The following is a 72,089-nucleotide window of genomic DNA, read 5'->3' as shown; positions in this document are numbered from 1 at the left end:
AAAAATATATCTGTTGAAAATAGTCTTGTGTAGGCCCGACATCCCAGTGTGGTTTCGCAGTTCCACGGGTCAAATCGCTGTACTATCCAGTTTTGGGCCTTTGGTATCTAAAAAAAAAGCAGTTTGAGTGTGTCGCTCACTGTTCAGCCGCAAATACCTCTATTTAAAAAAGTGTGGTATACCCCAGTAAACAATAACTGTGGTTTTGCCATCCCACGGTAAAAAATCTCTATTATTCAGGTTTTGGTAGTTTTTTCCGTAAAGAAAAACAGTAGTGTCTCCTGACTGTTGTGACACAAAAATATATCTGTTGAAAATAGTCTTGTGTAGGCCCGACATCCCAGTGTGGTTTCGCAGTTCCACGGGTCAAATCGCTGTACTATCCAGTTTTGGGCCTTTGGTATCTAAAAAAAAAGCAGTTTGAGTGTGTCGCTCACTGTTCAGCCGCAAATATCTCTATTTAAAAAAGTGTGGTATACCCCAGTAAACAATAACTGTGATTTTGCCATCCCACGGTAAAAAATCTCTATTATTCAGCTTTTGGTAGTTTTTTCCGTAAAGAAAAACAGTAGTGTCTCCTGACTGTTGTGACACAAAAATATATCTGTTGAAAATAGTCTTGTGTAGGCCCGACATCCCAGTGTGGTTTCGCAGTTCCACGGGTCAAATCGCTGTACTATCCAGTTTTGGGCCTTTGGTATCTAAAAAAAAAGCAGTTTGAGTGTGTCGCTCACTGTTCAGCCGCAAATATCTCTATTTAAAAAAGTGTGGTATACCCCAGTAAACAATAACTGTGGTTTTCCTCTTCCACTGTTCTAATCTACTCTTTATTAACCTTTTTCCATTGATAGTGCAAGTGTAAGCTATTTTACCTCATTTACAATGGGCAAGGCGCGTGGCAAGGGATGTGGAAGTGGACGTTCTGGTGATGGTTCGTGCAGAGGACGGGGCCGTGGCCAAGGTGAAAATGTGCCACAACCAACAGCCACATCTTCTCGCTCTCACTTCTTGACCGAATTACTAGGGAAGCACAGAACAACACCAGTATTGAGAACTGATCAGTGTGAACAGGTTATTAATTGGATAGCAGATAATACTTCCAGTTACCTGGGCACCACCACCTCCAGTCTGTCTTCCACACGGTCAACTCTTAGTAGCCGTGAGTCTCGACCGCATACTCCTCCTCACCCTGATGCTCCTTCCTCCCACCATGCCGAGTGTCGTCAGACAGCAAGTGATCCCACACTTGGACACTCTGAAGAGCTGTTCACTGGTCCATTTCCATATTTGGGCCCCTCGCCTGATAAGCTTGAAGTGGTGGAAGAGGAGATCGCATGTTGCGATGCCCAAATATTTGAACAGCAACGGCCACAGGAAGTCGACGTTGGCAATCTGTCACAAGAGGTGGGCAATTACGAGACACAATTGCCAGGAAGTGAGGAGGAGGATCGTGGTGCGCAAGTGGAAGAGGAGGAGGTGGTGGATGATCTAGTAACTGACCCAATGTGGAAGGAGGACATGCAGAGTGAGGCCAGTAGCACACAGGGGGTGGGAGGCAGAGTACCCCAACAGGCAGGAAGAAGCAGTGTGGTGGCCGCAGACAGAAGGCAGGCAACCGTTCCCCGTAACACCAACACGAGGGACGTTGCCAGTACAAGCGGTAGGTCTTCCAGAGTCTGGAATTTTTTTAAAGACTCTGCTGATAACCCCAAAAAGGCCATATGTTCCACCTGCCATGCCAGCATCAGCAGGGGTGACAAAACTACCAGCCTGACCACCACCAGCATGATCAGGCACATGGCAGCAAAGCACCCGACTTTGTGGGGCGAAACCCAGGGTCCACGACCAGTGTCAGCGGGTGTCACCACTGCTTCTTCCACTGTTGTGTGTGCAATAGAACCCCCTGTTGTGTGTGCAAGGCAATCCCCTGTCCATGCTGCATGTAAAGATGCCCCCTCCTCTCAGTATTTCACTTGCTATGGCAGTTTCTCAAGAAACAGCATCAACGTCCACGTCCACGTCCTACCGCAGCGTTCAATTGTCCATATCCCAGACCTTTGAACGAAAGCGGAAATTTGCAGCTAACGCCCCACAGGCCACAGTCCTAAATTCGCACATTTCACAACTGCTTGCATTGGAAATGCTGCCTTTTAGGCTGATGGAGACGGAATCCTGCCGCAATCTTATGGCGGTGGCCGTCCCTCGATAGTCGGTCCCCAGCCGACACTATTTTGCCCGGTGTGCCATCCCTGCACTACACAAGCACGTGTCCCAAAGCATCTGCTGTGCCCTCAACAACGCAGTTACTGGGAGAGTCCACCTGACAACGGACACGTAGACAAGTGCTTGTGGCCAGGGACGGTACATCTCTCTGATGGCACACTGGGTAAACATAGTGGAAGCCGGGACCCAGTCGGACCTTGGGACGGAACACATCCTCCCCACACCGAGGATTGCGGGCCCTATGTCAGTCAGAGTTGCCCCCACAGTGTACAGCTCCTGCGCATCCTCCTCCTCCTCCTCATGTTCAGCCTCCATCTCAGATATCACCACATAAGTTACAAGCTGGAAGCATTGCAGTACTGCCTCCGCCAAGCGGCAACAGGCTGTGCTGAAACTCATAAGCTTAAGTGATAAACCTCACACTGCTTGTGAGTTGTGGACAGCTATGAAAGAGCAGGCAGATCTGTGGCTGAGACCGCTGAACCTACATCCCGGCATGGTCGTGTGTGACAATGGCCGTAACCTGGTGGCGGCTCTGAGGCGAGGTGAGATCACACACGTACCAAGCCTGGCTCATGTGCTTAACCTCGTGGTTCAGCGGTTTCTTAAATCGTACCCCGAGTTGCCAGATCTGCTCGTGAAAGTACGCCGCCTGTCAGCTCATTTTCGCTGTGTTGCAGCAGCGTTTGCAGCTTCCGGCACACCGACTGGTGTGTGATGTCCCCACATGTTGGAACTCTACCCTCCACATGTTGCAAAGGATTTGTGAGCAGAAGAGAGCAGTTGTGGAGTACCAGCTGCAACAAGGCCGTCGATATTCAGGTCAGACGCCACACATAAGACCTCAGGAGTGGACCTGGATGTCTGACATATGTACCATCCTGACAAACTTTGAGGAGGCCACCAAGATGGTGAGTGGCGATGATGCCATCATTAGTGTCAGCATCCCACTTGTCTGTCTTTTGCAACGCTCTCTGCAGAGAATTAAAGAGGAGGCATTGCAGCCAGAGTATGATGAGATGGATCAAGAAGCCGTAGCGGGCGATTACACACAGCCCAGCCTCATCTCATCCCAACGTGCATTGGGGGACAATGAGTGAGAGGAGGAGGAGAAGGAGGAGGAGGAAGAACAGGAGCTGCTATCATGCGTTGTAGACGGTAGTACCTGTACAAGTGTCATACCGTCGGTTCAGCGTGGGTGGCCTGAGGACAGGGGGGAGGAGGAAGAGGAGGAGGAGGAGAGCATGGTCAGTCGTCATCTTGGTGAGGACACGGAAATCTTGCCTGTTACCAGTCTGGCACGCATGGCTGACTTTATGTTACGCTGCCTTAACCGTGACCCTCGCGTTGTCAAAATGTTGGATGACAGTCATTACTGGTTGGTCACACTTGTAGACCCCCGCTACAAGGAGAACTTTCACTCTCTTATTCCTGAGGTGGAGAGGTCTACAAAAATGGGGCAATACCAGAAGGCCCTTGCTGCAGAACTCTTAAAAAAATTCCCATCTGAACACGCTAGCGGCAGAGGTCACAGTTCGTTGCCCAACCAAGGCGTACAGGCGAGAGAGATACAACTCCAATCCAGCAGAGGCAGGGGAACACTGTCAACGTTCTGGGACAGTTTTCTGACACCCGCCCAGCTTACAGGCCCTGAGGCACGGGGTACTCTCTCAAGGAGTGGAAAGTTTCAAAAGATGGTGAGGGAGTATCTTTCCGATCGTACCAGTGTCCTCCATGATTCCTCTGTGCCTTTTATTTATTGGGTATCCAAGCTGGACACTTGGAATGAACTTGCTCTGTACGCCTTGGAGGTCCTGGCCTGCCCTGCCGCTAGCGTGCTATCGGAGCGTGTTTTTAGTGCCGCTGGGGGAATTATAACTGATAAGCGCATTCGCCTGTCAACTGACAATGCTGACAAGCTGACCCTTATCAAAATGAACAAGGGCTGGATTGGGCCAGACTTCTCATCACCACCAAATGACAGTAGAGTAACATAAAGTCAAATCCACTGTGTTATTTCGGGAGGTGTATTCACATGCACCGCTTCACACCCACACATGGGTATACGCTTCCTCGTTTCGACTGTTTAATCTTATTCTCCTTATCCTCAGCCTCCACCACCACTATACCACCAGGGTGCCAGCATTGCAAGTTCCTCCGTCCTTATTTTTGGCAGCTTTTGCTTGCAAGGCATAAGCAAATATTATGGGACACCCACTCCCCAATAATGGGATTTATGTTTGTAATATGCTGTACTGCATGGCTCTTGTAAGGGGCATTGCAAGTTGCTCCGTCCTAATTTTTGGCAGCTTTTGCTTGGAAAGCATAAGCAAATACTATGGGACACCCACTCCCCAATAATGCGACTTATGTTTGTAATATGCTGTACTGCATGGCTCTTGTAAGGGGCATTGTAAGTTGCTCCGTCCTAATTTTTGGCAGCTTTTGCTGGGAAAGCATAAGCAAATACTATGGGACACCCACTCACCAATAATGGGACTTATGATTGTAATATGCTGTACTGCATGGCTCTTGTAAGGGGCATTGCAAGTTGCTCCGTCCTAATTTTTGGCAGCTTTTGCTGGGAAAGCATAAGCAAATACTATGGGACACCCACTCCCCAATAATGGGACTTATGTTTGTAATATGCTGTACTGCATGGCTCTTGTAAGGGGCATTGCAAGTTGCTCCGTCCTAATTTTTGGCAGCTTTTGCTGGGAAAGCATAAGCAAATACTATGGGACACCCACTCCCCAATAATGGGACTTATGTTTGTAATATGCTGTACTGCATGGCTCTTGTAAGGGGCATTGCAAGTTACTCCGTCCTAATTTTTGGCAGCTTTTGCTGGGAAAGCATAAACAAATACCATGGGACACCCACTCCCCAATAATGGGACTTATGTTTGTAATATGCTGTACTGCTTGGCTCTTGTAAGGGGCATTGCAAGTTGCTCTATCCTAATTTTTGGCAGCTTTTGCTGGGAAAGCATAAGAAAATACTATGGGACACCCATTCCCCAATAATGGGACTTATGTTTGTAATATGCTGTACTGCATGGCTCTTGTAAGGGGCATTGCAAGTTGCTCCGTCCTAATTTTTGGCAGCTTTTGCTTGGAAAGCATAAGCAAATACCATGGGACACCCACTCCCCAATAATGGGACTTATGTTTGTAATATGCTGTACTGCATGTGACGCGCCCCCTGTGCCGTGTGTACACGTGTGTGGGATACCCGGTGCCGGGTCTCTGGGGTCTGTAGTCTCCGTGGCGGTGACCCGGTCCCGTGGCTCAGGCTGGTCAAACCAGTTGCAGTCTTTCTTAGGTTTTGAGGTTAATTGTCCGACTGCGCCACCCGTGGATTGCGGTCAGGGAGTACCACCGCTGCGAGGCAGACCGCTGAGGCTGGTGTTGTGTGCGCAGCATAGAATGGGATAACTCCCCTCGGGAGGAGTATAGCCTCAGGGCAGTGAGTGTGGATGATGGGGGTGATGGTGCACGAGCGCAGCAGGAATGACTCAGAGTCTTTGCAGTGCAGTTCAGGGTCTTTACTGATGATTATAAGGTAGACCCTCCCGGGAGTACTGGCTAGCATAAGAGGCCTGGTCAGTCTGTGAGCAAGCAGGAGTTCCCCTGGCCAGGTGGAGTTTTAGTCCTCCCCGTCTGTCTGCACTCTTCCTGGCTACCTTGCTGTAAGCGGGTAGAAGTAGCCCACGTCCCTGAGTGTACCGTGTAGTGCTCACCCGTATGGCTGGTGACTTGGGGCCTTCTGTTAGCCTCCGCTCCACAACGGCGGTGCTGGTCCCTTGCTTGTGACTGAGCCTCCGGGCTTCTATGGCGAGAGGACCTGAAATCTCCTGCCGGCTGGTTTCTGCTGCTGGATATATAAGTCCTCACAGCTTCGGACTCCTGTGTCCGGTTCCTATTGTCTTCTGCCAGGGCGAGCTCTGCTCAGCTTCCAGTCCCTGGTCTTTAGCTCCTAGCTCCTACAGAGCTCCTTGCTGTTACTTTCCCTTGCTCTCACTCTGACTCTGACTGTTCTCTGACTCATACAACCCCGCCCCAGATCCAGTTTATAACGGCAGAATTCTCCCCTCCCAGGATTGGGGCAGGAGGATGTTGCATGTTTAAGGGATCCTGACCAGGAAACCTCCCACTTGCTCTCCGACGTAATATCTCTATTACTGTAGTGACCAGACCCCTGGGGTGCCACACATGGCTCTTGTAAGGAGCATTGCAGTTACTCATAATTTTTGGAAAGCCTTCCATTCACTGCTTAGGCCAACAGTGCACGGGAGACCCAGTTGCTGTAAATGCAAAAAAAGGTTTAGTTAACGCCCTCTGACCTCCATGTCATTTCCAAGGGGCATTGGAGTGTTTCGAAATTTTTGGTAGGCATTGCACTCACTGTATGCCCTATAACTGTGTAGCCAAACCGCTCCTTTTGTTACAGAAACATATCCTACAAGACATATCTGGTTGACTTGCCTGATATTGATGTGAATGGTCCCTGTTCCTCCTGCTCTTTCTCCTTTGCCACTACCTCATCCATCATTTATCACCTGAAGCTTTGTTTTAACGGGAGTCATAGAACTTGGATAGTAGCAGGAAAACATCCAGCAATCCTCGGAGGAGGTAGGATATGCGCCAAAACGCTGACCACCTCAGGCCTAGCCGCTACTACATACATGCGCTTGCATTACAACAAAACAAAGCAGATGCTAACTTCTATCATCCTCATCATGCTCCTCACCTTGGCACTCTCAACTCCCCTGATGGAGAAGCCAGGGCCCACCGGAGGAGTCTGATAGTCCGGTGGGCTCGGCCAATGCTGCCCTAAAGCAGGCCAGGCTAAGAAAAGTGAGGGAAAGGTTACCGGGACAAATAGGGGTGGCTGGGGACCGAGTATGGACACCCGGCCACCCCCTGGAGGCTGGGGAGCAAGCGGGGACACCCGGCCACCAGGCGGCTGGGGACTGAGTATGGATACCAGGCCGCCGACACAGCCATGGCGTGGTGGCCAGATTCCACCTCCACATGCCTAAAAGGCCCAATTTAAAGTGCAAGCAAGCATTATGGTATTGCAGCCTGGGGGTGGGTGGGTGGCAGGCTGCATACTTGCGCTTGCATTGCAAGGAATGGGAGAGGTACAATTGAACACTGCCCTGGGACAAGGGCTTGAATGGGGATAGTTGCAAGTCTGCAACGACAGGTGCAAGGTGGGAGACATCTTCGCATGTACCATGAACAGGGGTTTGTCATGCACACACTACAGCGGAATAGGCTCTCCTTCCCACTAAATGCACTGGGGAGGGCACAGGTAATGTTTTGGCATACGCGCTTAATCTTATGTATAAGGCACACCAGGACAAATATGGGCGGCTGGGGACTGAGTATGGATACCTCGCTGCCGAAGCAGCCATGAGGTAGTGGCCAGCTTCGGCCTCCTCCAAACTAAAAGGCCCCATTTCAAGTGCAAGCTAGCAGTATGGAATTGCAGTCTGGGGGTGGGTAGGTGGCAGGCTGCACACTTACACTTGCATTAAAAGAAAACATAGCAGATACTAACTTCTGTCATCATCATCATGCTCCTCACCTTGGCACTCTCAACTCCACCGATGGAGAAGTCAGGGCCCACCGGAGGAGTCTGGTTCTCTGGTGGGCTCGTCCAATGCTGCCTAAAGCAGGCCGGGCTAAGAAAAGTGTGTGGGGGGATGTTCCAAGGAGAAATAGGGGCGGCTGGGGACCGTTTATGGACACACGGCTGCCCCCAGGCGGCTGGGGACCGTGTGTGGACACCCGGCCGCGGGGCGGCTGGGGACCGAGTATGGACACCCGGCCGCTGGGCGGCTGGGGACTGAGTATGGATTCCAGGCCGCCAACACAGCCATGACGTGGTGGCCAGATTCCGCCTCCACGTGCCTAAAAGGACCAATTTCAAGTTCAAGCAAGCAAGCTGTATGGTATTGCAGCCTGGGGTTGGGTGGGTGGCAGGCTGCATACTTGAGCTTGTATTGCAAGGAATGGGGGAGGTACAATTGAACACTGCCCTGGGACTAGAACTTGCATGGGGATAGTTGCAAGTCTGCATCTTCTGATGCGGTAAGGATCACTTATGATGGGCACACTTTTAGACAGTGACCTGGGAGTCAGAGATGCTTCCAGGGGTCTTCCCCATGTTGTTCCCTTGTCTTTTCAGCACTTTATGCATGTGTCACACAGCACATGGCCAGATAAAGTTGTAAAATGTTAAAATGACATTTCACGGTGAATGCACTTGTCATAGTTGAAAGCAATACAAAAGTGCAAAAACGCATAAAAAATGCTACTTGTGAACATAGCCGAAGGTGTGGAGGAGTATTTTTGTTTTTGGTCATTTATTTTAACTTATACACAAGTCTTTACCCTGGAAAGGATGTTCCTTAACATATTTCACAGGAAAAAAGTTTTACTTTCGTTTTTGAACGTTTTATTGTGAGCCTGTAAAAGTGGCTTAATACCTCTGACCACGTTGTTGACAGCAGTGACCTGGGGGTCAGAAATGCTTCCTGGGGCGATCCCCATGCTGTCCCCATGTCATTTGAGCACTGTCACTATCGTTTTGGGCACTTGTTAGGCTTTTAAAAGACTGCCGGGGGTGCCACCGCAAAAATGCTTGAGTCTCCCATAGACTAACATTGGGCTCGATGCTCGGGTCGAGCACCCGAGTATCACGGCGAGCTCGGCCCGAGCTTCGAGCACCCGAGCATTTTAGCGCTCGCTCAACACTAGTAGTAACGTAGGTTGAATAAAGACCTAGAACCATCAAGTTCAACCTTTCTCTCCCAATTGTACTTCCTACACTAACACTACATTAACTTACTAACTATCTGGGACTAGGCCTCTCAAATGTATTATTATTACCATTTTTGTTATTGCTGCACTATTACAATTAAAAGTGTACCCATCTATTTATTTTTTAAATTTGTTTCATTTTTTGTATTACTGTTGTAATTAGAGATGAGCGTTGTTCGACTCGAACTGTTCGCCAATCTCAAATTTGAGCTGTTTTGGGCGGTGGCCGTTCGGCGAACACGAACGATTTGAAAAAAATTCGGCTGTTCGAGGTTATGTTCGATAACTGTTCGTGCACCAAAATCATAACTGGATTTTTTCTCAGTAATGATGAAAATTAATGTCAATACGCAGTTTGAGTGTACAGCGGGGCGGGGGGAGGGGCAGGGGATGGATCTCTGCAGGAATAATGAAGATCTCCATTTTTTTTTCTCTTTCCCGCATTTACAGTGGGGAGGTGCAATCTCTCAGCCTATCAGCAGAGCACACACGGAGCGAACTGCTTTATTTCACACAAGCAAGGGCATGTGTCATTGGCAGTGTATGTCACATGTCCTTGCCCTATAAGACCCAGCCATTTTCCCCGTCGCCACCATTTTCTCACTGCTGCAGCTGCATGTTAGACGGCACCGCTGTTGCTGTGTGCGCTATACCTTGCTAATTCCAAGCCAATTTTCGCACAAATCTACAGATAGCTTGGGAGTAGGGAATAGTTGTGATTGCAGTCCTTTTAAGGACTAGGTTACAGCATTTCCTACGACTTTTATCAGGCAGGTCTGTGCTCTTAAATAGATAGGTTGTGGGAGTAATGACTAATTGTAATTGCAGTCCTTTTCAGGACTAAGTTACATCAGTTCCTATCCGTTTTTGCCAGGCAGGTCTGTGCCAGTGCTGTGCAAGTTTTTTTCACAGCATTTGGCTAAATCTAGCAAAGCTAATCCTTTTTTGCCTATTGCAGAGTGTGTTAGTGAGTGGAGTAGCCTATCTGTGTTGCAAGCTACACCACCTGTGTATAGAATACCAATATTTTTACTGCACCTAGTGAAGTAAAACCTTTTGGGCATAGCATCATTCTATTAGTCCATCTATACTGACTTCCATAAGGTTGCAAATTGAATATAATTTTTTTCTGCATCTAGCTCTGAAAAAATATTTGGCCTACTAGCTGTGTGTGGGACTTGTTCTATTAGTCCATCTATACTGACCTCCATCAGGTTGCAAACTGAATATAATTTTTTTCTGCATCTACCTCTGAAAAAATATTTGGGCTTCTAGCTGTGTGTGGGACTTGTTCTAATAGTACATCTATACTGACCTCCATCAGGTTGCAAATTGAATATAATTTTTTTCTGCATCTAGCTCTGAAAAAATATTTGGCTTTCTAGCAGTGTGTGGGACTTGTTCTATTAGTCCATCTATACTGACCTCCATCAGGTTGCAAATTCAAAATAATTTTTTGTCTGCATCTAGCTCTGAAAAAATATTTGGCCTTCCAGCAGTGTGTGGGACTTGTTCTATTAGTCCATCTATACTGACCTCCATCAGGTTGCAAATTAAAAATAATTTTTATCTGCATCTATCTCTGAAAAAATATTTGGCCTTCTAGCAGTGTGTGGGACTTGTTCTATTAGTCCATCTATGCTGACCTCCATCAGGTTGCAAACTGAATATAATTTTTTTCTGCATCTACCTCTGAAAAAATATTTGGGCTTCTAGCTGTGTGTGGGACTTGTTCTATTAGTCCATCTATACTGACCTCCACCAGGTTGCAAATTAAAAATAATTTTTATCTGCATCTAGCTCTGAAAAAATATTTGGCCTTCTAGCAGTGTGTGGGACTTGTTCTATTAGTCCATCTATACTGACCTCCATCAGGTTGCAAACTGAATATAATTTTTTTCTGCATCTACCTCTGAAAAAATATTTGGGCTTCTAGCTGTGTGTGGGACTTGTTCTATTAGTCCATCTATACTGACCTCCATCAGGTTGCAAATTGAATATAATATTTTTCTGCATGTAGCTCTGAAAAAATATTTGGCCTTCTCGCAGTGTGTGGGACTTGTTCTATTAGTCCATCTATACTGACCTCCATCAGGTTGCAAATTCAAAATAATTTTTTGTCTGAATCTAGCTCTGAAAAAATATTTGGCCTTCTAGCAGTGTGTGGGACTTGTTCTATTAGTCCATCTATACTGACCTCCATCAGGTTGCAAATTAAAAATAATTTTTATCTGCATCTAGCTCTGAAAAAATATTTGGCCTTCTAGCAGTGTGTGGGGCTTGTTCTATTAGTCCATCTATACTGACCTCCATCAGGTTGCAAATTAAAAATAATTTTTATCTGCATCTAGCTCTGAAAAAATATTTGGCCTTCTAGCAGTGTGTGGGACTTGTTCTATTAGTCCATCTATACTGACCTCCATCAGGTTGCAAATTAAAAATAATTTTTATCTGCATCTAGCTCTGAAAAAATATTTGGCCTTCTAGCAGTGTGTGGGACTTGTTCTATTAGTCCATCTATACTGACCTCCATCAGGTTGCAAATTAAAAATAATTTTTATCTGCATCTAGCTCTGAAAAAATATTTGGCCTTCTAGCAGTGTGTGGGACTTGTTCTATTAGTCCATCTATACTGACCTCCCTCAGGTTGCAAATTGAATATAATTTTTTTCTGCATTTACCTCTGAAAAAATATTTGGCCTTCTAGCAGTGTGTGGGACTCATTGTATTAGGCCATCTATACCAAGCTCCACCAGCTTTTAAATTAATAATAATTTTTAGCTGCATCTAGCCCTGAAAATAATTTTTCTTCCCAATAGTGGTAGCATTAGAAATATGTGGCGCGCTCCTGGCTTACAAAAATATCCGCTTCATAACAAAAAACACCAGCCTAGCGCACTGCATTAATAAGATGGCATCATCGTCTCTCCCAGTGCTAGGCCTACTACACAGGCTAGCATTCCTGTGCCTAAAACACAATGTATGGGTCCGCGCTAGCCACTATGCTGAGGGATCTAAAGCTGCTGCTAACACTTTATAACAATTCAATTGGCAGATTTTCACAGAGCTCTTCCACAACGCCCACCCATCGGGCAACAGTTGCCCACCTTCCCTATGGGATCTAGTGGCGAATAGTTGATGCCATTAATCAGAGCGTCAGTTGCCCAGTCGACGTGGCAAGCATACGGTAAGGCATGGGAAGAGTGGACACGACAAGTAGCAGGCAGACGGGTTGACCAATGTGAACTAGCCAGATCACAAGTCACCATAGAATTTCTCCACCAGCTAATGATGAGGGTCATATCAGGGGAGTCAGCGCAGCGGTGTCTGACCGGAGTAGCATTTCACTTCCAACTACTGAATTGGGGAGATGTGACAAAGATTCATCATCAGACAATCCATAAAAGGTTGGAAAAGGGGTCAGCCAAGTCAGGAGTGTAGACGTCCCGTCCCGTGTCACTAAAACTGATTTCTCACATCATATCCCTAACACCATTAACATGACACTCACAATTTGAAGCAACACTACTGTCTACTGCATTTGTGATCGCCTTCTTCGGGGCGCTATGCATAAGCGAATTAGTCCCTCAATCCAAAATTACCACCAGTGGAGGCTTATTACACCAGGACGTAGTCAAAGCCAATAATGCAATACGTCTACGCATACACAAATCGAAAACGGTTCCAGCGGGCAGGGGCACTTGGGTACTTCTACAACTCACAAACGGTATACTGAGTCGGGTAACAATAGTAAAAACATATCTAACCATCAGATCACAAAGTAATTTCTTCCTATCACACATTGATGGAACGCCATTATCAAGATACCAGTTCCAAGCTATATTTAATAAATGCATAACATCGGCAGGGAACCACCCCAAAGATTACGGGACACACTCATTCCGCATAGGCGCGGCCACGGAAGCAGCAAGAGCAGGACTGTCAGAAACGGAAGCTCAGAGGATAGGAAGATGGCGATCCACGTGTTCGGCAAGATACATAATACCGGACTTGTTATCCTAGCGTGGTTTGTTTCTTTTACAGGTGATGCTAAGCCAACAGTGTGGGTGATAGGCCACTCGTATATATATTGGGCAGAAAAAAGGGCGAAAGTCCGCCCAGGCGGGAGGAAATTAGAGTTTCATAACACATATTTCAACTGAAGAGTAGTGTTGAGCATTCCGATACTGTAATATCGGGTATCGGCCGATATTCGAGGTATCGGAATTCCGATACTTAATTCCGATACTTTTACAATATCGGATACCGGAATCGGAAGTTCCCATAATGCCTGCGCTCTGCAGTGTCTGTGAAGCATGACAAGTTGGATGGCAGCGCGATCCAGCCTGTCATCAGAATGCCATCCCAGCGGGGGAGAATTCTCCTGATTGTTTAAAAGCCGGCGGGCGGTATAAAGCCGCCGGCTTTTAAACAATCACACAGCCCCATACTGCTTCCCCGCAGCCTCCCACCCCGATCCTCCGCTCCCCTCGCCACCTCCCATCCCGATCGTAAGATAAGACCGGGCGGGGAGCGCAGCTCCAAGGAGCGGGGAGTGAAGGACCCGGGCGGGGAAGCCGGCAGTGAAAAGACTTCACCGCCGGCTTTCCCGTTCTGTGCTGCGCTTTCCCGCCGGTTATTTCAAATGAACAGCTGAGGTATCAGCTGATGCCGATCAGCTGTTCATTTGAATTAGCCGCGGTGCCCTCAGAGGGTTCATGTGAGTTCATGCTTGACTGCATGAACTCACATGAACTTTCCCACGGCCGCACAGGTCAGCCTCACCTCCCAGACGATCAGACCGTCATGATTAGTGTGTGTGCGGGGTGTGTGTGCGGGGTGTGTGCACGATGTTTGTGCGGGTGTGCGCGGTGTCTGTGCGATGTCTGCGAGTGTGTGCGGTGTCTGTGCGGGTGTGTGTGCGCGGTGTCTGTGCGATGTCTACGAGTGTGTGCGTGCAGGCAGACATAGGCCGATGTGACACTACTACTCCCATCGGCCTATGTCTGTCCCCCGTCCACTCCTGCCAGCAGGATCAGCTCGATGGGAGCAGTAGTTCCCATCAGACTGATCCTGCTATTTAAATTGCCCTACTGTGTCCCCAATAAATGTTAAATACATGTCATTGGTGGCCAGTGGTTACCTAAAAGAAATTAGTTCATACATTACCTGTCCCCGCCGATCGCCACCTAAAATAAAGTAAAAAATAAAAAACTACACCTATACTCACCAAGACACCTAATTCCCCGAAGCCATCAATCTCCTGTAATAAAATATAAAATAATAAACCACAACCTTATCCTTACCCCTCCGTAGCAGTCCACGAGTGTCCCACGAAGATCTCCAGTTCAGAGCAGCCACATAGAATGTGACCGCTCTGAACCGCTGCCGCCACTAGAATGACGGGGCCGTAAGGGTTCACCGGAGTTCAGGCAGCGCTGCTCCGGTTAGCTCCTTTACGGCCCTGCTGTATCGTGAGAAATTCCCACGGTACAGCAGTGCCGTAAAGGAGGTCTCCGGAGCTGCGCTGCCTGAATGCACTCCGGTGACCTCAGTCAGTGGCTCCCACTGCCGGGAGCGGACGTGTTCCCGGCAGCGTGAGCTTACAGCAGCCATGCACAGCTGTCACCATCTCCAGATGTGACAGCTGTGCATGGGAGATCAGCGCAGGAACGTGGACAGGTAACTATTATTTTTAGTAAACTAAGAATTAAATAAAATGATGTGTTTTATTTCAAATAAATTATTTTTTTCTTGGTGTAGTGTGTGTTTTTTCTTTTTAACACTTTGTAGGTTAGTAATGGGGGTGTCTTATAGACGCCCATCATTACTAACCTGGGCTTCATGGCAGCTGGCGCTGACATGAACCCCACCACTATTACCCCCTGCCACCGCACCAGAGCAGCGTGGAAGAGCGAGGCTAAGTGCCAGAGTTGGCGCATCCTATGGATGCGCCATTTCTGGGGCGGCTGACGACTGGTGTTTCTAGCCTGGGAGGGGGCCAATATTCATGGCACCCTTCCTGGGCTATTAATATCAGCCCCCAGCTGTCTGCCTAGCCTTTGCTAGCTATTAAAATAGGGGGGACCCCACGTCATTTTTTTTGGGGGGGTCCCCCATTTTAATAGCTAGTAAAGGCTAGGTATTCAGCTGGGGACTGATATTAGTAGCCTGGGAAGCTCCGTGGGTTTTACCCCCTTCCCAGGCTTCAAACATCTGCCCCAGCCGTCTGCTTAACCTCCGCTAGAGACTAAAATTATGGGGGATCCCACGCCATTTTTTTTTTAAATAAATCCATTATTTTAACACTAAATGACATTTGAGGAGTTAATAAAGATGCAGTCCCTAAATTATTATTTATTTTTTAATTAATTTTTCCCAAAACTTTTGACGTGGGCTTCGCCATATTTTTGTATGCCAGCCAGGTACAGCATCCAGCTTCTATGAACGCGCCATTTTCCGGGACGGCTGCGGACTGCAATTTTCAGCGGGGGGCAGAAAGCTTGGGCCTCCCTGCGCTGCAGATTCCATCCCCCAGCTGCCTAGTTGTACCTGGCTGGACACAAAAATAGGGAGAAGCTCCACGTTTTTTTTTTTTTAATTATTTCATGAAATTCATGGAATAATTAAGAAAAAAAGGGCTTCCCTATATTGTTGTGTCCAACCAGGTACAAATAGGCAGCTGGTGGTTGGGGGCAGCCCGTTCCTGCCTGCTGTACCTGGCTGGACCCAAATATAGTGCAAAGCCCCACGTCAATTTTTTTTTAATTATTTCAGGAAATTCATGAAATAATTAAAAAAAAATTATGTGGGGCTTCGCCCTATATTTGTGTCCAGTCAGGTACAGCAGGCAGGAACGGGCTGCCCCCAACCACCAGCTGCCTATTTGTACCTAGCCGGACACAACAATATAGGGAAGCCCTTTTTTTCTTAATTATTCCATGAATTTCATGAAATAATTAAAAAAAAAAATACGTGGGGCTTCGCCCTATTTTTGTGTCCAGCCAGGTACAACAAGGCAGCTGGGGGCTGGAATCCGCAGCGCAGGGAGGCCCAAGCTTTCTGGGCCCCACCCGCTGCAAATTGCAGTCCGCAGCCGCCCCGGAAAATGGCGCGTTCATAGAAGCGCCATCTTCTGGCGCTGTACCCAACTCATCCAGGGCCCTGGTGCGGTGGCTCACTGGGTAATAAAGGGGTTAAGGCCAGCTTGGCATTATCAGCTGGCCCTAAGCCCGAAATTCATGGGGTCACGCCAATATTAGACATGACCACCATGAATTTCTAGTAAAGTATTTAAAAAAAACACAAACACCCAGAAAAAAGTCCTTTAATTGAAATAAAGACACAATTCTTTATTGTTCTAAATTAAACCATACTTACAGTCACGCCCATTCCAGCTGAAGCCAACGATCTCCTGCAATAAAAGTAAAATAATAAAGCAACCTCATCCTTACCTTTCCATGGTTCCCAGGACAGCTTCAGCTCTGCTACATCGAGATGACAGGCTGGACCGCAGCAGAACGCTGCCATCCAGCCTGTCATCCCGCAGACACTGAGAAGCGCAGGCATGCTTGCGCTCCTCAGTGTCTCGCTGTGACGGCATCCAGATGAGCCGAGGTCATGTCCAATGAACTCAGCTCACCTCATGCACGTCACTGACAGCGTGGGAAAATTCTCCTGCACTCAGCGCTTCAGCGTGAGAATTTTCCCACGCTGTCAGTGACGTGCATGAGGTGCGCCGAGTTCATTGGACATGACCTCACCTCATGCATGTCACTGACAGCGTGGGAAAATTCTCACGCTGAAGCGCTGAGTGCAGGAGAATTCTCCCACGCTGTCAGTGACATACTTGAGGTGAGCCGAGTTCATTGTCGGCTCATCTGGATGCCGTCACAGCCAGACACTGAGGAGTGGAAGTATGCCTGCGCTTCTCAGTGTCTGCGGGATGACAGGCTGGATGGCAGCGTTCTGCTGCGGTCCAGCCTGTCATCTCGATGTAGCAGAGCTGGAGCCGTCGTGGTAGCCATGGAAAGGTAAGGATGAGGTTGCTTTATTATTTTACTTTTATTGCAGGAGATCGTTGGCTTCAGCTGGAATGGGCGTGATGGTAAGTATGGTTTAATTTAGAACAATAAAGAATTGTGTCTTTATTTCAATTAAAGGACTTTATTCTGGGTGTTTGTGTTTTCTTTTAACTTTGACTATGGGGTTAGTAATGGGGGTGTCTTATAGACGCCTCTCCATTACTAACCTGGGCTTGATGTCAGCTGGCATTATAAGCTGACATCAACCCCAACCCTATTACCCCCTGCCACCGCACCAGGGCAGCGTGGAAGAGCGAGGCTAAGTGCCAGAATTGGCGCATCCTATGGATGCGCCATTTCTGGGGCGGCTGACGGCTGGTGTTTCTAGCCTGGGAGGGGGCCAATATTCATGGCACCCTTCCTGGGCTATTAATATCAGCCCCCAGCTGTCTGCCTAGCCTGTGCTAGCTATTAAATTAGGGGGGACCCCACGTTATTTTTTTTGGGGGGGTTCCCCCATTTTAATAGCTAGTAAAGGCTAGGTATTCAGCTGGGGGCTGATATTAGTAGCCTGGGAAGCTCCGTGGGTATTACCCCCTTCCCAGGCTTCAAACATTTGCCCCAGCTGTCTGCTTAACCTCCGCTAGAGCCTAAAATTAAGGGGAACCCCACGCCAATTTTTTTTTAAATAAATCCTTTATTTTAACACTAAATGACAAGTACAGTAATCAACACTGTCACTGTACTTCATATATATGTGACTGACATGTTTCTATCTATCTAATCTATGTGTGATTCTCTATTCTTTCTATTCTAAATTGTCGGGTACAGATGCTGAATTGCCGGCCGGCTTTCTTAAAGAGACGGTGCATGAAAACACTATTATTTTTTTAAATAAATCCTTTACACTAAATGACAAGTACAGTAAGCAACACTGTCACTGTACTTCATATATATGTGACTGACATGTTTCTATCTATCTAATCTATGTGTGAAGCTCTATTCTGTCTGTTATAAATTGTCGGGTACCGCTGCTGAATTGCCGGCCGGCTTTTTTAAAGAGAAGGTGCACGAAAACACTAATATTTTTTTTAATAAATCCTTTACACTAAATGACAAGTACAGTAAGCAACACTGTCACTGTACTTCATATATATGTGACTGACATGTTTCTATCTATCTAATCTATGTGTGATTCTCTATTCTTTCTATTCTAAATTGTCGGGTACAGATGCTGAATTGCCGGCCGGCTTTCTTAAAGAGACGGTGCATGAAAACACTATTATTTTTTTAAATAAATCCTTTACACTAAATGACAAGTACAGTAAGCAACACTGTCACTGTACTTCTTATATATGTGGCTGACATGTTTCTATCTATCTAATCTATGTGTGAAGCTCTATTCTGTCTGTTATAAATTGTCGGGTACCGCTGCTGAATTGCCGGCTGGCTTTTTTAAAAAGACGGTGCATGAAAACACTAATATTTTTTTTAATAAATCCTTTACACTAAATGACAAGTACAGTAAGCAACACTGTCACTGTACTTCATATATATGTGACTGACATGTTTCTATCTATCTAATCTATGTGTGAAGCTCTATTCTTTCTGTTGTAAATTGTCGGGTACCGGTGTATGCCGCTGATGAATTGCCGGCTTTTCATGTCATTCTACATTATTCTTAGTTGTTTTCCTTCATGTAGAATTAACCTACAAGGAAAGAAAGGGTTTATTTTCATTCCGATATTTGTGTCCCATTGACTTGCATTGGTTTCCGGTATCGGAATTGGCGATATCCGATACTTTTTGGGTATCGGCCCGATCCAAACCGATACGATATTTCCTAATATCGGAAGGTATCGCTCAACACTACTGAAGAGGTATTAGAGGCCTACTATGGCCACAGGTACTAATGGAGGTAATCAAGGTCGGGAGAGAGGCAAGATGTCCGGTCATCTTAGTTATACAGGCCGGGGGAAACAACCTAGGTTATCACAAGAGCGCATAACTAATGGCAATAATGAAACTAGACACTGAGCGCTTCAGAGAATTTTTCACAAAACTAGCTATAGTATGGTCAGAGATTGTACCGATAGCGGTATGGCAAGGTGCACGAGACATCACGGCCATCGAACGGACAAGGCGGGTAATAAATATTCGGATGGCAAAATTTAGTAGAGACAGAGGCGGTGTAGTGGTACGACACCGACAACTGGAAGGAGATAAAGCAGGCCTCATACGGCCCGACGGTGTTCACTTAATGAATATTGGACTGGACATATTCCTGTCAGGACTCCAGGACGGAGTGGAACAAGCGTTAAGAGTGATGGGTGGGGGTCAGAGTCCTGTATACGAGTACGCAGTATCCTCCGTGGCCTGGAAATAGAAAGGACATGTTGGAGAGTTACACTTGTTGACTAAGTTGCCGGAGTGGAGACCCAGGGCATGCTGCAACAAGCTGAATTATTTTAGAAATAAAGTGACTTTCTAATGGAATGAGTATAAAGAGTTAATAAAGCTGTGACCGATCCTCACCCATCCAGTTGTAAGAGTTACATTATTGTATTGTCAAGGAAAGGGGGGCGGTAGGGGGGCTGATCGTCTGGGTTTGGTTGGGGGTCCCCACAGTCTGCCTAGGCTAGATGCATTTAAAAATTCTTATTAGATACACAGGCGGTGCAGCTTGCTTCGCAGCTGGGCTACTACGCCCAAAGTATTGCCTAGGCTAGATGCAGTTAAAAATTCTACGCTGACTAGCAGACACTGAAGATTTGGAGCAGACCTCTGAGTAAACAGCTCTTCAGACTCAACCATCTGTGTTACCCCAAGCCATAGTGTATGTAGTTTCTTACAGTTAAAAGGGGGGGGGGGCGACCCAACCCACCTGGAATTGACGATGCCAATGTCACGTAAGACACAGCAAGGGGACTCCAAAAAGAGTCTCCATTTTTTCCCAAAATTGTGGCACAGACACCACTTAACCCTAGAACGCATACCTGGGGCCTCGCAGTCCCGCCCTGTTAATTGTTTTCTATTTTCTGCAAGATTACTTTAGTTAGAATTTTGAAACTCTAGGTATTCTTCATGTATATAGTTGTATGTCATTTGAGTTTGTATTATTCCATGTTATTTGCACACGGGCCTAAAAGGCCCCAGGTATATGAAAGTGTAGATTTTTATGGTCATGCATTCTAGGGTTAAGTGGCATCAATTGCCCCACAGTTGCTTAAAACGGTTGGTGAGGTGATATTACCAAATCCTCAAGCTTTTAGTCTCCCAAGGATAACACAGGGCTAGAAAAGTCCTTGCGAATCCATGATTTGTTCATCTTTATGAACGTGAGTCTGTCTACATTCTCAGTGGACAGCCGTGTGCGCTTATCTGTCAGCACACCATCAGCAGCGCTGAACACACGTTCAGAGAGAACACTGGCTGCAGGGCATGACAAGATCTCCAAGGCGTGAGTGGCGAGCTCCGGCCATTTTTCCAGATTGGAATACCAAAATGAGCAAGGGTCCAATGACACAGTCATGGCTTCGATGTTCACTTGGAGATACTCCTGCACCATCCTCTCTAGGCATTGACTATGTGTCAGACTTCTTATCTCCTGTGGCCTTGCAAAGGATGGTCTAAAAAAGTGGTGAAAAAATTCCACAAAATTGCTGTTACCAGCAGATACTGTGTTACTGTTACGGTTTGAGTGATGAAGACTCGACAGTCCCACAGTTGGCAAGTTAGAACTGTGAGATTCACTTCGTGCACCCCTGGTGTTTTGTGGAAAAGCACATGTAAGATTCTGCAACAGCGTCTGCAGATACTCCTGCATGCGTCAATCCCTTTTTATGGCAGGAATTATTTCGGCAAATTTACTTTTGTACCGGGGATCTAAGAGTGTGGCAACCCAGTAGTCGGGATTACTTCGAATTCTGCAATCTGAGGGTCATGTTGCAGGTAGTGCAGCAAGAAGGCACTCATGTGTCTTGCGCATCCAGGAGGACCAAGTCTTTGTTGTGTTGGTAGCAAGGTAAGAATCATGCTTCCTTCCTCTGCCCTCTCCCTCCAACCTCGCACAACAGAAATGTGATCAAGGTCTCCCTCATCTGATGAGTCTTCCATGCCCATCGCCAGTTCATCCTCCACTTCTTCCTCGGCTCCTGCACCTTCCTCAACAGTTTGGCTGCTACCATGCGCCCTAGTTAATCCCTCTCCCCCACCCTCCCATGCCTGCCGCCTTGGTGCTGTCAACCGTCTGGACCTTGGAGATGTTATCCCTTCCGCATACGACTCCTCCTCTACTTCCTCCACCTCCTCTTGTCCCACCACCTGACTCTGAATTCTGTTTAATGTGTGCTCCAGCATGTAAATCACCGGAATAGTCATGCTGATAATGGCATCGTCGTCAGCACTAAACATCTTCGTCGCCATTTCAAAACTGTGCAGAAGGGTGTGTGGCGCCCCTGAGGGTTCAGTCACCACAGAGTTACTGCATCTCACCCAGAGGTGTGGTATCTCACCCTCAGGTAAGGAAGGCGTATGGCTCGGGACCCTAACACCTGCATCCAACACATACCCGCAGTGGGGGGTAGGGCGAGATTGCTCCTAAGGGAGAGCACAGTCCCAGGTCCCTAGCTGGTGGGAGGGACCTATGTAGTGGGTGCTTAGGGGAGCAGCTTAGGGGAGCACATGACAGGGAGAGTATAAATAGGAAGCCATCTTAGAAAGAGCAAGCCAGTCAGAGGAGGAAAAGTGACAGGAGCAGAGGCTCGGCATGAGCTCTGCTCTAGAGGCGGGCCTAGCCTGGGAGGCCCAGGACTGAAGGAGAGAAGAGAGGAGTGGGAGCAGGAAGGCTCCAGGAACCGAAGGGACCCTAGGGCTACGGGCCGTGCAGAAGGCCACCCGTACTCCTGCTGCTACCAGGAGGTAGAGGGGTCAGGCCAGATAAGGGGAAGTGGTCCCTCAACTAGAGGAGAAACAGCAAGGCTCAACTAGAAACCGGAGGCTGCAGCATTTCATGTACTGCAGGCAAAAGTCCACACCAGTCTCACTAAGAAGGTAGCCACATAGGACCCAGGGGACGGAACACAAGTCGCCCGCCAAGGCCCGAGGATACCGGATAGAAGTGTCACTGGGTGTGAGGTGCAGGGAGAAGACCAGAGAGAGGACACACAGAAGGGGGTCCTGCTAAGTACTCCGGAGCTATCTGGGGGTGGACTGAGCCCCTCACTGAGTACGCACAGCACGACGGGTGAGATTGCTCTGGTACCTGTAATCTGGACTGCAACAACTGTGAGTAAACATCTTGGGACTTCATCACACGGACTCTGTGTTCATTACTGACTCCCTGCACTACAACCACCATCATCCACCCACACTGCCCTGAAGCTACACTCTTCCTGTGGTGAGTAATAATACCATTGCTGCAAAACCACCAGCTTCAGAGGACTGTTCAGCAGCGGCGGCCCCTTTGGCCGCACTCCACAGGTGGCGTAGTCGGACATTATAAAATCCATATATACAAATTACCGTTGGATTGACTGCCCTGGGTCACGGACCGGGTCACCGCCACAGTGACTACAACCCCCAGCGTCTACCGGCCCGGCTCATGGTACCCCACGGCCCAGGGGGCGCGTCAACTTCATAGGTCCCTGATCTGAGACTACTCCTGCAGCGTGATTTGCCCCACCTCTGGATCTCGTTGGCCCAGGCTATACGTCAGAACGTATTGCACCAGGGCTTGTCGGTGCTGCCACAGTCGCTGCAACATGTGCAGAGTTGAATTCCACCATGTCGGCACATCGCATTTCAGCCGGTGAACTGGCAGGCCCAACGACTTCTGTAGAGATGTAAGTCGTTGAGCTGCGGGATGCGAACGGCGGAAGTGAGCACACAGCGACCATGCCCTCTGCAGAAGGCCATCTAGTCCGGGATAGTGGGCTAAAAATTTATGGACAACCAGGTTCAACACGTGAGCCATACAAGGCACGTGTGTGACATTGCCCCGGTGAAGGGCCGCACCCAGGTTTGCAGCATTGTCGCACACGACCTTCCCTGGTTGCAGGTCCAGTGGAGACAACCATTCATGAAACTGGGTCTCCAGAGCTGACCACAAGTCCTCAGCTGTGTGACTCACATTTCCCAGACATTTCAAAGTAAACACTGATGCCGTTGAGCCCTGCTGCCAGCATAGTAAGGAGGTGTGCAGGATTCCTTCTGCGCAGTTAGAAAGCAGGTGGCATTACCAGACAGGCTTTGGGTGCAGGTGGAGGACCGAGAGGAGGTTGAGGAGGCAGAAGCAGTGGAGAACTTCGAGATAAAGAGGATTGACGCAAAACTCGTGGGGACAGTAAGACTTGGACAGCAGCCCCTTGTCCTGCTGTCACCATAGTTACCCAGTGCCCAGTCAGCGACATGTAACGCCCCTGTCCATGCCTACTCGTCCAAGTGTCTGTGGTGAAATGCACCCTGTCACACACAGAGTTTCTCAAAGAAGCGGTGATGTTGTGTGCGACATGCTGGTGGAGCGCAGGCACACCTTTTTTGAGAAGTAGTGCCGACTGGGCATCTGGTACTGGGGCACTGCGACGGACATAAGGTCTCGAAAATCCACTGTGTCCTCCAGGCGGAATGGCAGCATTTCTGTAGCCAAGAGCTTGCAGATGGTGAAATTCAACCTCTTAGCTTTCTCATGGCTAGGAGGAAATGGTCTTTTACTTTTCCACATCTGAGGGACCGAGGGCTGGCTGTTGTGCTTTGACGGGTTTGAGTAGGGTGTCCCCGGCAAACTGCCGGTCTGTGAGGAAGATGCAGGCCGACATGTTAGGTTGCCTTGATCCAAAGGTGGTGCTCTCGATGTCAGAGAGCGCTCAACACCAGCAGGTGTTTCCACTTCCCAATGAACTGACGACCTGCCAATCACACTGGCTGTTGCAGGTAAAGAGGTGGCAGGTCTGCGTCCAAAAATATGTGTGACTGCTGTCCCCCCAGTCACAGAGGATGAAGAGGCCGCGGATGCACAAGATGGGGCAGATGGTGGTTGGCCCAGCCTGCTAGGCCGCATTGTAGCACAGTGAGCTTCCCACTGCAACTTATGCTTCATATCCATGTGACGGTACATGTATGAAGTACTCAAACTATGGATTTTTTTGCCTCTACTTAGCTTTTGGTGACAAATATTACAGATAACACGAGTTGGGTCATCCTTATCGATCTGAATAAATGCCCAGGCTATGCAAGGCTTAGAGCCCATGCGACCTGAAGAGCCACTACGACTTGTGGTCAGAGGCAGAGTTGTGGTTGAGGATGCAGTTGTTGACGTGCTTCCAGTGCTCCGTCTCTGTCCAGGAAGGCGCAACCTAACCTCGTCGTCAATAGCATCTGTGACGCCCCGCTGCGCTTGGTATCACAGATCCTAGAAGAGTGTATTGATGGAATCCTCCACAAGAGGCCCCCATAAACATTCACACATCTCCACCTTCCACCTCAGACCAGCAGAGGGAGCCCGTTAGGGATATAAATAGGGAATGTGGAGCTAGGCAGTTCAGTTCCCCTGAAGAGTTCCTGCAGTAGAGAAGCCTAAGAGAGGTCAGTCTGCAGTGGAGCTCAGTCTAGTCTAGAGAACTCAGTTAATAGTTCAGCAGTGGAGCACAAGGCTCCTGCTAGCTAGATTCAGGGAGCCCAGATAGAGCTTAAGGTGTGCCGGCGCCATAAGATCGGTGAAGCGCGGCAAGCTGCCGTTAGTCTGTATAGCCTAGTGAGGGCCCGAGTAGGCCAAAGGCAAGTGGCGAGTTAGTACATAAGGGGCAGAGGAGCTTAACCATCTCAACCCGAAGCATTTACCGGACACCGGATCCGAGCTTACCGGGATCTCTATGACCCAGTAAGGCATAACCGGAATCCCTGGAGAACTATAAGTCCCAGGATCGCTAAGGTGCTGATACGTAACAGAGCCAGGAGACGCTTAGGCCCCGCATACTGGGAGCGTGAACTCCAAGTGAAGGCCCTACCACAAGGTCAGCCAGCGCAGGACAAAGACAAAGTTAGGCCTAGCTCCAGGCAGGTCAGAAACTTACTACGCAGAGGCAAGAAACAGGAGGCCCTACACCCGCTCATTGGGGAGGATCCTGATATGCACCCTTCACCCTACAGTGCTCCGAGATGTGCCTGAATTTCCTCCAGTAAAAGGTACTGAAGTGACTACCGTGTCCGTTCCCATTCTTGCTCTGACCCAGCTGGGTCTCGCCTGTCCTGCATTCCCCCTGCATACGCTGCTCTGAGTCCTAGCTCCACCTGTGGGGAGCTATACCATCGAGCTGCCTTATCACGGGCCTCAGTGGACTGCTGCAGCGCTGGTGCTTCTCACCAGATACCACAGGTGGCGTCACGAACTCTTATAAAATTAACAATTATCCACCCTTTTAAAGAGTGACCCCAGGGTACGGGCCAGGGAGCCGACCACCGCCACATCCCCAAGGCCAGGCAAAGGCCTGGGTGACCTCATCGACTGGCTGACTGTGGGTTGACAGTAAGTGGGATCTCCAACCTTGTCATCATCACCCTGTGTGTTATCACACCCGTCGTCCTCAAAGCCAACCTCTTCCTGCCCTGACCGAAAAGTCAAGTTGTTGCTCCAATCAGGTATTTGAGTCTCATCATCGTCTTCATCATTGTCTCCACCAACAGGAGTTACAGTTTGGGAACGAGGGTCTACATTATGCGCTGAACCTTCTTCATCTGGTCCTGGATCCGACTTATAAAGATTCCGGGCATCAGTGCAGATCATTTCCTCATCTGGATTAACAGAAGCTCTGGAGCAGACCTCCGTTTCCCAGGCTATAGTATGAGTAAACAGCTCTGCAGACACAACCATCTGTGTTACCCCATACTCAGACGGGCAGCTGGAGACTTGGGAGCTGTGAGGAAGCAAGTGCGATTGGGGTGACACCTCTGAGGACAGGAGTATTTGTGATGTTGAAATTGAGGTGGAGGAGAGCCCTCTTGAAGGAGCACTTGATATCCGCTGAAGCACCTGCTGTTTTTGTGCCTCATCTGGAATTTGTAGCGATGGGCGTGTCCGTAACAAAGGGATCGTATCACATTGTCCACGAAAAGAAGTCGACATGTTAGTTTGGCTGGAAGATGGTCTTTCTTCTGCAGATGTTACTCCCCCCCACCGCGGGGGGGCTCGACCCACCAGCGGACAGGCACCAGTATTGGGAGAGGGGGGCTGGCCGTCAGGGTCCACCGCTGCTCTGGCACAAACCTGGCGACACGGAGGTGGCACGGGCAGGAACGGACTGGCCGTGTCGGCTTCTCACTTTTTGGATTTTAGAAGGGCATGACATGCCTATATCTGTATCTCCCCCTCCTTTTACTCCTCCACCTCTTTTCTTTTCGCATGACTATATGTACTTGTCACTTTTCCATGTGTTAGTTATGTCTTCTGAGCAGTTTGTCAGCTTTTGGACACCTTTGAAGGTGTTTTCTATGTGTTTCTATGTGTTTTTGTTTGCCTGCCATTGGTTTTAACGGTGTTCGAAGGTGTTCGACGAACAGTTCGGCGAACACAAGGGTATTCGATGAACCGAACCAAACTCGAACACTACGGGGGTGGCTCAACACTAGTTGTAATTCTAATAATGGTATCACTAAAATCCTTATGCCTAAATCTGTTGATGCAGAAGAAGCCAAACCCCAGGACATATTCAGCCAATTTGCTTCACGGGGAAAAATTCCTTCTTGACCATGAGAAAAGGTGATCAGTCATAGAACCCTGGATCAAACCTAATTATGATACTAGTTATGTAATTACTATAACCATACTAAATGTACTACTATAAGTGTAACGTTTTGTCTAATTTAGTCGGCCATTACTACTTCTTGTGGAAGGGCATTCCACAGTCCTACTGCTCTGACTGTAAAGAATCCTTTCCTGTTTAGGTGCTGGAATCGCCTTTCTTCCACCTGTAATGAGTGCCCCCTGGTCCTTAGTATGGTCTTGGGAAGGAATAAGTCATATGTAGTGTTGAGCATTCCGATACTGTAATATCGGGTATCGGCCGATATTCGCGGTATCGGAATTCCGATACTTAATTCCGATACTTTTACAATATCGAATACGGAATCGGAAGTTCCCATAATGCCTGCGCTCTGCAGTGTCTGTGAAGGATGACAAGTTGGATGGCAGCGCGATCCAGCCTGTCATCAGAATGCCATCCCAGCGGGGGAGAATTCTCCTGATTGTTTAAAAGCCGGCGCGCGGTAAAAAGCCGCCGGCTTTTAAACAATCACACAGCCCCATACTGCTTCCCCGCAGCCTCCCACCCCGATCCTCCGCTCCCCTCGCCACCTCCAATCCCAATTGTAAATTAGGACCGGGCGGGGAGCGCAGCACCAAGGAGCGAAGGACCCGGGCGGGGAAGCCGGCAGTGAAAAGACTTCACCGCCGGCTTTCCCGTTCTATGCTGTGCTTTCCCGCCGGTTATTTCAAATGAACAGCTGAGGTATCAGGTGATGCCGATCAGTTGTTCATTTGAAGTAGCCGCGGTGCCCTCAGAGGGTTCATGTGAGTTCATGCTTGACTGCATGAACTCACATGAACTTTCCCACGGTCTCACAGGTCAGCCTCACCTCCCAGACCATCAGACCGGTCATCATTAGTGTGTGTGCGGGGTGTGTGTGCGGGGTGTGTGTGCGGTGGTGTGTGTGCGGGGTGTGTGCGCGGTGTCTGTGCGGGTGTGCGCGGTGTCTGTGCGTGCAGGCAGACATAGGCCGATGTGACACTACTACTCCCGTCGGCCTATGTCTGTCCCCCGTCCACTCGTGCCAGCAGGATCAGCTCGATGGGAGCAGTAGTTCCCATCAGCCTGATCCTGCTATTTAAATTGCCCTACTGTGCCCCAATAAATTTTAAATACATGTAATTGGTGGCCAGTGGTTACCTACAATAAATTAGTTCATACATTACCTGTCCCCGCCGATCGCCACCTAAAATAAAGTAAAAAATAAAAAACTACACCTATACTCACCTAGACACCTAATTCCCCGAAGCCATCGATCTCCTGTAATAAAATATAAAATAATAAACCACAACCTTATCCTTACCCCTCCGTAGTAGTCCACGAGTGTCCCACGATGATCTCCAGTTCAGAGTAGCCACATAGAATGTGACCGCTCTGAACCGCTGCCGCCGCTAGAATGATGGGGCCGTAAGGGTTCACCGGAGTTCAGGCAGCGCTGCTCCGGTTAGCTCCTTTACGGCCCTGCTGTATCGTGAGAAATTCCCACGGTACAGCAGTGCCGTAAAGGAGGTCTCCGGAGCTGCGCTGCCTGAATGCACTCCGGTGACCTCAGTCAGTGGCTCCCGCTGCCGGGAGCGGACGTGTTCCCGGCAGTGTGAGCTTACAGCAGCCATGCACAGCTGTCACCATCTCCAGATGTGACAGCTGTGCATGGGAGATCAGCGCAGGAACGTGGACAGGTAACTATTATTTTTAGTAAACTAAGAATTAAATAAAATGGTGTGTTTTATTTCAAATAAATTATTTTTTTCTTGGTGTAGTGTGTGTTTTTTCTTTTTAACACTTTGTAGGTTAGTAATGGGGGTGTCTTATAGACGCCCATCATTACTAACCTGGGCTTCATGGCAGCTGGCGCTGACATGAACCCCACCACTATTACCCCCTGCCACCGCACCAGGGCAGCGTGGAAGAGCGAGGCTAAGTGCCAGAATTGGCGCATCCTATGGATGCGCCATTTCTGGGGCGGCTGACGGCTGGTGTTTCTAGCCTGGGAGGGGGCCATTATTCATGGCACCCTTCCTGGGCTATTAATATCAGCCCCCAGCTGTCTGCCTAGCCTTTGCTAGCTATTAAAATAAGGGGGACCCCTCATCATTTTTTTTGGGGGGGTCCCCCATTTTAATAGCTAGTAAAGGCTAGGTATTCAGCTGGGGGCTGATATTAGTAGCCTGGGAAGCTCCGTGGGTTTTACCCCTTCCCAGGCTTCAAACATCTGCCCCAGCCGTATGCTTAACCTCCTCTAGAGAATAAAATTATGGGGGATCCCACGCCATTTTTTTTTTAAATAAATCCTTTATTTTAACACTAAATGACATTTGAGGAGTTAATAAAGATGCAGTCCCTAAATTATTATTTATTTTTTAATTAATTTTTCCCAAAACTTTTGACGTGGGCTTCGCCATATTTTTGTATGCCAGCCAGGTACAGCATCCAGCTTCTATGAACGCGCCATTTTCCGGGGCGGCTGCGGACTGCAATTTTCAGCGGGGGGGGGGCAGAAAGCTTGGGCCTCCCTGCGCTGCAGATTCCATCCCCCAGCTGCCTAGTTGCACCTGGCTGGACACAAAAATAGGGAGAAGCTCCACGTTTTTTTTTTTTTATTTATTTCATGAAATTCATGGAATAATTAAGAAAAAAGGGCTTCCCTATATTGTTGTGTCCAACCAGGTACAAATAGGCAGCTGGTGGTTGGGGGCAGCCCGTTCCTGCCTGCTGTACCTGGCTGGACACAAATATAGTGCAAAGCCCCACGTCAATTTTTTTTAAATTATTTCAGGAAATTCATGAAATAATTAAAAAAAAATTATGTGGGGCTTCGCCCTATATTTGTGTCCAGTCAGGTACAGCAGGCAGGAACGGGCTGCCCCCAACCACCAGCTGCCTATTTGTACCTAGCCGGACACAACAATATAGGGAAGCCCTTTTTTTCTTAATAATTCCATGAATTTCATGAAATAATTTAAAAAAAAAATACGTGGGGCTTCGCCCTATTTTTGTGTCCAGCCAGGTACAACAAGGCAGCTGGGGACTGGAATCCGCAGCGCAGGGAGGCCCAAGCTTTCTGGGCCCCACCCGCTGCAAATTGCAGTCCGCAGCCGCCCCGGAAAATGGCGCGTTCATAGAAGCGCCATCTTCTGGCGCTGTACCCAACTCATCCAGGGCCCTGGTGCGGTGGCTCACTGGGTAATAAAGGGGTTAAGGCCAGCTTGGCATTATCAGCTGGCCCTAAGCCCGAAATTCATGGGGTCACGCCAATATTAGACATGACCGCCATGAATTTCTAGTAAAGTATTTAAAAAAAACACAAACACCCAGAAAAAAGTCCTTTAATTGAAATAAAGACACAATTATTTATTGTTCTAAATTAAACCATACTTACAGTCACGCCTATTCCAGCTGAAGCCAACGATCTCCTTCAATAAAAGAAAAATAATAAAGCAACCTCATCCTTACCTTTCCATGGCTCCCACGACAGCTTCAGCTCTGCTACATCGAGATGACAGGCTGGACCGCAGCAGAACGCTGCCATCCAGCCTGTCATCCCGCAGACACTGAGAAGCGCAGGCATGCTTGCGCTCCTCAGTGTCTGGCTGTGACGGCATAAAGATGAGACGAGTTCATGTCCAATGAACTCAGCTCACCTCATGCACGTCACTGACAGCGTGGGAAAATTCTCCTGCACACAGCGCTTCAGCGTGAGACTTCTCCCACGCTGTCAGTGACATACATGAGGTGAGGTCATGTCCAATGAACTCAGCTCACCTCATGCACGTCACTGACAGCGTGGGAAAATTCTCCTGCACTCAGCGCTTCAGCGTGAGATTTTTCCCACGCTGTCAGTGACGTGCATGAGGTGCGCCGAGTTCATTGGACATGACCTCGGCTCATCTGGATGCCGTCACAGCCAGACACTGAGGAGCGCAAGCATGCCTGCGCTTCTCAGTGTCTGCGGGATGATAGGCTGGATGGCAGCGTTCTGCTGCGGTCCAGCCTGTCATCTCGATGTAGCAGAGCTGAAGCTGTCGTGGGAGCCATCGAAAGGTAAGGATGATGTTGCTTTATTATTTTACTTTTATTGCAGGAGATCGTTGGCTTCAGCTGGAATGGGCGTGACTGTAAGTATGGTTTAATTTAGAACAATAAAGAATTGTGTGTTTATTTCAATTAAAGGACTTTTTTCTGGGTGTTTGCGTTTTTTTTAAATACTTTACTAGAAATTCATGGTGGTCATGTCTAATATTGGCGTGACCCCATGAATTTCGGGCTTAGGGCCAGCTGATAATGCCAAGCTGGCCTTAACCCCTTTATTACCCAGTGAGCCACCGCACCAGGGCCCTGGATGAGTTGGGTACAGCGCCAGAAGATGGCGCTTCTATGAACGCGCCATTTTCCGGGGCGGCTGCGGAATGCAATTTGCAGCGGGTGGGGCCCAGAAAGCTTGGGCCTCCCTGCGCTGCAGATTCCAGTCCCCAGCTGCCTAGTTGTACCTGGCTGGACACAAAAATAGGGCGAAGCTCCACGTATTTTTTTTTTAAATTCATGAAATTCATGGAATAATTAAGAAAAAAAGGGCTTCCCTATATTGTTGTGTCCGGCTAGGTACAAATAGGCAGCTGGTGGTTGGGGGCAGCCCGTTCCTGCCTGCTGTACCTGACTGGACACAAATATAGGGCGAAGCCCCACATCAAATTTTTTTAATTATTTCATGAATTTCCTGAAATGATTTAAAAAAAATTGACGTGGGGCTTCGCACTATATTTGTGTCCAGCCAGGTACAGCAGGAACGGGCTGCCCCCAACCACCAGCTGCCTATTTGTACCTGGTTGGACACAATAATATAGGGAAGCCCTTTTTTTCTTAATCATTTCATGAATTTCATGAAATAATTTTAAAAAAAAAATACGTGAAGCTTCTCTCTATTTTTGTGTCCAGCCAGGTACAACTAGGCAGCTGGGGGATGGAATCTGCAGCGCAGGGAGGCCCAAGCTTTCTGCCCCCCCCCCCCCCCTGCTGAAAATTGCAGTCCGCAGCCACCCCGGAAAATGACGCGTTTATAGAAGCTGGATGCTGTACCTGGCTGGCATACAAAAATATGGCGAAGCCCACGTCAAAAGTTTTGGGAAAAATTAATTAAAAAATAAATAAAAATTTAGGGACTGCATCTTTATTAACTCCTCAAATGTCATTTAGTGTTAAAATAAAGGATTTATTTTAAAAAAAACTGATGTGGGGCTTCGCCCTATATTTGTGTCCAGCCAGGTACAGCAGGCAGGAACAGGCTGCCCCCAACCACCAGCTGCCTATTTGTACCTGGCCGGACACAACAATATAGGGAAGCTCTTTTTTAAAAAAATTATTTAATGAAATAATTAAAAAAAAATTGACGTGGGGCTTCGCACTATATTTGTGTCCAGCCAGGTACAGCAGGCAGGAATGGGCTGCCCCCAACCACCAGCTGCCTATTTGTACCTGGTTGGACACAACAATATAGGGAAGCCCTTTTTTACTTAATTATTCCATGAATTTCATGAAATAATTAAAAAAAAAAATGCGTGGGGCTTCGCCCTATTTTTGTGCCCAGCCAGGTACAACTAGGCAGCTGGGGGCTGGAATCCGCAGCGCAGGGAGGCCCAAGCTTTCTGGGCCACCCCCGCTGCAAATTCAAGTCCGCAGCCGCCCCAGAAAATGGCGCGTTCATAGAAGCGCCATCTTCTGGCGCTGTACCCAACTCATCCAGGGCCCTGGTGCGGTGGCTCACTGGGTAATAAAGGGGTTAAGGCCAGCTTGGCATTATCAGGTGGCCCTAAGCCCGAAATTCATGGGGTCACGCCAATATTAGACATGACCACCATGAATTTCTAGTAAAGTATTTAAAAAAACACAGCACCCAGAATAAAGTCCTTTAATTGAAATAAACACACAATTCTTTATTGTTCTAAATTAAACCATACTTACCGTCACGCCCATTCCAGCTGAAGCCAACGATCTCCTGCAATAAAAGTAAAATAATAAAGCAACCTCATCCTTACCTTTCCATGGTTCCCACGACAGCTTCAGCTCTGCTACATCGAGATGACAGGCTGGACCGCAGCAGAACGCTGCCATCCAGCCTGTCATCCCGCAGACACTGAGAAGCGCAGGCATGTTTCCACTCCTCAGTGTCTGGCTGTGACGGCATAAAGATGAGCCGAGGTCATGTCCAATGAACCCAGCTCACCTCATGCACGTCACTGACAGCGTGGGAAAATTCTCCTGCACTCAGCACTTCAGAGTGAGAATTTTCCCACGCTGTCAGTGACGTGCATGAGGTGAGCTGAGTTCATTGGACATGACCTCACCTCATGTATGTCACTGACAGCGTGGGAGAATTCTCACGCTGAAGCGCTGAGTGCAGGAGAATTTTCCCACGCTGTCAGTGACGTGCATGAGGTGAGCTGAGTTCATTGGACATGAGCTCACCTCATGCACGTCACTGACAGCGTGGGAAAATTCTCCTGCACTCAGCGCTTCAGCGTGAGAATTTTCCCACGCTGTCAGTGACGTGCATGAGGTGAGCTGAGTTCATTGGACATGAACTCGGCTCATCTGGATGACGTCACAGAGAGACACTGAGGAGCGCAAGCATGCCTGCGCTTCTCAGTGTCTGCGGGATGACAGGCTGGATGGCAGCGTTCTGCTGCGGTCCAGCATGTCATCTCGATGTAGCAGAGCTAAAGCTGTCGTGGGAACCATGGAAAGGTAAGGATGAGGTTGCTTTATTATTTTTCTTTTATTGCAGGAGATCGTTGGCTTCAGCTGGAATGGGCGTGATGGTAAGTATGGTTTAATTTAGAACAATAAAGAATTGTGTGGTTATTTCAATTAAAGGACTTTATTCTGGGTGTTTGTGTTTTTTTTAACTTTGACTATGGGGTTAGTAATGGGGGTGTCTTATAGACGCCGCTCCATTACTAACCTGGGCTTGATGTCAGCTGGCATTATAAGCTGACATCAACCCCAGCCCTATTACCCCACTGCCACCACTACAGGGCAGTGGGAAGAGCGAGGCTAAGTGCCAGAATTGGCGCATCCTATGGATGCGCCATTTCTGGGGCGGCTGACGGCTGGTGTTTCTAGCCTGGGAGGGGGCCAATATTCATGGCACCCTTCCTGGGCTATTAAAATCACCCCCCAGCTGTCTGCCTAGCCTTTGCTAGCTATTAAATTAGGGGGGACCCCACGTTATTTTTTTGGGGGGGTTCCCCCATTTTAATAGCTAGTAAAGGCTAGGTATTCAGCTGGGGGCTGATATTAGTTGCCTGGGAAGCTCCGTGGGTATTACCCCCTTCCCAGGCTTGAAACATTTGCCCCAGCTGTCTGCTTAACCTCCGCTAGAGCCTAAAATTAAGGGGAACCCCACGCCAATTTTTTTTTAAATAAATCCTTTATTTTAACACTAAATGACAAGTACAGTAATCAACACTGTCACTGTACTTCATATATATGTGACTGACATGTTTCTATCTATCTAATCTATGTGTGATTCTCTATTCTTTCTATTCTAAATTGTCGGGTACAGATGCTGAATTGCCGGCCGGCTTTCTTAAAGAGACGGTGCACGAAAACACTAATATTTTTTTAAATAAATCCTTTACACTAAATGACAAGTACAGTAAGCAACACTGTCACTGTACTTCATAGATATGTGACTGACATGTTTCTATCTATCTAATCTATGTGTGAAGCTCTATTCTGTCTGTTATAAATTGTCGGGTACAGATGCTGAATTGCCGGCCGGCTTTTTTAAAGAGACGGTGCATGAAAACACTATTATTTTTTAAAATAAATCCTTTACACTAAATGACAAGTACAGTAAGCAACACTGTCACTGTTCTTCATATATATGTGACTGACATGGTTCTATCTACCTAATCTATGTGTGATGCTCTATTCTTTCTGTTGTAAATTGTCGGGTACCGGTGAATGCCGCTGATGAATTGCCGGCTTTTCATGTCATTCAACATTATTCTTAGTTGTTTTACTTCATGTAGAATTAACCTACAAGGAAAGAAAGGGTTTATTTTCATTCCGATATTTGTGTCCCATTGACTTGCATTGGTTTCCGGTATCGGAATCGGCGATATCCGATACTTTTTGGGTATCGGCCCGATCCAATCCGATACGATATTTCCTGATATCGGAAGGTATCGCTCAACACTAGTCATATGCTAGTCCTTTGTACTGACCACACATAAATTTACAGTGGGTACGGAAAGTATTCAGACCGCTTTACATTTTTCACTCTTTGTTTCATTGCAGCCATTTGGTAAATTCTAAAAAGTTATTTTTTTTCTCATTAAAGTACTCTCTGCACCCCATCTTGACTGAAAAAACAGAAATGTAGAAATTTTTGCAAATTTATTTAAAAAGAAAAACTGAAATATCACATGGTCATAAGTATTCAGACCCTTTGCTCAGACACTCATATTTAAGTCACATGCTGTCTATTTCCTTGTGATCCTCTTTGAGATGGTTCTACTCCTTCATTGGAGTCCAGCTGTGTTTAATTAAACTGATAGGACTTGATTTGGAAAGGCACACACCTGTCTAAATAAGACCTCACAGCTCACAGTGCATATCAGACCAAATGAGAATCATGAGCTCAAAGGAACTGCTCAAGGAGCTCAGAGACAGAATTGTGGCAAGGCACAGATCTTGCCAAGGTTACAAAAGAATTTCTGCATTACTCAAGGTTCCTAAGAGCACAGTGGCCTCCATAATCCTTAAATGGAAGAAGTTTGGACCACCAGAAGTCTTCCTAGACCTGGCCGTCCAGCCAAATTGAGCAATCGTGAGAGAAGAGCCTTGGTGAGAGAGGTAAAGAAGAACCCCAAGATCACTGTGGCTGAGCTCCAGAGATGCAGTAGGGAGATGGGAGAAAGTTCCACAAAGTCAACTGCAGCCCTCCACCAGTTGGTCCTTTATGGCAGAGTGGCCCAACAGAAGCCTCTCCTCAGTGCAAGACATATGAAAGCCCGCATAGAGTTTGCTCAAAAACACATGAAGGACTCCCAGACTATGAGAAATAAGATTCTCTGGTCTGATGATACGAAGATAGAACTTTTTTTTACGTATCACATATAACAGCGTTCCAAAATCAGCCATTTCTACCTTCCATTTTGTTGCAGTGTGTCGGTCAAGCTATTCACACTTGGTCCCTGTGAAGAATAGTATTAGTAAACTACAGGCCTGCTATTTAAAAACGTGGTTCTCTGTCAGATGTATCACATAAAACAGCGTTCCGAAATCAGCCATTTCTGCTTTCCATTTCGTTGCAGTGTGTTGGTGAAGCTATTCACACTAGGTTTCTGTAAAGAATAGTATTAGTTAACTACAGGCCTGTTATTTAAAACTGTGGTTCTCTGTCAGACGTATCACATATAACAGCGTTCCAAAATCAGCTATTTTTGCTTTCCATTTCGTTGCAGTGTGTCGATCTAGATCTCTGTGAAGAATAGTATTAGTAAACTGCAGGCCTCCTATTTATAACTGTGGTTCTCTGTAAAATATTGTCCTCCATTTAAAATGGGTAAGGTGCATGGCAAGAGACGGGGAAGTGGACGTGATGGTGCATAAAGAGGCCGAGGCCAAAGACGTGGCCGTGGACAAGCTGAAATTGTGCCACAAAATACACCCACATCCTATCGCTTGACCTTCCTGTCAAAATTACTAGGCGACCGCAGCACACCACTATTGAACCCAGAGCAGTATCAAAAGGTTGTTAGTTGGATAGGAGATAATGCTTCCAGTCACTTTGCCACCACCACCACCCTGTCTTCCACACAGTCAAGTCTCAGTAGCCGTGAGTCTGGACCGCATATTCCTAACCCTGAACCTCCTTCCTCCCACCATGCCGAGTGCCCGGAGACAACTGATCAGACACTTGGACACTCAGAAGAGCTGTTCAATTTTCCATTTGTAGATATAAGTCTCTTGCCCGGCCAGCTTCAAGCAAGTCATGAAGAGAGCACATGTAGCGATGCCCAAATATTTTAGCAGTCATGGTCACTTGAAGGCAACGGTGGGAAAATGCAATTACTGTTGCAAGAGGTAGATGATGATGATGAGACACAATTGCCAGAAAGTCAGGAGGAGGACCAGGGTGCGGAAGTGGAAGATGAGGCGGTGGATGATATAGTAACAAACCGAACCTTGCAGGGGGACATGCAGAGCGAGGATAGCAGCACACAGGGGGAGGGAGGCGCAGCACCACAAAAGGCAGGAAGAAGCAGTGTGGTGGTCGCAGACCAAAGGCGGGAAAGTGTTCCCCGTAACGCCAACACGACAGAAGTTGTCAGTACAACTGTTAGGTCTTCCCGAGTCTGGTTGTTTTTCAAAAACTCTGCAGATAACACCAAAAAAGGCCATTTGCACCACCTGCCAGGCCAGCATCAGCAGGGGTAGGAAAACTAGCAGCCTGACCACAACCAGCATGATCAGGCACATGGCAGCAAAGCACCCGACTAAGTGGGCCGAACCTCAGGGTCCAGCAACAGTGTCTGCGGGTGACACCACTGCTTGCTCTGCTGTTGTGCGTGCACGCCAATCCCCTGTCCATGGCGCATGCGGAGATGCCTCACACCCTGCACGTGTCGTTGCACACACTCAACTAGCACCAGCAGCAAGCATGTCCACGTCCTCGTCCCACCGCAGCGTTCAGTTGTCCATACCCCAGTCCTTGGAATGCAAGCGCAAATACGCAGCCAACACCCCACAGGCCACATTACTAAATTCACACATTTTGCGAATGCTTGCGCTCAAAATGTTGCCTTTTAGGCTCATGGAGACTGAAGCTTTCCGCAACCTGATGGCAGCGGCAGTCCCTCGGTACTCGGTCCCCAGCCACCACTATTTCTCCCACTGTGCCATCCCTGAATGACACAAGCACGTGTCCCACAATATTAGCCATGCCCTCAACAATGCAGTTACTGGGAAAGTCCACTTAACCACGGACACGTGGACAAGTGCTTGTGGGCAGGGATGGTACATCTCGCTGATGGCACACTGGGTTAACAAAGTGGAAGCCGGGACCCAGTCGGACCTTGGGATGGAACACGTCCTCCCAATGCCATGGATTGCGAGCCCTGGGTCAATCAGGGTTGCCCCCACATTCAAAAGCTCCTACACCATCCCCTTCCCCTCTTCTCCTCTTCAGCCTTCATCTCCGAAATGATCTCATCAGTCTGAAGCTGGAAGCACTGCAGCACTGCCTCGGCCAAGCGGCAACAGGCTGTGCTGAAGCTAATATGCTTAGGTTACAAGCCGCACAATGCTGAAGAGTTGTGGACAGCTCTGAAAGAGCAGGCAGATCTGTGGCTGACACTGCTGACCCTACAGCCAGGCATGGTCATGTGTGACAATGGCCGGAACTTTGTGGCAGCTCTGAAGCGAGGTGAGCTCACACACATACCTTGCCTGATCCATGTGTTTTGCCTCGTGGTTCAGCGGTTTCTCAAAAACTACCCGGATATGCTTATTAGTGATGAGCGAGCACTAAAATGCTCGGGTACTCGTTGCTCGGGTCAAGCAAATTGGAATACTCGGGGGCTCCACCCGAGCAATGAGCCCAATGTAAGTTTAAGGGAAACTCAAGCATTTTTCAGGCGGCTCCCCCCGGCGGTCTACAGAGGGCCTAAAAATTGCCCAAATCGATGGGAACAGTGCTCAAATGACATGGGAACAGCATGGGGAAGACCCCTGGAAGCATTTCTGACTCCCAGGTCACTACTGTTAACAACGTTGTCAGAGTATTACGCCACTTTTACGGACTCACAATAAAACATACAAGAACGAAACCAAAATGGATTTTCCTGGGAAATATGTTAAGGAACATCCTTTCCAGGGTAATGACTTGTATAGAAGGCAAAATAAATAACCAAAACCAAAAATACTCCTCCACACCGTGGGCTGTGTTCACATGTTGCGTTTTTTATGCTTTTTTGCACTTTTGCATTGTTTTCAACCAAGACAAATGCATTCACCAGGAAATGTAATTTTAACATTTTACAACCTTATCTGGCCATGTGGTGTGTGACACATCATCAGACACATGCATACAATGCTGAAAAGACATGGGAACAGCATGGGGGGAAGACCTCAGGAAGCATCTCTGACTTCCAGGTCACTGCCTAAAAGTGTGCCCATTATAAGTGATCCTTGGCGCATGCGAAGATGCCTCCCGCCATGCACCTGTCATTGCAGACTTGCAACAATCACCGTCCACGTTCTTGTCCCACTGCAGCGTTCAGTTGTCCCTACCCCATTCCTTGGAATGCAAGCGCAAGTATGCAGGCAGCCAGCCAGCCACCCACCCACAGGCTGCAATACTATAGTGCCAAATTTTTGACAGCTGCTTGCACTTGAAATGTGGTCTATTAAGCTCGTGGAGGCGGAAGCTTTTCACAACCTCATGCTGGCAGCAGCCGGGTGTCCATACTCGGTCCCCAGCCGCCACTATATTTCCCATTATCGCCTCCACCTTCCACAAGCACGGGTCCCACAACATTACCCGTGTCCTCCCCAGTGCACTTACTGGGAAGAACCGCCTAACCACAAACACGTGGACAGGTGAATGTGGCCAGGGACGGTACGGAGCCAGTCCACAGCTTTTTTTTGCTGACAGTTGTATTTAGCTCGGTGAAAGGACTGGCATAAAGGGAAACCCTATCTACCCTGCATGTCATTTCTCACAGGAAGTTCTGTAATGCAGCTTGTTGCAGAAGCAACGGCAGCCCGTCCAACATCAACTCACCCTTGTCGGTGGTGCTTTGACACACACACACATCTTTCTTTGCGCATTTAATTTCTTGAATACAGAGTTGGACAATGGCCTGATCTGTGATGCGGTTTGAGAAATAACATGCATAAGCATGGCCGATCCACATTAAAAAAGCAGCCATAGAGTGTCCTGGAACCTTCCCCCACACTTTTCTTAGCCAGGGCTCCTTTTCGGCAGGGTTGGACGGGCCCACGAGAGAACCGGAGACTCCTCCGGTGGGCCCTGGCATCTCCTTCAGGAGAGTTCATAGTGCCGAGGTGAGGCCATGATGATGATAGAGGCCACCATCTGCTTAGTTTTCTGTTACTTGGAATGTAAGTGCAAGTATGCAGCCAGCCACACACCCACCCACAGGTCGCAACACTAAACTGCCAGATTTCTGGGCATCTTTTTGCACTTGAAATATGGCCTTTTAAGCTCGTGGAGGCGGAAGCTTTTCACAACCTCATGCCGGCAGCGGCCGGGTGTCCATACTCGGTCCCCAGCCGCCACTATATTTCCCGGTATCGCCTCCACCTTCCACAAGCACGGGTCCCACAACATCACCTGTGCCCTCCCCAGTGCACTTACTGGGAAGGACCGCCAAACCACAAACACGTGGACAGGTGAATGTGGCCAGGGATGGTACGGAGCCTGTCCACAACTTTTTTTTGCTGAAAGTTGTATTTAGCTTGGTGAAAGGACTGGCATAGAGGGAAACCCTATCTACCCTGCATGTCATTTCTCACAGGAAGTCCTGTAATGCAGCTTGTTGCAGAAGCAATGGCAGCCCGTCCAACATCAACTCGCCCTTGTCGGTGGTGCTTTAACACACATACATCTTTCTTTCCGCATTTATTTTCTTGAATACAAAGTTGGACAATGGCTTGATCTGTAATGCGGTTTGAGAAATATCATGAAAAAGCATGGCTGATCCACATTAAAAAAGCAGCCATAGAGTGTCCGGGAACCTTTCCACACACTTTTCTTAGCCAGGACTGCTTCTCGGCAGGGTTGGACGGTCCCACCAGAGAATCCTCTGGTGTGCCTTGACTTTTACCTCAGGAAAGTTCATGATAGCGCTAACTTTGCAGCTGCTATGGGGAGCGGGGGAGAAAGGTTAGCCCTCAGAATCAAATCCTCTGGTGGGCACAATGTTTTTCAATCTGAAACAGCTTCTCAGTGGGAGTTGTATTTCACGACAGCCATATTCTTTAGCTCGGTGAAAGGACTGGCATAGAGGGAAACCGTATCTACCCTGGCTGTCATTTCTCAATCACCAGGTTCCGCCCATTGTCACACATGACCATGCCTGGCTGTATGTTCAGCGGTGAGAGCCACAGATCAGGCTGCTGTGTTACAGCTTTCAACAACGCTGCAGCGCTGGGCGGTTTGTCAGTTAAACATTAAGCATGTTATCTTCAGCACAGCCTGTTGCCGCTTGGCCAAGGCAGTGCTGCACTGCTGTCAGCTTGTGACTCATGTGGTCATTTCGGAGATGGAGGAGGAGGTGCATGAGCTGAACAATGTGATTACATTGTTGTTAAATTGGTGACGCTGTTTTTTATACTAAAGAAAGATCCTATTGTTTTGATTTTTTAAGTTTTTTTTAAGACAAATGAATTCACCGGGAAATGTCATTTTAACATTTTACAACCTTAGCTGGCAATGTGGTGTGTGACACATCATCAGACACTTCCTGTTTTATTTATGATGGAGGGACTCTGAAAGCCATAAAGTCTATTTTTATAGGGACATCAGACGGCCTTTACTATTCTTAAAAGGCCAGCAGTCGGCCCTAGCTATTGTTAGAGAGCCATCAGCCGGCTATGCTTTGTTGTTCCCATTATTAACAAGTGTGTCTCCTATACTGTTATTGCGTATCCAGTGACTGCAAGGGCTGCCAAAAATTTGGACACAACCCAATACCCCTTTGAAGAGACATAGAGGAGGGTTTCAATAAAAAAAATGTTCCCATTATAAAGGAGCGGGTCTCCTATAAGTGGTAATGCCCATGCTGTGACTGCAAGGGCTGCCAAAATTTGGGAAAAATCCCACTAAGAATTTAAAGACACATAGAGCAGGGCCACAGTAACAAGGTACGACATGTTCCCATTAGAAAGGAGAGGGTCTGCTTTACAGTTATATGGTATGCAGTGAGTCCAATGGCTGACAATTTTAGGAAAAACCCCACTAAGAATTTAAAGACACATGCAGCAGGGCCACAGTAACAAGTACGACATGTTCCCATTAGAAAGGAGAGAGTCTGCTATACAGTTATAGGGTATGCAATCAGTCCAATGGCTGACAATTTTAGGAAAAATCCCACTAAGAATTTAAAGACACACAGAGCAGGGCCACAGTAGCAAGGTACGACATGTTCCCATTAGAAAGGAGAGAGTCTGCTATACAGTTATAGGGTATGCAGTGAGTCCAACGGCTGACAATTTTAGGAAAAACACCACTAAGAATTTAAAGACACATAGAGCAGGGCCACAGTAACAACAAATTCCCATTAGAAAGAAGAGAGTCTCCCATAGTGTTGGCCTATGCAGTGAATGCAAGGGCTGCCAAAAATTTGGAGGCACTTCAATGCCCCTTGGAAGAGACGTGGAAGAGGGCCTCATAAAAAAATGTTCCCATTAGAAAGGAGCGCGCCTCCTATATTTGTAATGCCCATGCACTAAGTGTATGGGCTGACAAACATTTACCCCTGGGGGGTATACATGAACATACTGTATCCAAAAATTTTTTTACGGGCATCATAAACGCCCTTTAAAAAAATTAGGTGGGTGTTGCATCATGGACCACGGTCACCCTGGTGATATGGTGGTGGAGGATGAGGAGAAGGAGGAGGACAAGAGCAAATAGACAAAATCAGGAAGCGTATACCCATGTGTGGGTGTGAAAAGGTCCATGGGAATACACCTCTCAAGAAAAGACACAGGGCTGGAGTTTATGTTACGCTGCTATCATGCGGTGGTGTTGGGAAGTCTGGCCCAATCCAGCCCTTGTTCATTTTTATAAGAGTCAGCCTGTCAGCATTTTCAGTTGACAGGCGTATGCACTTATCAGTTATAATTCCACCAGCGGCACTAAAAACCCACTCTGATAAAATGCTGGCGGCAGGGCAGGCCAGGATCTCCAAGGCATAGAGAGCCAGTTCATTCCACGTATCCAGCTTGGATACCCAATAATTATAAGGCACAGTGGAATCACGGAGGACGCTGGTACGGTTGGCAAGGTACTCGCGCAGTATCTTCCCAAACTTTGCACTCCTTGTGGGAGTACCCCGCGCCTCAGGGCCTGTACGATGGGAGGGTCTGAGAAAACTCTCCCAGAACTTTGACAGTGTTCCCCTGCCTCTGCTGGATTGAAGTTGTGTCTCTCTCGCCTGTAGTCCTTGGTTGTCCAACAAAGTGTGCCCTGTGCTGCCAGCGTTTTCAGATGGGAATTTTTTAATAGTTCCGCAACAAGGGCCTTCTGGTACAGCCCGATTTTTGTAGAGCTGTCCGCCTCAGGAATAAGATATATAAAGTTCTCCTTGTAGCGTGGGTCTAGAAGTGTCACCAACCAGTAATGGCTGTCACCCAAATTTTTGAGAACACGAGGGTCATGGGAAAGGCAGCGTAGCATAAACTCAGCCATGCGTGCCAGACTACTAACAGGCAAGACTTCTGTGTCCTCACCAAGAGGATGACTGACCATGCTTTCCTCTTCTTCCTCCTTTCTGTCCTCTGGCAATCCACGCTGAACAGATGGTATGACAGCTGTGCAGGTAGTACCATCTATAGTGCATGAAACTAGCTCCTGTCCTTCCTCCTCCTCCTCTTCCTCATTGTCACCCAATCCACGTTGGGATGAGATGAGGATTGGCTGTGTGTAATCACCCTGTATGGTTCCTTGCTCTATCTCATCATGCTCTTTGATTGTGAGCAGAAGACAGAGAAGCGGGATGGTGACGCTAATTATGGCGTCATCGCCGCTCGCCATCTTGGTGGAGTCCTCAAAGTTTTGGAGGATGGTACATATGTCTGACATCCATGTTCACTCCTGAGGTCTTATGTGTGGAGTCTGAACTGAATACCGACAGCCTTGTTGATGCTGGTACTCAACAACTGCCCTCTTCTGCTCACAAATCCTTCCCAACATCTGCAGTGTAGAGGTCCAATGCGTGGGGAGATCACACACCAGTCTGTGAGCTGGAAGCTGCAAAAGCTGCTGAAACACTGCAAGGGCGGCGGAAGCTGTAGCTGACTTTCTAAAATGGGCACACAGGCGGCGCACTTTAACAAGCAGATCCGGCAGCTCCGGGTAGGATTTGAGAAACTGCTGAGCCACGAGTTTAAGCACATGGGCCAGGCATGGTACGTGTGTGAGCTCGCCTCACCTCAGAGTCGCCACCAGGTTCCAGCCATTGTCACACACGACCATGCCTGGCTGTAGGTTAAGTGTTGTGAGCCACAGATCTGCCTGCTCTTTCAGAGCTGTCCACAACTCTTCAGCATTATGCGGTTTTTCACCTAAGCATATTAGCTTCAGCACAGCCTGTAGCCGCTTGGCCGAGGCAGTGCTGCAGTGCTTCCAGCTTGTGACTGATGTGGTCATTTCGGAGATGGAGGCTGAAGAGGAGGAGGAGGCTGAGTAGGATGAGGTGCAGGAGCTGTAGACCATGGGGGCAACCCTGATTGACCTAGGGCCCGCAATCCTTGGCATCGGGAGGACGTGTACTGTCCCAAGGTCCGACTGGGTCCCGGCTTCCACTATATTAACTCAGTGTGCCATCAGCGAGATGTACCCTCCCTGCCCAGAAGCACTTGTCCACGTGTCTGTGGTTAGGTGGACTTTACCGGTAACTGCGTTGTTGAGAGCACGGCTAATGTTTTCTGACACGTGCTTGTGTAATGCGGGGACGGCACACTGGGAGAAATAGTGGTGGCTGGGGACCGAGTTCCAAGGGACGGCCGCCGCCATCAGGTTGCGGAATGCTCTCCACAAGCCTAAAAAGCAACATTTCGAGCGCAAGCAGTCGTGAAATGTGAGAATTTAGTAGTGTGGCCTGTGGGGCGTTGGCTGCATATTTGTGCTTGCGTTCCAAGGACTGGGGTATGGACAACTGAACGCTGTGCTGGGACAAGGACATGGACGTGCTTCCTGATGCTGCTACTTGAGAGTGTGCAACGACAGGTGCAGGGCAGGAGGCATCTTCGCATGCACCATGGACAGGGGATTGGCTTGCATCCACAACAGCAGAAGAAGCAATGGTGCCACCCGCAGACACTGTTCCTGGACCCTGGGGTTCGGCCCACAAAGTCGGGTGCTTTGCTGCCTTGTACCTGATCATGCTGGTGGTGTTCATTTTGGTCATTTTGCCACCCCTGCTGATGATGGCCTGGCAGGTGGTGCAAATGGCCTTTTTGGGGATATCGGCAGAGTCTTTAAAAAACAACCAAACTCGGGAAGACCTAACAGTTGTACTGGCCACTTCCTTCGTGTTGGTGTTACGGGGAACGGTTGCCTGCCTTCTGTCTGCGACCACCACACTGTTTCTTTCTGCCTGTTGGGGTGCTCTGCCTTCCTCCCCCTGTGTGCTGCTGTCCTCGCTCTGCATGTCCTCCTGCCAGGTTGGGTCAGTTACTATATCGTCCACCACCTCGTCTTCCACTTCCGCACCCTGGTCCTCCTCCTCACTTTCTGGCAATAGTGTCTCATCATCGTCCACCTCTTGTAACACTTTCCCACCGTCACCTTTGTGTGACCGTGGCTGCTCAAATATTTGGGCATCTCTACACGCGATCTCCTCTTGCCCCGCTTCAAGTGGACCAGGCGAGAGGCCCGAATCTATAAATGGAAAAGTGAACAGCTCTTCAGAGTGTCCAAGTGTGGGATCAGTTGTCTCTGGGTACTCGGCATTTTGGGAGGAAGGAGGATCACGGTGAGGAATATGCGGTTCAGACTCACGGCTACTGAGACTTGACCGTGTGGAAGACAGGGTGGTGGTGGTGGTGGCTAAGTGACTGGAAGCATTATCCGCTACCCAAACAACAACCTATTGAAACTGCTCTGGGTTCAATAGTGGTGTGCTGCGGTCCCCTAGAAATTGGGACAGGAAGGTCAGGCGAGAAGATGAGGGTGTTTGTTGTGGCACAATTTCGGTTTGCCCACGGCCTTGTCCTTGGCCTCTGCATGCACCATTACCATCACGTCCAGTACCCCGTCCCTTGCCACATGCCTTGCCCATTTTAAAAGGAGGACAGTATCTTCCACGCTCACTACAAATGGCTGAGTTTGGATCGAACTTATATGTGAGCCGTTTGACGGAGAAAACACAGTTTTAAATACCTAGCCTATAGGTATTTAAAACAGCAATCTGGTGTCAATTGCTTCACTGACACACTGAAATTTTTTTTTAATGGAGGCCAGAAATGGCAGTATTTTCTGACAACGTATATGTGAGTCGTGTGACGGAGAAAACACAGTTTTAAATACCTGGCCTGTAGGTAACTATTGTGAACAGCAAACTGGTGTCAATAGCTTCACTGACACACTGAAAAATTTTTTAATGGAGGCCAGAAATGGCAGTATTTTCTGACAACGTATATGTGATCCTTGTGTCGGAGAAAATACAGTTTTAAATACCTGGCCTGTAGGTAACTATTTTGAACAGCAATCTGGTGTCAATTGCTTCACTGACACACTGAAAAAAATTTTTAATGGAGGCCAGAAATGGCAGTGTTTTCTGAAAACATATATGTAATCCGTGTGACGGAGAAAACACAGTTTTAAATACCTGGCCTGTAGGTAACTGTTTTGAACAGCAAACCAGTGTCAAAAACTTTGCTGACACACTGAAAAAAAGTTTAATGTAGGCCAGAAATGGCAGTATTTTCTGAAAACGTATATGTGATCCGTGTGACGGAGAAAACACAGTTTTAAATAGCTGGATTTTTAGCGCTGTAATATGGAAAGGACCTGGCTGTATTCTGCAGTGCCAACAAGCAAATGGTGCAGAAAAACCGTGTTCTCTCAATTGCTTTTTAAGCAAATTATGAGGATTAAGATGCAAAAAAAATTATTCCTGGCCCCTGAGACCTGGGCCTATTTCTAGAAATATAACAGCAGCAGAAGGCAGAACTGGAATGGAGCCTCTTGTCCTATGTGCACTGCAGTCTGTTATATACCCTGCCTGCCTGCCTATATACACTGCCTGCCTGATATCTCTGCAGATGGATTAGTTAGTCCTCAAACGGACTGTTTGTTAAGATGGATATGTGTAATGTACGTTTTTTCTCCCTACACTACCTAATACATGATTAAATCTCTCCCAGACACAGCAGCAGCTCTCCCTACACTGTCTGATCCGCAGTGACTGTGACGAGCATGGCGGCGCCAGGTCTTATATAGACCTGATGACGCTGTGCGGCCAGCCAATCACTGTAATGCCCACAACCAACATGGCTACGGCATTACAGTGCATGGCAGGCAATCCCTGCATGTTCATTGGCTCTCTAAAGAGCGCCAAACATGCAGGGAGGGGACCCGGAAATACTCACCGAGTGCCGAGCTTGTCGAGCACCATGATGCTCGGGCGAGTAACGAGTAGTGGCGAGCGCTTTCGCTCATCACTACTGCTTATCAAAGTACGCCGCATGTGTGCCCATTTTAGAAAGTCAGCTACAGCTTCCGCCGCCCTTGCCGTGGTTCAGCAGCATTTGCAGCTTCCAGCTCACCGATTGGTGTGTGATGTCCCCACGTGTTGGAACTCTACATTGCAGATTTTGGGAAGGATTTGTGAGCAGAAGAGGGCAGTTGTTGACTACCAGCATCAACAAGGCCATCGGTATTCAAGTCAGACTCATCACATAAGACCTCAGGAGTGGACATGGATGTCAGACATGTACCATCCTCCAAAACCTTTAGGACTCCACCAAGATGGTGAACGGTGATGACGCCATAATTAGTGTCATCATCACGCTTCTCTGTCTTCTGAAATGCTCTCTGCTCACAATTAAAGAGTATGCATTGCAGGAGGAGCACGATGAGATGGAGCAAGGAACCATACAGGGTGATTTCACACAGTCCATCTCATCCCAATGTGGATTGGTTGGCAATGAGGAAGAGGAGGAGGAGGAAGAACAGGAGCTAGTTTCCTGCGCTATAGACGGTACTACCTGCACAACTGTCATACCGTCTGTTCAGCGTGGATGGGCTGAGGACACGGAGGATGAGGAGGAGAGCATGGTCAGTCGTCCTCTTGGTGAGGACATGGAAGTCTTGCCTGTTAGCAGTCTGGCACACATGGCTGAGTTTATGTTGCGCTGCCTTTCCCATGACCCTTGCGTTGTCCAAATTTTGGGTGACAGTCATAACTGGTTGGTGACACTTCTAGACCCACGCTACAAGGAGAACTTTCTGTCTCTTATTCCTGCATAGGACAGGCCTAATACAATGGGGCAGTGCAAGAATGCCCTTGTGGAATTATTTAAAAAATTCCCATCTGAAAACTCTGGCGGCAGAGGTCACAGTTCGTTGGACAACCAAGGAGTAAAGGCGAGAAATCCACAAATGCAATCCAGCAGAGGCAGGGGAACACTGTCAAAGTTCTGGGACAGTTTTCTCAGAACCTCCCATCGCACAGGCCCTGAGTCATGGGGTACTCTCACAAGGAGGGAAAAGTTTCGGAAGATGGTGAGGGAGTACCTTGCTGACCATACCAAAGTCCTCTGTGATTCCTCTGTGCCTTATAATTATTGGGTATCCAAGCTGGACACGTGGCATGAACTGGCTCTCTACGCCTTGGAGGTCCTGGCCTGCCCTGACGATAGCGTTTTGTCAAAGCGGGCTTTTAGTGCCGCTGGTGGAATTGTAACCTATAGGCGCATCCACCCGTCAACTGAAAATGCTGACAGGCTGACTCTTATAAAAATGGAATGGATTGGGCCAGACTTCTCAACACCACCGAATGATATCAGCGTAACATAAACTCAAATACATTGTCTTTTTTTTGGGAGGTATAACTCTATTCCCATGCACCTCTGTCTTCACACCCAGTTATCGCTTCCTGATTTTGTCAATTTGCTCTTGACCTCCTCCTTCTCCTCATCCTCATCCTCCACCACCATATCTACCATATCACCATATCTACGTCTCTTGCAATGGACATTGGAGTTCCTCCAAATTTTTGGCAGCCGTTGCAGTCACTGCATAGGCCAACAATATGGGAGACCCACTTCCTAATAATGGCAACATTGTTTTCAGGAGGCCCGCCAACCTCTACATCTCTTGCAAGGGACATTGGAGTGCCTCCAAATTTTTGGTAGCCGTTGGACTCACTGCATACCCTATAACTGTATAGCAGACCCTCTCCTTTCTAATAGGAACATGTCATACTCGTTACTGTGGCTCAGCTCCAGGTGTCTTTAAATTATTAGTGGGGTTTTTCCTAAATTTTGGCAGCCGTTGGACTCACTGCATACCCTATAACTGGATAGCACAACCTTTCCTTTCTAGGAACATGTCGTTACTGAGGCCCAGCTCTATGTGTCTTTAAATTGTTAGTGGGGTTTTTCCTAAATTTTGTCAGCCATTGGACTCACTGCATACCCTTTAACTGTATAGCAGACCCTCTCCTTTCTAATAGGAACATGTCGTTACTGTGGCCCAGCTCTATGTGTCTTTAAATTGTTAGTAGGGTTTTTCCTAAATTTTGGCAGCTGTTGGACTCACTGCATACCCTATAACTGTATGGCAGACCCTCTCCTTTCTAATAGGGAACATGTCGTACTCGTTACTGTGGCTCAGCTCTGTGTCTTTAAATTGTTAGTAGGGTTTTTCCTACATTTTTGCAGCCGTTGGACTCACTTCATACCCTATAACTGGATAGCAGACCCACTCCTTTCTAATGGTAACATGTCGCTACTGTGGCCCAGCTCTATGTGTCTTTAAATTGTTATTGGGGTTTTTCCCAAATTTTGGCAGCCCTTGCAGTCACTGCATGGGCATTACCACTATAGGAGACCCACTCCTTTATAATGGGAACATTTTTTTTTACTGAGACCCTCCTCTATGTCTTTTCAAAGGGGTATTGGAGTGCGTCCAAATTTTTGGCAGCCCTTGCATATGCAATAATAGTATAGGAGACCCACTCTTTAATAATGGGAACAACAAAGCATAGCTGACCGCTGGCCCTTTAAGAATAGTTAGGGCCGCCTGATGGCCCTATAAAAATAGTCTTTGTGACTTTTGAGCCCCTCCTTCATAAATGAAACAGGATGGGTCTGATCATGTCTCACTCACCACATGGCCAGATAAGATTGTAAAATGTTAAAATTACATTTCCCGGTGAATGCATTTTGTACCGTTGAAAGCAATGCAAAAGTGCAAAAACGCATCAAAAACGCTTTGTGTTAACATAGCCCAAGTTGTGGAGGAGCATTTTTGTTTTTGTATATTTATTTTGCCTTATATACAAGTCGTTACCCTGAAAGGATGTTCCTTAACATTTTTCCCAGGAAAATCCGTTTTGGTTTCGTTTTTATATGCTTTATTGTGAGTCGGTAAAAGTGGCGTAATACCTCTGACAACATTGTTGACAGCAGTGACCTGGGAGTCAGAGATGCTTCCAGGGGTCTTCCCCATGCTGCTCCCATGTCATTTGAGCACTGTTCCCATCAATTTGGGTAATTTTTAGGTCCTCTGCAGACTGCCAGGGGGGTGCTGCCCGAAAATTGCTCAAGTTTCCCATAGACTTACATTGGGCTCGTTACTCGGGCCGAGCACTTGGGCATTTCAATTTGCTCAACCTGAGCAACGAGTACCTGAGCATTTTAGTGCTTGCTCATCACTAGTAGTGTTGAGCCACCCCCGTAGTGTTCGAGTTCGGTTCGGTTCATCGAACACCCGTGTGTTCGCCGAACTGTTCGTCGAACTATTCGTCGAACACCTTCGAACACCGTTAAAACCAATGGCAGGCAAACAAAAACACATAGAAACACATAGAGAACACCTTCAAAGGTGTCCAAAAGCTGACAAACTGCTCAGAAGACACAACTAACACATGGAAAAGTGACAAGTACATATAGTCATGCGAAAAGAAAAGAGGTGGAGGAGTAAAAGGAGGGGGAGACACAGATATAGGCATGTCATGCCCTTCTAAAATCCAAAAAGTGAGAAGCCGACACGTTCAGTCCGCTCCTGCCCGTGCCACCTCCGTGTCGCCAGGTTTGTGCCAGAGCCGCGGTGAACCCTGACGGCCAGCCCCCCTCTCCCAATACTGGTGCCTGTCCGCTGGTGGGTCGAGCGAGCCCCCCTGTGGTGGAGGCAGCTTTAAGCTTTTTAATTTAAATTGTCTCTCTAATTTGAATGAATACACTTTAAATCCATTTACAAGGATCTATTGGAGGGCAAGTCTCATGCCAGCGGCCACGTAATTCCAGCTCCAGTGGCGTCCACTAAAGCTGCTGCAGTTAAAAAGCTTTTATAAGGATCGAGCTCGGCTGTCCACCGCAAGGCATCCTACTGCCAGTCCCAGCCCCTATGCCTTGGGGTGCCTCCTGATGCTCTTCACTGAGTATCCCGTGGTCCCGAAGCATTTCCTTTGAAAAAATTAAGTGTCCAAGCTACAGGTGGTGTAGCTTGCTTAACAGCCGGGATAATCCGCTGACTAGCAGACACTGCTACTAGGCACAAAGTATTTCCTGGGCTAGATGCAGTTAAAAATTTGTAATTAGATACTCTCGCTGGATGCTGAGAAAGCATTCCATAGAGTCTCCTGGCACGCCATATATGATTCTCTTAAAAAGCTTGGGGTAGGGGTCTAGGGGACCCTTTTATAGCCAAAATCACGGCCCTGTATCACAATACGTCACCTAGCCTGAAGATTAATGGAACTGTAGCACCCTGAGGGCTCGGTTGCTACAGAGGTATTGCACCTCACCCAGAGGTGTGATATCTCACTCTCAGGTAAGGATGGAGTGTGGATCAGGACCCGACACCTGCATGCATTACACCACATTGCCGTGGGGCAGGGCGACCAATATGCCTCTGAGATGGGCACGACAGTCCCTGTCCCTGGCTGGAGTGGGGGGAGGGAACACTGAGGAAGGGGAACCCTGTAGTGCAGGAGCAGGGAGGAAGCAGTTCCTGGGTGCATTGAGAAGGGAGTATAAAAGGTGGGCACCATCTTAGTTCAGTGCAGAGAAGTCTGAGCAGAAGTGGCAGGGAGCAGGGGCTCTGCATAAGCTCTGCTCCGGAGGCGGGCCTAGTAACAGAGGCCCAGGCATGGAAGAGGGAGAAGGAAGGAAGAGGAGCGGAGAAGGCTCTAGGAACGAGGAATGAAGGGATCCCAGGGGTGTGGACGGGCGAGTCGCCACCGCACGCCTGAATCCACCTGCGTGGAGGGGTCAGGCCAAATTGGGAGACCGGTCCCCGAAACTAGTGGAGGCAGGAAAAGACCTCAGCTAGAAACCGGAGGCTGTGACATTTTATGTGGCGCAGCCCCTCGCTACACCCGCTAGGAAGGCACCACATAGGGTCAGGGAAACTGGCGCCAAGTTTACCAAGAGGAGGCCCGAGGCAGCCGGACAGAAGGGTTGGTAAGAAAGGCCAGACAAAGGACACACAAAGGGGGTCCTGTGAAGCGCTCCAAAGTTATCTGGGAGTTGTCTGAGCCCCTCACCTGGTGATTACACCACGACGTGGGCAACCGTTACCTGCAGACGTGGTCTGGATAATAAGAACTGTGACTAAAGGCCCTGGACTGCATCACTGACTCCGTGTCGTTACTGCTGCTGCCCTGCACCATCACCCCCATCCTCCGCATACACTGCCCTGAGGCTATACTCCTCCCGTGGGGAGTTATGCTACGCTCTGCTGCACCCACAACACCAGCCTCAGCGGTCTGCCCTGCAGCGACGGTTCACTCTGACCGCAATCCACGGGTGGCGTAGTCGGACATTTAAACATCAAAACCACATAAATAGTTCCGCCACTTGTTTGACCACCCTGAGCCACGGAACCGGGTCGCCGCCACGAAGACTACAACCACCAGCATCCACCAAAAAGGGTCCGGCTCCGGGTGTCCCAAGGCCCAGGGGGTGCATCAGAACATTTTCATCACCTTTCACAATCACCAATGGGACAAGGCAGGGATGTCCTCTGTCCCCTCTCTTATACATCCTAGTGACGGAGCACCTGCTCTCATCAATTCGCCATAACCCCAATATTAGGTGGATTGAGGTGGGAGGCACCGAGTACAAGTGCTCTCTATTTGCTGATGATGTCCTAGTATATATCACTCAATCACATATATCCATCCATGCTGTTATGGCTGAAATAGATCACTTTGTTACATGGTCAAATTTTAAAATCAATGCAGCGAAGTCTTAGGCCCTCGATGTCTCCCTCCCCAAATCCATATAGGTTTCCATCCAGTCCAACTTTCCCTTTGCCTGGCTCTCACAGGGTATCAAATACTTAGGAATTCCTGTTCATAGAGACCTCTCCCATCTATGTTATCTTAATTTTGGGCCCTTTATTGAACAACTCCATACAGACCACGGTTGGCAAGTTAGAACTGTAAGATTCACTACGTGAACCACTGGTGTTTTGTGGAAAAGCACATGTACACTGTGTTCCAAATTATTATACAAAAAGTGTTTAGCAGTGATAAGGAAAGAATTTGTTTGTTTGTCAGTTAAACTCATTGATGGTGATGTGTGTCAGGGCTCTTTATATCACTGTAAGCAATTGCAGACACCTGTGCTAATTAGTTTGGCAGGTGTGTCCAATGAAAGGCAAGACTACTTAAGAAGGCTGTCTCACATTATTAAGCAGCCTACATTTTCTGCCAAAATGGGAAAGAAAAAGGATGTGTCGGCTGCTGAGAAGCAACAAATTGTGGAGTGTTTAGGTCAAGGCATGACTACAATCAACATTGTGCGATGATCAGGATGAAGTGTCTTGGCAATCAAGAAGTATGTAGCTGATTCACAGTACACACGTGTGCGTGCTGATAAGGGCAAATTGAGGACTCTTTCCTACAGGCAATTACGTCAGGTTAAAAGAGCAGCGGCAAAAAAGCCTTGTCATAGCAGCAGACAAGTTTTTGAAGCTACTGGTGCCTTCAACGTCCCCCGAACAACAAGATGCAGGGTCCTTCAGAGGTTTGCAGCTGTGCATACGCCATCCTGTCGACCTCCTCTATCCACTTCACACAAGCAGAAACGGCTCCAGTGGGCCAAACATTACATGAAGACTGATTTCAAAACTGTTTTGTTCACGGATGAGTGCCGTGCAGCGCTCGATGGTCCAGATGGATGGAGTGGAGGATGGCTGGTTGATGGACACCCCACGCAAACATGGCTACAGCGCCAACAAGGAGGAGGTGGAGTAATGTTTTGGGCTGGAATCATGGGGAGAGAGATTGTCGGCCCCTTTAGGATCCCTGAAGGCGCTAAAGATGAACTCCATAATGTATGTGGATTTTCTCAAACAGCACTTCCTGCCATGGTTCAAGAAGAAGAACCGTGTATTTCACAGCAAGATCATTTTTTTGCATGATAATGCACCATCTCATGCTGCACATAAAACATCTGCATCTCTGGCTGATATGGGCATAAAAGGGGACAAACTTATGGTGTGACCCCCATGCTCCCCTGACCTCTACCCCATTCAGAACCTCTGGAGCATCATCAAAAGGAGTGTCTATGATGGCGGGAGGCAGTTCACATCTAAGCAACAGCTCTGGGAGGGTATTCTGTCCTCATGCAAAACAATTGAAGAAGAAACCATCCAAAACCTGACAAATTCAATGGACGAGAGAGTTCAGAAGCTCCTTTCAAACAAGGGGTCCTATGTGAAAATGTAACATCACCTAGAATAAAGTTTTGAGTTGAAAACTGTTTGTTTTCAGTTTCTAATAACCTGCTAATGCTTATAATTTCAAAACTGACCATTTTTTTGGTCTTTATTAAAATGAAAAGGTTGATCGAAAAGTTTGGGGGATCTAAGAGTGTGGCAACCCAGTAGTCATGATCACTTCGAATTCTGACAATATGAGGGTCATGTTGCAGGTAGTGCAGCAAGAAGGCACTTATGTGTCTTGCGCATCTCGGAGCCCCAAAATTATTTTCCGGGCTAGATGCAGCTGAAAATTATTATTAATTTTAAATCTGGTGGAGCTTAGTATAGATGGCCTAATAGGATCAGTGCTGCACACTGCTACAAAGCCCAAATTATTTTCCAGTCAAGATACAGATAAACATGATTAGTAATTTTAAATCTGGTGGAGCTTATTATAGATGGCCTAATAGAATCAGTGCTGCACACTGCTACAAAGCCCAAATTATTTTCCAGCCAAGAAACAGATAAACATGATTAGTAATTTGAAAGCTTAAAACGGTTGGTAGGGTGATTTTAACCAATCATCAAGCTTTTACTCTCCCCAGGATGACACAGGGGTAGAAAAGTGGTTTCGGATCCATGATTTGTTCATCTTTATGAACGTGAGTCTGTCTACATTATCAGTGGAGAGCCGCGTGCGCTTATCTGTCAGCACACCACCAGCAGCGCTGAACACACGTTCAGACAGAACGCTGGCTGCGGGGCATGACAAGATCTCCAAGGCGTAAGTGGCTAGCTCCGGCCATTTATCCAGATTGGAAGCCCAAAAAGAGCAAGGGTCCAGTGACACAGTCATGGCTTCAATGTTTACTTGGAGATACTCCTGTACCATCGTCTCTAGGCGTTGACTATGTGTCAGACTTCTTGTCTCCTGTGGCCTTGCAAAGGATGGGCTAAAAAAGTGGTGAAATGATTCCGCAAAATTGATGTTACCAGCAGATACTGTGGTTCTGTTACGGTTTGAGTGCTGAACACTTGACGGTCCCACGGTTGGCAAGTTGGAACTGTGAGATTCACTACGTGCACCACTGGTGTTTTGTGGAAAAGCACATGTAAGATTCTGCAACAGTCTCTGCTGATACTCCTGCATGCGTGCATCCCTTTCTATGGCAGGAATAATTTCTGCAAATTTACTTTTGTACCGGGGATCTAACAGTGTGGCAACCCAGTAGTCAGGATTATTTCTAATTCTCACAATTCGAGGGTCATGTTGCAGGTAGTGCAGCAAGAAGGCACTCATGTGTGTTGCGCATCCAGGAGCACCAAGTCCCTGTTGTGTTGGTGGCGAGGTAACAATCATGCTTCCTTCCTCTGTCCTCTCCCCCCAACCTCGCACAACAGAAATGTGATCAAGGTCTCCCTCATCTGATGAGTCTTCCATCAGTTCGTCCTCCACTTCTTCCTGGGCTCCTGCACCTTCCTCACTAGTTTGGCTGCTACCATGTGCCCTGGTAAAACCATCTCCCCCACCCTCACATGCCTGCCGCCTTGGTGCTGCCGACCGTCTGTACCTTGCAGATGTTAGCCCTTCCGCATACAACTCCTCCTCCTCTACTTCCCCCACCTCCTCTTGTGCCACCACCTGACTCCGAATTCTGTTTAACATGTGCTCCAGCATGTAAATCACCGGAATAGTCATGCTGATAATGGCATCGTCAGCACTAAACATCTTCGTCGCCATTTCAAAACTGTGCAGAAGGGTGCATAGGTCCCTGATCTGAGACCACTCCTCCAGCGTGATTTGCCCCACCTCTGGATCTCGTTGGCCCAGGCTATACGTCAGAACATATTGCACCAGGGCTTGTCGGTGCTGCCACAGTCGCTGCAACATGTGCAGAGTTGAATTCCACCGGGTAGGCACATCGCATTTTAGCCGGTGAAGTGGCAGGCCCAACGACTTCTGTAGAGATGTAAGTCGCTGAGCTGCGGGATGCGAACGGCGGAAGTGAGCACACAGCGACCGTGCCCTCTGCAGAAGGCCATCTAGTCTGGGTTAGTGGGCTAAAAATTGCTGGACAACCAGGTTCAACACGTGAGCCATACAAGGCACGTGTGTGACATTGCGCCGGCGAAGGGCCGCACCCAGGTTTGCAGCATTGTCGCACACGGCCTTCCCTGGTTTCAGGTCCAGTGGAGACAACCATTCATGAAATTGGTTCTCCAGAGCTGACCACAACTCCTCAGCTGTGTGACTCACATTTCCCAGACATTTCAAAGTAAAAACCGCCTGATGACGTTGAGCCCTACTGCCAGCATAGTAAGGAGGTGTGAAGGATCCCTTCTGCGCAGTTAGAAAGCTTGTGGCATGACCAGACAGGCTTTGGGTGCAGGTGGAAGACCGAGAGGAGGTTGAGGAGGCAGAAGCAGTGGAGGAACTTTGACATAAAGAGGATTGACGCACAACTCGTGGGGACGGCAAGACTTGGTCAGCAGCCCCTTGTCCTGCTGTCACCATAGTTACCCAGTGCCCAGTGAGCGACATGTAACGCCCCTGTCCATGCCTACTCGTCCAAGTGTCTGTGGTGAAATGCACCCTGTCACACACAGAGTTTCTCAAAGAAGCGGTGATGTTGTGTGCGACATACTGGTGGAGCGCAGGCACACCTTTCTTTGAGAAGTAGTGCCGACTGGGCATCTGGTACTGGGGCACTGCGACGGACATAAGGTCTCGAAAATCCTCTGTGTCCACCAGGCGGAAAGGCAGCATTTCTGTAGCCAAGAGCTTGCAGATGGTGAAATTCAACCTGTTAGCTTTATCATGGCTAGGAGGAAATGGTCTTTTACTTGTCCACATCTGAGGGACCGAGGGCTGGCTATTGTGCTTAGACGGGGTTGATAAGGGTGTCCCCGGCAAACTGCCGGTCTGTGAGGAAGATGCAGGCGGACATGTTAGGTTGCCTTGATCCAAAGGTGGTGCTATCGATGTCGGACAGCGCTCAACACCAGCTGGTGTTACCACCTCCAAAGAAAATGATGACCTGCCAATCACGCTGGCTGTTGCGGGTAAAGAGGTGGCAGGTCTGCGCCCCAAAACAGGTGTGACTGCTGTCCCCCCAGTCACAGAGGATGAAGAGGCCGCGGATGCACAAGATATGGCAGACGGTGGTTGGCCCGGCCGGCTAGGCCGCATTGTAGCACACTGAGCTTCCCACTGCAACTTATGCTTCATGTCCATGTGCCGGTTCATGCATGAAGTACTCAAACTATGTATTTTTTGGCCTCTACTTAGCTTTTGCTGACAAATGTTACAGATAACACGAGTTGGGTCATCTTTATCAATCTGAAAAAATGCCCAGGCTATGCAAGGCTTAGCACCGATGCGACCTGAAGAGCCACCACGACTTGTGGTGAGAGGCAGAGTTGTGTTTGAGGATGCAGTTGTTGACGTGCTTCCAGTACTACGTCTCTGTCCAGGAAGAAGCAACCTGACCTCGTCGTCACTAGCATCTTCCTCCACCTCCTCTGCTGACCTCATCTCTTGGCTGACTGTGGGTTGACAGTAAGTGGGATCACCAACCTCATCATCATCACCCTGTGCGTTATCACACCCGTCGTCCTCAGAGCCAACCTGTTCCTGCCCTGACAAAAAACTAAAGTTGTCGCTCCAATCAGGTATTTGAGTCTCATCATCGTCTTCCTCATTGTCTCCACCAACAGGAGTTACAGTTTGGGAATGAGGGTCTACATTATGGTCAGAACCTTCTGCGTCTGGTCCTGGATCCGACTCATAAAGATTCTGGGCATCAGTGCAGATCATTTCCTCGTCTGGATTCACAGAAGCGCTGGAGTCGACCTCTGATTCCCAGGCTATAGTTATGAGTAAACAGCTCTGCAGACTCAACCATCTGTTCTACCTCATACTCAGACGGGCAGCTGGAGATTTGGGAGCTGTGAGGAAGCAAGTGCGATTGGGGTGACACCTTTGAGGACTGGAGTATTTGTGATGTTGAAGTTGATGTGGAGGAGAGCCCACTTAAAGGAGCACTTGATATCCATTGAAGCACCTGCTGTTTTTGTGCCTCATCTGGAATTTGTAGCGATTGGTGTGGCCGTAAGAAAGGGATCTTATCACATTGTCCGCTAAAAGAAGTAGACATTTTAGTTTGGCTGGAAGATGGTCTTTCTTCTGCAGATGTTACTGTTGCTTTAACACCTACCCCACGGACACAACCTTTTTTCCCCTTCCCAACACGCCTATTCCCCTTTCCACCAGCAGCAGGCCTTTTTCCACTCATTTTGGTGGTTAACTAATTCACAACTCTGGAGTTGTTTGCACAAAAAAACAATGGATGGGAACCGAGCAGAGCTGAGTGGCCAAACTGTGGTATTAGGCCAAAACTATTGGCTGGGTTAGATGCAGAAAAAAATTATATTCAATTTGCAACCTGATGGAGGTCAGTATAGATGGACTAATAGAACAAGTCCTACACACAGCTAGAAGCCCAAATATTTTTTCAGAGGTAGATGCAGAAAAAAATATATTCAGCTTGCAACCTGATGGAGGTCAGTATACATGGACTAATAGAGAAAGTCCCACACACTGCTAGAAGGCCAAATATTTTTTCAGAGCTAGATGCAGACAAAAAATTATTTTTAATTTGCAACCTGATGGAGGTCAGTATAGATGGACTAATAGAGAAAGTCCCACACACTGCTAGAAGGCCAAATATTTTTTCAGAGCTAGATGCAGATATAAATTATTTTTAATTTGCAACCTGATGGAGGTCAGTATAGATGGACTAATAGAGAAAGTCCCACACACTGCTAGAAGGCCAAATATTTTTTCAGAGCTAGATGCAGAAAAAAATTATATTCAGTTTGCAACCTGATGGAGGTCAGTATAGATGGACTAATAGAACAAGTCCCACACACAGCTAGAAGCCCAAATATTTTTTCAGAGGTAGATGCAGAAAAAAATTATATTCAGTTTGCAACCTGATGGAGGTCTGTATAGATGGATTAATAGAACAAGTCCCACACAGCTAGAAGGTCAATATTTTTTCTGAGGTAGATGCAGAAAAAAAATATATTCAGTTTGCAACCTGATGGAGGTCAGTATAGATGGACTAATAGAGAAAGTCCCACACACTGCTAGAAGGCCAAATATTTTTTCAGAGCTAGATGCAGACAAAAAATTATTTTTAATTTGCAACCTGATGGAGGTCAGTATAGATGGACTAATAGAGAAAGTCCCACACACTGCTAGAAGGCCAAATATTTTTTCAGAGCTAGATGCAGATATAAATTATTTTTAATTTGCAACCTGATGGAGGTCAGTATAGATGAACTAATATAGAAAGTCCCACACACTGCTAGAAGGCCAAATATTTTTTCAGAGCTAGATGCAGAAAAAAATTATATTCAGTTTGCAGCCTGATGGAGGTCAGTATAGATGGACTAATAGAACAAGTCCCACACACAGCTAGAATGCCAAATATTTTTTCAGAGGTAGATGCAGATAAAAATTATGTTTAATTTGCAGCCTGATGGAGGTCAGTATAGATGGACTAATAGAACAAGTCCCACACACTGCTGGAAGGCCAAATATTTTTTCAGAGCTAGATGCAGACAAAAAATTATTTTGAATTTGCAACCTGATGGAGGTCAGTATAGATGGACTAATAGAGAAAATCCCACACACTGCTAGAAGGCCAAATATTTTTTCAGAGCTAGATGCAGACAAAAAAATATTTTTAATTTGCAACCTGATGGAGGTCAGTATAGATGGACTAATAGAGAAAGTCCCACACACTGCTAGAAGGCCAAATATTTTTTCAGAGCTAGATGCAGATAAAAATTATATTCAGTTTGCAACCTGATGGAGGTCAGTATAGATGGACTCATAGAACAAGTCCCACACACAGCTAGAAGCCCAAATATTTTTTCAGAGGTAGATGCAGATAAAAGTTATTTTTAATTTGCAACCTGATGGAGGTCAGTATAGATGGACTAATAGAGAAAATCCCACACACTGCTAGAAGGCCAAATATTTTTTCAGAGCTAGATGCAGACAAAAAATTATTTTTAATTTGCAACCTGATGGAGGTCAGTATAGATGGACTAATAGAACAAGTCCCACACACTGCTAGAAGGCCAAATATTTTTTCAGAGCTAGATGCAGAAAAAAATTATATTCAGTTTGCAACCTGATGGAGGTCAGTATAGATGGACTAATAGAACAAGTCCTACACACTGCTAGAAGCCCAAATATTTTTTCAGAGCTAGATGCAGAAAAAAATTATATTCAATTTGCAACCTGATGGAAGTCAGTATAGATGGACTAATAGAATGATGCTATGCCCAAAAGATTTTACTTCACTAGGTGCAGTAAAAAAATTGGTATTCTATACACAGGTGGTATATCTTGCAACACAGATAGGCTACTCCACTGACTAACACACTCTGCAATAGGCCAAAAAGGATTAGCTTTGCTAGATTCAGCCAAATGCTGTGAAAAAAACTTGCACAGCACTGGCACAGACCTGCCTGGCAAAATCTGATAGGAACTGATGTAACCTAGTCCTGAAATGGACTGCAATTACAATTAGTCTTTACTCCCACAATCTATCTATTTAAGAGCACAGACCTGCCTGATAAAAGTCGTAGGAAATGCTGTAACCTAGTCCTTAAAAGGACTGCAATCACAACTATTCCCTACTCCCAAGCTATCTGTAGATTTGTGCGAAAATTGGCTTGAAATTAACAAGGTATAGCGCACACAGCAACAGCGGTGCCGTCTAACACGCAGCTGCAGCAGTGAGAAAATGGTGGCGACGGGGAAAATGGCTTGGTCTTATAGGGCAAGGACATGTGACATACACTGCCAATGACACATGCCCTTGCTTGTGTGAAAAAAAGCACTTCGCTCCGTGTGTGCGCTGCTGATAGGCTGACAGATTGCACCTCCCCACTGTAAATGCGGGAAAGAGAAAAAAAAATGGAGATCTTCATTATTCCTGCAGAGATCCATCCCCTGCCCCTCCCCCCACCCCGCTGTACACTCAAACTGCGTATTAACATTAATTTTCATCATTACTGAGAAAAAATCCAGTTATGATTTTGGTGCACGAACAGTCATCGAACATAACCTCGAACAGCCGAATTTTTCTCAAATCGTTCGTGTTCGCCGAACGGCTCGAACACCGCCCAAAACAGCTCGAATTTGAGATTGGCGAACAGTTCGAGTCGAACAACGCTCATCTCTAATCACTAGTCATTAATAAAGAGGTTAAAAAGAATCGGTCCGAGCATAGATCCCTGCGGCACCGCACTGCTGACCATATCCCATTTAGAGAGCATACCATTTATGACGACTCTTTGTTTCCTATCATTTAGCCAATTCCTTACCCATCTACATATAGTTCCCCTGAGTCCTTGCTTCTGTAGCTTCAGTATAAGGCTGTTATGTGGTGCAGTATCAAATGTCTTTACATAGTCCAGAGAAGTCACATCAGCTGCATTACCAACATCCAGATTTGCACTTACCTCCTCATAGAAACCCAACATGTTGGTTAGACACGACCCATTTTTCATGAATCCATGCTGATTATCATTTCTTACATTGTTCTCTGCAATATAACTCTGTAGGTCATCTCTTATGATGCCCTCAAAAACTTTGCACACTATTGATGCTCATGTTCAATTTTTGGGGTTTTGGTTTAGTTTTTTGTACTTTTTACAAACAGGGGCGTGACTCCCCTTTTTTAGGCTGTTTATCTTCTATCTATATCTGGCTTTCTTCTAACTATATTTTCTCTGAAATAGAGCGCGTCTGAGAGAAATTTACAAGTGCTTTCAGTTCTTCAATACAGAAAGTGAAACTCATATATTATATAGAGTCATTACAGAGTAATCTATTTCAAGTGTTAATTTCTGTTAATGTTGATGATTACGGCTTACAGTCAATTAAAACACAAACGTCATTAAGGCTATGTGCCCACGATGCAGAAATGCTCCGGATTTTTCCTGAGCGTTTCTGCATCTCCCTGGCAGAAAAAACTCATGCGGGTTTTACATGAGTTTTTGTGCCAGGGACAAGCGTATGTCCCGCGTTTTTCACATGCGATTTCGCATGTGAGTTGTCAAGCGCTTTTCCAAGCGATTTTAGCATCACTTGGAAAAGTGCTTGACAACTTGGTCACACTATATAAATCCATGCAACCGGCATGGATTTATATAGTGTGACCAAGTTAATAGTTAAAAAGAATGGTAAAAAATAAAAAATAAACATTATACTCACCTTCTGATGGCCCCCGGTCTACTAAGCGATGCGTCCTGGCTCCCCGGCAGCTCGCGATGGTCTAAAAGGACCTTCCACGACGTCATTTAGTCATGTGACAGGTCACGCGACCGCCGACGTCAGCATATTGTATAATCAGATAAGCCATAGCAATAATACATGCTGACAAATTGAAATTGTATGCCTAGCAATGGAAGAGATAGACAACTGAAAAGAAAAATATGCATATTCTGTTTCATATGGTGAAAATTCATGCAATGAAAAAAGATAAAGTCTGCAAAAAAAAAAACACCACAAAAAAGGGACATTTTAACATTACTTCACTTGGCTTATTAATCAGGCTCTCACATCTGTCGTGAAAATGCTTAGTTTTCTGTCACAGACATAATTTCTAGGAACACGGTGAATTCCACCTGACCTGATGAATGAGAAGGAATTCCAAGTCATGTGGTTCTAGTTACATATAAGTGGAAATTTTCCAAATATGCTGCACGCTCTGTATCTAATTATTATTATTATTATTATTATTATTTATTTATATAGTGCCATTGATTCCATGGTGATGTACATGAGAAGGGGTTACATACCAAATACAGATATCACTTACAGTAAACAAACTAACAATGATAGACTGGTACAGAGGGAAAAGGACCCTGCCCTTGCGGGCTTACATTCTACAGGAATGGGGAAGGAGACAGTAGGTTGGGGGGTTGCAGTAGCTCCGGTGTTGTTGAGGTGACAGCAGGCAAGGCCATGGCGGGCTGCAAGCTTGTTTGAAGAGATGGTTTTCAGGTTCCATCTGAAGGATCCAAGTGTGGAGGATAATCGGACGTGTTGAGGCACAGAATTCCATAGGATGGGGGATATTCGCGAGAAATCTTGGAGGCGATTGGGCGAGGAATGAATAAGTGTGGAGGATAGAAGGAGGTCTTGGGAGGACCAGAGATTATGTAAGGGAAAGTATCGGGAGATTAATTCAGAGATGTATGGAGGAGAGAGGTTATGAATGGCTTTGTAGGTCAGCGTTAGTAGTTTGATCTGGATACGCTGGCAATTGGGAGCCAGTGAAGGGATTTGCAAAGGGGGTAGCAGAGGAGAAGCGAGGCGAGAGATGAACTAATCACGCAACAGAGTTAAGGATGGAATGGAGGGGTGCAAGAGCATTAGCAGGAAGGCCACAGAGGAGGATGTTGCAGTAGTCGAGGCGGGAGATGATGAGGGCATGCACAAGCAGTTTAATAAATTGATGGTTGAGGAATGCACGGATTCTGGAATTATTTTTGAGCTGGAGGCGACAGGAGGTGGCGAGAGCTTGGATGTGGGGTTTGAAGGACAGGGCAGAGTCAACGGTTTCTCCGGGGCAGTGGATTGCCGGTACAGGGGAAAGTGTGATGTAATTTTTGTGATAGAAAGGTCAGGTGGGGAAGATATGCGAGATGTGGTAAAGATGATGAGTTCAGTTTTGTTCACGTTGCCCTTGAGAAAGCGGCAGGAGATGAAGGAGGGTATGGCTGCTAGACATGCTGGGATTCTGGACAGCAGAGAGGTGACATGTGGGCCAGAAAGGTAGATCTGGGTGTCATCAGCGTACAGATGGTACTGGAAGCCATGGGATTTTATGAGCTGTCCCAGGCCAAGGGTATAGATTGAGAAGAGTAGGGGTCCTAGGACCGAGCCTTGTGGGACTCCAACAGAGAGGGGGCGTGGTGAGGAGGTAGTGTGGGAGTGGGAGATGCTAAATGTGCAGTTAGAATGGTATGAGGGGATCCAGGATAGGGCAAGGGTTTTGACACCAAAGGAAGAGAGGATCTGTAGTAGGAGGCAGTGGTCAACTGTGTCAAAAGCAGAGGACAGGTCAAGAAGAAGGAGTACAGCGAATTGTCTGTTAGCTTTGGCGGTAAGTAAGTCATTGGTGATTTTGGTAAGGGCAGTTTTAGTGGAATGGTGCGGGCAAAAGCCAGGTTGTCGATTGTCGAAGAGAGAGTTAGATGAGAAGTGAGAGGAAAGATCAGCATGAACATATCTAATATTTTGTTTGGTTGTTTTGTAATTCTATGTGTATTACTTACTTGCATTGTTGGCTCAAATATTATAGAGGTTATCTAGATTTAGAAACGACTCTATTTAAAAGTCCTGTTGGTTTATTTCAGTCCTCATAAACCACATAACAGGAAAACTCAAACACCGCCTTTGTCTGGCACAAAGTGAAACATAAAGAAACAAGTCCATACAATAGTGCGGGTTCGAGCGCTTGAGTTAGAGTCCAGCTTTCTAGTCCTTTAGCAAAGGAACACAATCTTGGAGGTTTGCAAACCTCCACACACACTGACATCTGTAAGACAAACAGGCCTCATTATACAAAGTGAACCACATCCAGAGGTGGAGATATGGTGAGCAGCCATGTCTCCTAATTCTTCAGCTGCTCACAATCAACCTGTCATGGCCGATTAACCCCTATTAGTAGTATGTGTACTAGAGAATTACTTCAGGTTTATATCACAGAGGACATGCACCTCTGTAATAGATATCTCCCATCCATGATGTAACCGGCATCCACCTTACATACCTCCACCCTCTGCCTAAAGCCGTGGGGCTTGGCACCTTCTACCACTAGACACAGGATTCACAAGAGAGCATCAACATTACCACGTAACTTCCCGGCTCTATGTTCCACATGGAAGTGGAAATCCTGCAGGGCTAGAAACCAGCCTATTAACACGAGCATTTTCTCCTTTTTATACCTCATCCACATGAGTGAGGCATGATCTGAAACTAATTAAATTTTTTTGTCCTAGGAGATCGTATCGCAATGTGTCCACCGCCCAATTTATGTAAAGAGAGGAGAGAACAAGGCGCAATGGGTGACTCAGTATTGCAATTGTTAGAAGGGTGCGGGGATGGCTACTAACCTTATGAAGTTGTGCACTTCTGCACAACCCCAGTGTAAAGCTCCACAAGCTCCGCTCTGTTAGTGGCTGTCATCTATTTCCAGCGGCGTTCACAGATCCTGCTCTCTCGGTGGTGGATCACGTGGTCAGGTTAGTTGCATGTAACGCCGAGATGGACGCCCAGCTTCACCAACACCCCCGGCAGCGTTCCGGAGGGGTTAGGGCAGCGCAGCTTGGAAAACCAGGGTAGTAATTCTAATTAAATTCCTCCCACAGGTGAAAGAACAATAAATTAAAGGCAGCTCTACCGCACCCCAACAGGGAAAAAGGGACAATCAGTGAATATGAATAGCGGTACCAGAGCACCAATAACAGGGCAAAAATATTAAAAAGACTGATTTATTAATACACACAACGCGTTTCGGTGGACACAGCCACCTTCATCAGGTGTCACCTGATGAAGGTGGCTGTGTCCACCGAAACGCGTTGTGTGTATTTATAAATCAGTCCTTTTAATATTTTTGCCCTGTTATTGGCGCTCTGGTACCGCTATTCATATTCACTGATTCACTGCCCAATTTATGGCCAAGCATTTCTTTTCCACAATGGAATAATTTTTCTCACATGCCGACTGTTTCCTACTCAGGTAGAGAACAGGATGCTCCTCTCCATCTATCTCCTGAGAAAGGACCGCTCCTAATCTGACTTCTGAGGTGTCCATTTGGAGTACAAATTCCTTCGTAAAGTCAGAAGCTACCAGCATGGCTGCTTACACAGAGCTACTTTTAGTTCTTCAAAGACCGTCTCCGCCTCCGATGTTCATTTGGCCATAACTGATTTTGTCCCTTTAAGGAGTCCAGTCAGGGGTAAAGCCACCATGGCAATTGGCTCAAATGGCACCTCTATGATGGGTAGTGGCATGAGGGGATTTCGGAAGTGAGAGGTGGGAGCGGTTAACTAGCAGGTGGGAAAGGACTAGCAATACATTAGGATTTCTCAGGCCAATAGAACCTCCGCATGACCCGTTCTTGGGTTTTGTCAACAGCCAGATGGTCACCCAAGACATGTGAATGGGCCATGTCCAACACCCTCCGTCTATAGGGTCCTGGTACCAACAATTGCTCCATTATTTCCTCTCTGACCTTAGTAACCCGGTACAATAAATCCCTTTTCATCATAAAATAAGGATATCTGGTATCAGCCCCCGGCTCCTGCGCTCTGCCGTTTATATCGGTTACATTATTGAGCGCTTCTTTTAGAGTTAGTTCCCTATGTTGGGCTGACCCCAAATTTTCTCGGGTCACCCCTATCTCAGGAATGTCGGTCTCAGTCTGTCTTGGACGCACAGCCAGCTGAACTAGCCGCTGGTGGTGATGGCCCCCTTCCACCTCCAGGCCCCAATATGTCCGCCCCTGGATAAAATGGCCTGTGTTTTGTCGCAAACAGTGCCACCCCTGTCTATAGGCTTGTGGCTGTCTGGGAATTCTGGGAGTTATAGTTTCACAACAGCTGGAGTGCTGGAGGTTTCCTGCACTAGGATACTGTGAGTGTTCTCCTTCAGGGTTTACATCTTGCTTGCGGGCATACATTTTACTTGTGGCATGTAGACTGCCAATGTAAATCTAAGAGTACTAATTATTTATTTATTTTATTCGCTTATATAGCGCCATTAATTCCACAGCGCTTTACAGACATCAGCAACACTGTCCCCATTGGGGGCTCACAATCTAGATTCCCTATCAGTATGTCTTTGGAGTGTGGGAGGAAACCCACAAAAACACGGGGAGAACATACAAACTCCTTGCAGATGTTGTCCTTGGTGGGATTTGAACACAGGACCCCAGCGCTGCAGAGCAACAGTGCTAACCACTAAGCCATCATACTGCCCATGGGGGAACATTACATAAAAAAACTCTGCTTATCCATGCACTCATACATTCCTCTTCTGTATTGTTGTATAAGTAGTCAGTTGTGCTAAAGATAATTACCTGTTTGAGGTGTAATGGCAGGAGTATAAATGGTCAATAAAGGTAATTGAAATCTTTCAACCATGATGAATTTTAACTGGCAGTATGTTAACCCTTTCACAACATCTGCTGTACTTGGTGCTGTGGGAGGTGTGTTCCCGCAAACCGCCGTACATGTACAGCGTGACAAATGTGCGGGTTAGTTCCAAGAGCCAGCATGATCAAAAGCGAGTGTCAGCGCTATTGAGAGCTGATACCCTGCAGCAATGCCCATGATCTATGCTAGCACCAATCGCGGGCATTTAACCCTTCTGATGCTGCTGTCAATAGTGACAGCGACATCGATCGGCATAGCAAAGGGAAGAAGCTACCCTCTACGATCAGCGCAACGCTATTTCATTGTGCCGAAGGCCTCCATGGTGACCCCGGCCCAAAAGCCCTGGCGTGTCCCCAAACAGTAGTTTTCTCCACATATGGGGTATCAGATTACTCTGGAGAAATTGCTCAAGAAATTGTATGGTTCATTTTCTCCTGTTACCCTTGTAAAAATGCAAAATTTGGGGCTAAATGAACATTTTTGTGGGGAAAATTCAAACGTTAATTTTTTTCTTCCATATTGCTTTAACTTTAAAGCACTGAAAGCAGGTGCCTCAAACACATGGCCCGCGGTCCGCATGTGGCCCCTCAGGCTGCTTCATGCAGCCCGCAGGCATCATAGACCCCTTAACGATCGCTGCCTGGTCCAGGAGCCGCGGACATCAGTGCTTTATTTCAGTGTATTGCCGCTCAGAGACCGGCTCTCTGCACAGCAACACCAATGCCAGCCACCGGCCTATCAGAGGCTAGCAGCTGATATCTGCGCATGGCTGTGGCGGCTGGCATTCTTATTGCTGTGCAGAGAGCCTGTCTCTGCGCTGCAATACACTGAAATAAACAGCTGATGTCGGCGGCTCCTGGACCAGTGAGCGATTGTGAAGGGGTCTATGGTGCCTGTGGCCCGTATGCTCAAAAAGGACGCTGAGGGATACAATATGGGAACCTGTATGGGGACGTATCTACAATTTGGGGACATATCTACAATAGAGGGACCTGGATGGGGACATACCTACAATATGGGGACCTGAATGGGGACATACCTACAATAGGGGGACCTGGATGGAACATATATACAATATGGGGACCTGGATGGGAGCATATCTACAATATGAGGACATACCTACAATATGGGGACTTGGATGTGGACATACCTACAATATGGGGATCTGGAAGGCGACATACTGTACCTACAATAGGGGGACCTGGATGGAACATATCTACAATGTGGGGACCTGGATGAGCACATACCTACAATATGGGAAACGGGATGGGGACATACCTACAATATGGGGACCTGGATTGGCACATACCTACAATATGGGAACATACCTACAATATGGGGACCTGGATGGAAACATATTTCCTATATGGGGACCTGGATAGGGACATATCTACAATATGAGGACCTGGATGGGGACATATCTACAATTTGGGGACATATCTACAATAGGGGGACCTGGATGGGGACATACCTACAATATGGGGACCTGAATGGGGACATACCTACAATAGGGGGACCTGGATGGAACATATATACAATATGGGGACCTGGATGGGAGCATATCTACAATATGAGGACATACCTACAATATGGGGACTTGGATGTGGACATACCTACAATATGGGGATCTGGAAGGCGACATACTGTACCTACAATAGGGGGACCTGGATGGAACATATCTACAATATGGGGACCTGGATGGGCACATACCTACAATATGGGAAACGGGATGGGGACATACCTACAATATGGGGACCTGGATTGGCACATACCTACAATATGGGAACCTGGATGGGGACATACCTACAATATGGGGACCTGGATGGAGACATATTTCCTATATGGGGACCTGGATAGGGACATATCTACAATATGGAGAGCTGGATGGGGACACAGCTACAATATGGGGACCTGGATGGGGACATACCACCAATATGAAGACCTGGATGAGGACTTATCTACAATATGCGGACATACCTACAATATGGGGACCTGGATGGGGACAAACCGTATTTTTCGGACTATAAGATGCACATTTTTCCTCCAAAATTTTGGAGGAAAGTGGGGGGTGTGTCTTATAGTCCGAATACTATATATCATACTATATGTATGGCCGCATGGTGGTGGGTGTGGGGTAGCGGCAGCGGGGGATCAGTGGGGCACAGGAGGCAGCAGCCGACTGCTGCAGCCTACTCTGTGCCCGCTACTAAAGAAAATGAATATTCCCTGGTCCACACGCCCATGGGCGTGGAGAGCAATGAATATTAACTTTTCTTAATGGTCGGCACACTGGAGCCGAAGCGCGGCTCCTGCTGTGCTCAGCGGTCTGTGTGCCCGCTACTAAAGCTGATGAATATTCCCTGCAACCCACTCCCATGGGTTGCAGTGAATATCCATGGTCTTTAATAGCAGGCACACTGACCGCAGAGTGGCAGCAGGAGCCGCGCTGCGGTACAGTGTGCCGGCTGGTGAAGAGACTGAATGGTCACTGCTCCCCACACACAGAGTCCCAGTGTGGGGAGCAGTGACTATTCCAGCAGAGCGTCTCACACTGTGTGAGGGCGCATGGCAGGGACGCCATGCGCGCCCTGCCATGCGCGGTTCACACAGTGAGAGTGTCGGCAGCAGAGCGGAACAGCGCTGGAGAACAGAGGAGTTGAGTATGATTGTTTCATTTTTTTTTTGTAGGCAGCATCATGGGGGTTCAGAGGGTGCCATACATACCAGGATGGGGGCTCAGAGGGTGCCATACATACCAGGATGGGGGCTCAGAGGATGCCATGTATACCAGGATGGGGGGCTCAGAGGGTGCCATACATACCAGGATGGGGGCTCAGAGGGTGCCATACATACCAGGATGGGGGCTCAGAGGGTGCCATACATACCAGGATGGGGGCTCAGAGGGTGCCATACATACCAGGATGGGGGGCTCAGAGGGTGCCATACATACCAGGATGGGGGCTCAGAGGGTGTCATGCATACCAGGATGGGGAATCAAGGGATGCCATGCATACCAGGATGGGGGATCAAGGGGTGTCATGCATACCAGGATGGGGAATAAATGGGTGCCATGCATTCCAGGATGGGGGATAAAAGGGTACCTAGCATACCAGGATGGGAGATAAATGGGTGCCATGCATACCAGGATGGGGTATCTAGGGGTCTCATGCATACCAAGATGGGGTATAAAGGGGTGCCATGCATACCAGGATGGGGGATAAAGGGGTGCCATGCATACCAGGATGGGGGATAAAGGGGTACCATGCATACCAGGATTGGATGGGGGCCACTTATATCAGGAAGGAGGGGCCATACATACCAGGATGGAGGATATTAACAGAATTGGGGGACATTACCCCAATACTAGTGTCAGCAGCAGACCCCCTCCCCCATAACAGGTCATCATGACCACATTTTTTGCTTAAATATTTTTTTCCTATTTTCCTCCTTTAAAACCTAGGTGCGTCCTATGGTCTAGTGCGTCTTATTGTTCGAAAAATATGGTACATACAATACGGGGGTGCGTCTTATAGTCCGAGTACTATATATAATACTATATGTATGTCCGCATGGTGGTGGGTGTGGGGGAGTGGCAGCGGGGGATCAGCGGGGCACAGGAGGCAGCAGCCGCCTGCTGCAGCCTACTCTGTGCCTGCTACTAAAGAAAATTACTATTCCCTGGACCCCACGCCCTTGGGCGTAGAGAGCAATGAATATTCATTTTTCTTAATGGCTGGCACACTGGAGCCGCAGCCCGCTATTAAAGCATTACAGCATATTAAAGCAAACATTACAGCAGGGGATCACAGATGATTCTTTTTTTGGGAGGTAAAACATTTCCCTGCCTGTTTTTAAACAATGTTTTACCTCAAAGAGAGAATCAGCTGCAATCCCATGCTGTAATGTCTGTATACTCTTTTGCTTTCCCCCCTGCCCAGGAGATATGGCATGATGAGACCATGTTCCTGTATGGTCAGACACAACCTTTACACAGTACACAGCAGGGGCACATTTATAAGATTATCTCAGCACAGGAACATTTTATTTAAATACATTCAATTGTGGAATTTATTATCATTCCAAGATCTATTGATTAAAATTAACTTTTGCTAGTGGGAAAACCCCTTTAAAGAAGCACAAAAGTTAATTATTTTTATTATTGCTTAACTCCTTCACCACCTTGGGTTTTTCCGTTTTTGCATTTTAATTTTTTGCTCCCCTTCTCCCCAGAGCCATAACTTTTTATTGTTCCGTCAATATGTCCATGTGAGAGCTTGTTTTTTGCAGGACGAGTTGTAGATTTGAATGACATCATTGAACTTAC

Source organism: Phyllobates terribilis, unplaced genomic scaffold, assembly GCF_046119375.1.
Source record: "Phyllobates terribilis strain yellow unplaced genomic scaffold, ASM4611937v1 Scaffold_4__5_contigs__length_816908805, whole genome shotgun sequence".
Taxonomy (NCBI): domain Eukaryota; kingdom Metazoa; phylum Chordata; class Amphibia; order Anura; family Dendrobatidae; genus Phyllobates; species Phyllobates terribilis.
This window is presented reverse-complemented; position numbering follows the sequence as displayed.